Genomic DNA, 72089 nt, shown 5'->3' on the forward strand with positions numbered 1-72089 from the left:
CTTCTGGAGCTTAAGAGCATTCCTCTAATATCTTTGGTCGTTCACTAAGCTTCTGTAAGTTTGTTCAACCCTTTGTGGTTTAGTTTTGCTTGGTTTTAGCTTAAAAGTCAATCCGTCGTAATTAACGGTTGCCTTAACGGTAAATCACAAATGGTCCAGTGATTAACCGAATAAAAGGTAGTTATATGTTGGTATTCATGTGGGCATTTAACCCTTAAAAGGGCACCCTCTGATTCCCACACTAACTAGTTCAAATGACGAGTCAAACTTGCTTAGAAAAAGTCAAAAGAATGCTATTTTCCTATTTTACGCATAATCTGTAATGTAGATGATATGCAACCTGTTTAAACACTCATAAAACATGATAATAAGTATATTAACTAGTCTAAGCTTGTTTGATCCGACCATTTGCTCTATTGACCCGGTTCGGAGCCGAAAGTCGCAAAACTTTGACTTTTGCTTTGACTTCAGTTCTGAACCGTTTTAGTGTAATGTAGATATGCCTTAGGACTCTCTTAGGACCAGGTTACATGATGGTATCACCCTCTGTGACCGGTTCGTTGTTTGTCCGAGTCTTTTACACCTTTCCGTTAAATGCTTAAAAATTGACCGTAACGCCCTTTCTAAATTAAAACGAGAAATTCGGACATGTGAAAGGACCATAACCTTGGTTACTGAATTCTAAGCATGTCTCAAAAATTTCACGACAATCCGAGGTCTAGAATAAGAGTTATGCTAAATAGCGCAAATATGAAAACTTTAGTAATTAAATGGCGCAATTAGCATAACGCCTATCTAAACCAAGATTTCGACCCCAAACCTTTTACACACTGATGTAAAGTAATATTTTGGAAATTTTAAAGATTTTTAATTTTTTTAACCTGCTCATAACCTGCGGTTATGGCTTCGGTTCGGTAAATACCGAATATACCCTTTTCGGCCATAACTTGAGTTCTACGAGGTCTTTTGACCTGATTCCAGTTGCTACTGATTTTAAATAATAAATAAAGTATTTTAGACTTTATAAACTGTTCGGGAAACTCAGATTTCTTGTAGAACTCAGAAAGCCCCTTAAAAGTCTTTAAAATGACCGAAAAACCCCTACGGGGCGTAAAATGGATTTAAACCCGTTACGGACATTACGGAAGGTATCCTACTGATACCACAACCTCTTTAAGGCATATTGACTTAGGAAACCAGTGTAGGACTCTTACGGTTACCCGTTACGCCATTTGCGCGCACGGTTCGGCTTATGTAACTAGTTTACATAAACTAGCCGAAACGGGTCAAACCATATTGTTTTAACCCCAAAATCCAGAGTGTGGTTATTATACCCATATAAAACAAGTCTTCAAACTTGTTGGGTCCAAATCACATTCCATTCCCGGTTTTCGCCTTTCACGCGATTAAACCGTAACTATCCGTTGAAACTAACCGGTCTAAGCTACGGCTAAATTTAAGACCCGTTAGGATTCTAATAGGTTATTTTAAACCTCCGTTCCAGAATGGGAGACCAGTAAAAGCTATCTGCAATTTATTTCAATTAAGGATTATACTTGCAGAGGTAAATACTTTTAACTTATTTTCCGTTATACGGGCTTGGGTTACAGTATTTAAAATACCGCTTGGTCGGGCAATTGACCCCAACTCATTAGTAGTTGGGTATTATCAATATGACCCATTTCAAAACTTGTTTTGTTGGCTTTACGCCTTGGGGAGCTTAATGAGCATGCCCCGGATATCCTTGGCATCATTTTACGAAATGGCCACTACCTCGACATCCGGGTGTAGGCGTACACCCGACATTGTGTCTATATTAATTAAAGGTATAACCGTTGGTTTTCCCGCCACGGCTTTATGCTTGTGGCGTGTCTATTAACCTTTAACCCGGCACGACCCGGGCGACCGAACGCATAGCAAACATGTAATTCTTTACAAGATTTAATTATGATTTATCCCAAGTTATAAAGAGTTTGTGCCTTGTGCATTTAAACCAATTTTATTAAACATTTTACAAAAGTGTCAGTTGAATGTATTTACCAGTGTAAACTGACGTATTTTCCCAAAAAGACTAAATGCAGGTACTATGCGTAATTGGCTGGGATTTCTCCTTAGCATCATTAGAAGTCTCGCAAGCTTAAGATGCCTGAAGTCTGTTGAACAATACTTTTGTTTAATATTATTTGATCCCCTGTGGATTTTATTTCAACGATGGTGATATTTTGATATTACACTTAATGTTGAAATATATTTATCTTTATGCTTCCGCTGTGCATTCATATAATTGTGTGGTTTGACTATATTGTTGCCAACTACGTCACGGTAATCCCCCACCGGGCCAACCGGTGAGACACGTGGAAATCGGGGTGTGACAGGTTGGTATCAGAGCCCACATTGAGTGAATTAAACACTAGCCTTTTTGAGTTTAATCTCAATAACACAATTGCACATACTTGAGTCTAGACAAGAACATAAGACAAATTGGAATCGTATTTTTTCAGTTCGTCTTTTTATTGTTTATTGTTATTTAAAGTTTTAAAAGCAGGAAATATGCCGCCAGCAATCCGAAGAGGAAGAGGATGAAGAGGCAAGGGACCAATCACTCACAATGATCACGAGGCTGGACCTTCGAACATGCGAGCTCCTTCGAGTACAAGGAGTGAGGAACCACAGGGACGAAGGAGAAACCTCTTTGAACCTGCGAGACATTCCACCTCGCACAGCTCGACACCATCATACCGACATTCTTACGGACCTAATTCTGAGAATGATCCCAGCAACCCTCAACCATCATACATACCTCTCCAGTGTTCGGTATCGCACCGTGCTTTTGGCGATCCTACTCCGTACTTTCAAGGTCAGTTCAACCCGGCTGGTTATATTCAAGAACCAGCGGGCTTTAACCCATTGGGGCCAGAAGATCACTTCTCTGAGGATAACGCAGTAGATATGGATGAAGATACTGATCCCATAGAGCCTGCGCCTGGCACTCCCATGCACCCTATCGAGATCTCTGACGGATCTTCTTTTCATGGTACGCCATACCAGGGTCCTGATAGTTTTCAAGCGCTGTTCAACCAGCACGAGTGGTATTATACGCCCTCCCATCAGACATCTCACCAGCAGCATTAGCAGCAGCAAGATCCCTCAGAGGATCCACGTTTCGTGGCAGTTACGCCACCGCCTCCGCCACCGGCTCAACCAGAAATTCCTGATCCGCCAAGGCGTAGGAGATCGGGTGCACGTATGTCCACCCGAAGAGGGGAATTCCATTTCAGCACCCCTCGACACTCTAGTGGTAGTCACTACCCGCCACTGCAAGAAGAAGGGCCTTCAAGCCCAGCACAAGAGGCGAATTTTGCCCTCTATCCTGATGGAGCTTATGGAAACCTAGGGATACCAGATTACTCAGCTCATGGGTATCCTGCACCTCCTAGACCTCCAGTTCCACAACCGTCGCAACAACCACGTTTTTCTCCACCCAAACAGGAAGAAATCCTCCACCGCTTAACTCGTGTGGAACGAGATTTCGAGGTAGAACGAAAGAAAAACCGAGGATTCCTCAAAGGTCTAGCGAACCTGTTGAAGGGCAAGAAGAAGAAACGTGACCATTAGTCCTTATATATGTTCTAATGTAATGTCTATTTTAAATCAAGTCCCTGCGTGGACATTTATCGTATTTCAGTCCCTGCGTGGACTTATCCTTTAGTCCCTGCGAGGACACCTATCTTGTATTGGTCCCTACGTGGACTTGTCTTTTTATTAACCTCTGTGTACGAATTGCAAGCGACATCACTTTGGAAAGTGTAGACTCGAATCAACCTCGCAGACTCAGTCGAAGTCGTTTGGTTGCAATGAGAAGGGGCACATTAAAAGCAACTGCCCTAAATACGCCAAGAAGCCTGAAGAAACCAAGAAGACCAATGCGAGAGTCTTCAGAATGGATGCGAAAGAAGCAGTGCTAGACGATAACGTGATCACCGGTACTTTCCTCGTAAATGATATCTTTGCAAGAGTACTTTTTGATTCGGGCGCTGATAAGTCTTTCGTAGATCATAAATTTTGCAAATTGCTGAATATGCCTGTCAAAACCTTAAATGTAAACTATGAGGTAGAGCTAGCAGATGGCACCATAGAAACCGTCTCCTCTGTGTTAGATGGATGTATGATATCCATTAAGAACCACTCTTTTCCTCTATCTCTACTCCCCTTCAAATTGGCTGGTTTTGACATAGTATTGGGCATGGACTGGTTATCTCACAACCAGGCCCAAATCGTCTGCAACAGAAAGCAGGTAGTGATAAAGACTCTGTCTGGTGAATTGCTTACCATTCGGGGAGATACCCAGTACGGATAGCCTGAGCAAGTGACTATGCTCAAGGCTTCAAAATGTCTAAAGAAGGGTTGTGTCATTTACATGGCACAAGTGATTATTGAAGAGCCTAAACCGAAGATAGAAGACATTCCCGTCATTTCGGAATATCCAGAAGTTTTCCCTGAAGATCTACCTGGTTTGCCACCAGATAGGCAAGTGGAATTCAGGATCGATATCATCCCTGGAGCAGCACCTATTGCTAGAGCACCTTACAGGTTAGCACCAACCGAAATGAAGGAGTTGAGGACCCAGCTGGATGAACTGCTAGCTAAAGGTTTCATCAAACCTAGCTCGTCTCCCTGGGGAGCACCAGTCCTGTTAGTCAAAAAGAAGGACGGATCGATGCGTCTATGCATCGATTATCGCGAGCTTAACAAAGTCACGATAAAGAATAGATATCCTTTGCCGAGGATCGACGATTTGTTCGATCAGTTACAAGGGGCAAGTTATTTCTCGAAGATTGACTTGAGGTCAGGCTACCATCAACTGAAAGTCAGAGATGAAGAGGTACATAAGACAGCATTTAGGACTCGCTATGGTCACTACGAGTTCCTAGTGATGCCTTTTGGGCTCACTAATGCACCAGCCGCATTCATGGATCTCATGAATCGCGTCTGCAAGCCGTACTTAGACAAATTCGTCATCGTATTCATCGACAATATCCTTATCTACTCGAAGAACCGAGCTGACCATGAGAAACACCTTCGCTATATTCTCAAACTTCTGCATCATGAGAAGCTCTATGCCAAATTCTCTAAGTGCGAATTCTGGCTTCGTGAAGTTCAATTTCTTGGACACGTGGTGAGCGAGCGTGGTATCCAAGTAGATCCTGCTAAAGTTGAAGTTGTTATGAATTGGCAGGAGCCAAAGACGCCTACAGAGATTCGTAGTTTCCTGGGGTTAGCAGGATACTACAGGTGATTCATTGAAAAATTTTCCAGGATTGCTGCGCCCTTAACTTCCTTGACCAAGAAGAAGGAAAAGTTTGTTTGGGGCCCTAAGCAGCAAGAGTCCTTTGATATTTTGAAGCAAAAGTTGAGCAACGCTCCTGTGCTGACGCTACCGGAAGGTACCGAGGAGTTCGTTGTTTACTGCAACGCATCACACACTGGCATGGGGTGTGTGCTCATGCAGAAAGGCAAAGTCATTGCCTATGCTTCGAGACAGTTAAAGGTGCATGAAAAGAATTACACCACCCATGACTTGGAGTTGGGTGCCGTTATGTCCGCACTAAAACTGTGGAGGCATTATCTGTATGGTATCAAGTTTGTGATCTATTCTGATCATAAGAGCCTTCAACATCTGTTTAATCAGAAGGAGTTAAACATGAGGCAACGCCGCTGGATGGAGACTTTAAATGATTATGATTGTGAAATCAGATATCATCCCGGCAAGGCGAATGTAGTCGTTGATGCCCTAAGTAGAAAGGAAAGGGTGAAACCCATACGAATCAATGCCAAGAGCATTGAAGTGAAGAATAATTTAATTGAAAGGTTGTTAGCGGCACAGAAGGAAGCTGTGTTGGAAGCTAACTATCCTAAAGAGAAGCTGGGAGTAACTGAGGAGCAGTTAACTCTTGGCAAGGACGGAATTTTACGATTAAATGGATGAATATGGGTTCCAATTTATGGAGGACTACGAGATGTTACCCTCCAGGAAGCTCATAGTTCCAAATATTCTGTCCATCCTGGAGCCGATAAAATGTACCAGGATCTAAAGGCAAATTATTGGTGGATAGGCTTGAAAAAGTCTGTAGCCACCCATGTTGCTAAATGCTTGACTTGTGCGCAAGTCAAAGCTGAGCACCAAAAGCCATCAGGCTTACTACAACAGCCTGAACTTCCAGAATGGAAGTGGGAATGTGTAACTATGGATTTTATTACCAAGTTACCCAAAACGAGGAAAGGAAATGACACGATATGGGTTATAGTCGACAGACTGACTAAGTCAGCTCATTTCTTACCCATCTAGGAGACTTATAGCTCCGACATGTTAGCCCAGTTATACGTTGATAAGATTGTAGCCTTACATGGCATACCTGTGTCTATTATCTCTGACCGAGATACTAGATACACGTCTCATTTCTGGAAAAGTTTCTAGCAATCTTTGGGCACACGTTTGAACTTTAGTACGGCTTACCATCCTCAGACAGACGGTCAGAGTGAGCGTACTATTCAGACGTTGGAAGACATGCTACGTGCATGTGCTATCGATTTAGGTGGTAATTGGGATAAGAATCTACCACTAATCGAATTCGCCTGTTTGTTGGGCGGAAGTTGTAGATGTCCAGTTATCAGGACCAGAGATAGTTTTCGAAACAACGGACAAGATTGTGCAGATTCGAGACCGTCTCAAGGCTGCCCGAGATAGGCAGAAAAGTTACGCAGATCCAAAGCGTAAAGACTTTCACTTCGAAGTAGGTGATAAAGTGTTACTTAAAGTATCACCCTGGAAGGGGGTGATGCGTTTCGGTAAGAAAGGCAAGCTAAGCCCGAGATACATAGGACCTTTCGAGGTTATCGAACGTGTCGGGTCCGTTGCCTATAAGTTAAACTTGCCAGAAGAGCTCAATGGAATTCACAATGTGTTCCACATCTGCAATCTAAAGAAGTGCTTCGCCGATGAATCATTGGTGATACCACATACATATGTGCATATAGATGAGAGCTTAAAATTTGTGGAAAAACCTTTGTCGATTGAAGATCGACAGGTAAAGAAGCTTCGAAGGAAGCATGTACCTATAGTAAAGGTCAAGTGGGATGCCCGTAGAGGTCCCGAATTCACGTGGGAGGTTGAATCCACGATGAAATAAAAATACCCTTGTTTGTTTCAGTAAATCTCGGGTCGAGATTTATTTTAAGGGGGTGAGGATGTAACACCTCGAAATTTTGTGTCCAATAAATAAATGACACGTGTCAAATACGACAAAAATAATATAAAACCCCGAATTAAATTAAGGTATGCGGTAGGATTTTCGAATGTGTCGACATGTTAATTTTATACCTCTGAGCGACTTCGTTATTATGAATCCCGAGACCCCAAGCAAATTTATAAGCACCTAATATATCTTAGTCGGGTCATTAATAATAATCAAAAGTATCCAAGTTGTTAATTTGGGTCTTAAGAAAATAATGCAAGACAATTGATTATTCATGAACCCATCCTTTTGCAAACCCATATTGCATAATGGGGTAGGCATCTGGTCAAGTATGGGTTAAAGGCAAGCCATAAATTATTCAATTCAAAGTTGACCGTTCAATGCATGAAATGTTAATTTTTTTTTTGCTACTGTTGAGCGTTTACGGACTGTAAGGGTCATGCCTTACGGACCGTAAATGGGTGAAAGGGTAAAAGTTTTTCCGCCATAGGCTTACGGACCGCAAGGACCAAGCCATACGGTTCGTAAGCGACGCCCAGCGACAGCAGCTTGGCTGTTGGCTGTTTTAAGCGGTAAAACATTAATGTAAAGATTTTCCAAAGATATGGACGACCTCTAATCATCTCCTAGGACCCAGGGACACTTGGTGATCATCCAAGAACACTTGTAGCCTTAATTGTGATGATCTTGAGCTCCCACTTTCACTATAAAAGGCAAGGTTGTGCTCACATTTGAAACACACCTCAAACCTGCCTTCTTGATCACTTCTGGAGCTTAAGAGCATTCCTCTAATATCTTTGGTCGTTCACTAAGCTTCTGTAAGTTTGTTCAACCCTTTGTGGTTTAGTAGTAACATTCATAACTCTTTCCCACACCACCCTTTACGGTACTGAAGTAGTAACATTATTGACCATCTTCCACTTCCACAGTTTGGCTTCCAACCTCCTATCTTGGTAAGCCGATAGAGGTTTGTTTTTCTCTTCATCCCAAACCGAAGCGCTTCTACTTTTGATAGAAATTGTAGTGCCTATATGATTCTAGACAAACCTTTGATGAATGAAGGTAGAATAAAAACCGTTAAAGTGACCAAACCACAGGGAGCAAAACAGAAGTTTACTCTTATTCTTTTCTTTTTTAAAACCAAAAACCACTAAAATATAGGGCTAGATGAAGTTAACGGGATTAAACAATTTCCTTGGAGTGAGAGAACGTGAAATAAGGAAGAAAGGTTGACGTGACACTTAGATGGTTAAGATGAGTTAAAGTATACCAAAAAGCCTAAGTTCAGACATATTATAGAGGACCACCCATCCAAGTACAAGTTTTGTTAACAGAAGTTAAGAAGAGTAGTGGAAAAGAACAAAGGCCATGTTTGACTTGGCTTTTCAAAACAACTTATAACCTTTTTTTGAAAAAATTAATAAGTCACAATAGAGTGATTATTGACTTTTCCTTCACAAAACAGTTTCATTCAAACCCTTTTTTAGGGTATGTTTGGCAAAAGTAGCTGGTGGCTGGTAGCTGAAAGCTGGAAGCTGGTGGTGGAAGCTGGTGGCTGGAAGCTGGAAGCTGGTAGCTAGTAGCTGTAGCTTTTTAAATATATCTGGTGTTTGGTAGAGTAGCTGAAGCTTTTAATAAAATGTATAAAATTACCAAAGTGGACATAACTAAAAATTTAGAAAGTTGGTCCATTAAAAAGTTCCTTATTTTTAGAGGTTAAAATTGTCATTTTTCCCTAAAAGCTTGTAGCTCCTTCTAAACGCTACTAGTAGTAGCGTTCAACCAAAAGCTTCAAGCTCCAAACCTAAAAGTTTGAAGCTCCTTCAACTAAAGAGTAAATTGCCATTTTAGTCCCTGAGTTTTGTCCAAATTTGTCATTTTAGTCCAAATAGTTTTTTTTTGCCTCTGGATCCCTGACTTTTCCCTTTTGTTGCCATTTTGATCACATACACTAACTCCATCAAAAAACTCCATCTTTAACCAGGGGTATTTTAGGGATTTTCACTTTAAATGTTTTTAATTGCCATTTTGATCCAATTCCAAAAAATAAAAAAAATCCAAAAAATCAAAAAATTTCCAAAAAATTCTAAAAAATAATAAAAATTCAAAAAAATCATAAAAATTCTAAAAAATTCTAAAACATACAAAAAATCCGTTTCGGCGCGAACCGTTTCGAACCCGAACCGTTTCGAGCTGAACCGTTTCGACGGGAACCGTTTCGACCCGAACCGTTTCGAGTTGAGCCGTTTCGACGCGAACCGTTTCGACCCGAACCGTTTCGAGCTGAACCGTTTCGACCCGTACCGTTTCAAGCCGAACCGTTTCGAGTCGAACCGTTTCGAGCTGAACCGTTTCGAGCCGAAGCGTTTCGAACCGGTCCGTTTTGAACCGTACCGTTTCGAGCTGTTCAGCTCGAAACGGTACGGGTCAAAACGGTTCAGCTCTAAACGGTTCGATTCGAAACGGTACGGGTCGAAACGGTTCAGTACGGTTCGGTTCGAAACGGTTCAACTAGAACATATATTAATGATGCTTAATCCAGTTTTAAGATACATTAATGATAACAGGTAATAGTTGTAATTTATGTTCCTGTTAACAAAGAACATAATCAAACATAAACAATTCATTTTCTCAATGGATAAACATAAACAAGAAAATTTATCTGTTTAATAGTTGTGTATGATAATATTCTTGAACGGCCAACGAAACCTTTTAAATGAGCTAGAAACCGCTGTTCGAAACGGTTCAGCTCGAAATGGTTCGGCTCGAAACGGTTCAGTTCGAAACGGTTCAGCTGGAAACGATTCAGCTCGAAACGGTACAGGTCGAAACGGTTCAGCTCGAAACGGTTCGGGTCGAAAAGGTACGGGTCGAAACGGTTCGCGTTGAAACGGCTCAGCTCGAAACGGTTCGGGTCGAAACGGTACGGGTCGAAACGGTTCGCGTCGAAAAGGTTCAACTCGAAACGGTTCGGGTTCGAAACGGTTCACGCCGAAACGGATTTTTTGTATTTTTTTTAGAATTTTTATGATTTTTTAGAATTTTTATTATTTTTTAGAGTTTTTTTTGATTTTTTGGAATTTTTTTGATTTTTTGGAATTGGATCAAAATGGCAATTAAAAACATTTAAAATGAAAATCCCCAAAATACCCCTGGTTAAAGATGGAGTTTTTGGATGGAGTTAGTGTATGTGATCAAAATGGCAACAAAAGGGAAAAGTCAGGGACCCATAGACAAAAAAAGCTATTTGGACTAAAATGGCAAATTTGGACAAAACTCAGGGACTAAAATGGCAATTTACTCTCAACTAAACAAGACTTTTTATTAAAAGCTTAAAGCTTGATGACAAACATACCCTTACTTTTTAAAAAGTATAAGCACTCCCAGATGCATTATAGTACTTTCCGAGTTTAAGAGGGGTCAACGATAGTCTGAGACTGGATTTCGGATCTGTTACTACTCTTCTCTAATGGCGGATGCAAAATGATTCTAATCGAAGGTTGGGATCTCTTACCTCTCTGTTTCTTTGCATCGATGCAATAGAACAAATTCAGTATTTGATCATCTGTTAACTTTTTTTGTTGTTTTCTATGTAGCTGTTTATAACAAAGTATAGATAGAAGAAACGGCTGTACAGAAAGAAACTTGTTAATCTGCCGGATTTTTCCAAGGTATTTTCATATATAACTCTTGGAATCTGAAGTTTATATCGATTTATTATCTTTTTGAGCTCCAGAGTGTGTATAGCCTTGAGGGCTTGTTCGAACAATATGTGTTTTTTTTTTTTTGGGGGGGGGGGGGGTTAGTAAGTAAAGGTGTATGTCTTAGTTATCAATCAGGGATGTGGTTTTAGATTTTCATTTCAAATTTCTTTTGGTTCTATAAGTGGTTAATAAGTATGACCTTTATGGAAAAGTGATTTATGAGATGTGTTTTTCCACTGAGACAAAATATTGACTGGATAAAGAAACTTATCAACTATACGCCCTGTTAGTTGTAGAAGTATGATAGTGTAAGTGTTGCTTAGTTAAAGTTTTATTAGTTGGCTAGACGATTAGCTTTAAGCTTGGCTCAGAATAGCTTTGTATAAGTATAACAACTATTTAGAATCCTTCTTACAGTCCTAGACTTCTCTACTTGTGATAGCAACGAGGAAATATGGTAAAGATATTGTTTTGTAATAAAATTAGACACAAAAAGTTTATTAGTTTAATGGAAAAACAAAGAAACCACCAACTGTTTCAAGATCATCCATATAGGCAGATTACATGAATATGCCAGGTAACACTTGTATGACTTGCCTATTTGCTTATGGATTGGAACATTGCAGTTAAAGTCTTTGCCCCTTTTTTTCTCTTATATAATAAAGCGGCTTAACAAATAGCTGCAGCTCCTTGCCACCATGATAAAACAAAACACTTAGAAATTTATTGCCATGTTAACAGTGACAAGATCCAAGAAGGTTTTTTTTACAAAATGTCTTATGTTCCTATTCACTTCAGTAGTCCACTTGGATGATGTCATTGTTGGACTAATCTTGATAGTCATGGGTACAAAGAAGAGTTCGACTTGGGTTATAAGTCCTTGAGGCGGTTAGAGTTTTATTGGTTTTTTTTTTTTTTTAGTTTTAATCAGAGTTGTCAAAAGCGAGCGCTTTTGGCGCCTAGGCGCTTTTTCTGGGCGACTCGAATTAAATGCGCTTATGGTTCCTAGGTAATTATAGCGCATACATTTCATCTCATGCGTATTTATTGTTTCATGCTTTTTATTTTTTTTAATTGGTAATTTCCACTTTTTCTGCAGTATTTATAGGGCTGTAAGTTTAAGTTCGTATATCACATTATCACCAAGATTATTCAGTCCTTAATATCAGGACTGTTCAGTTCGTGTTGCCTAAACTCTTCATAGGCAATTATTGTTTTTTTTTGAACGACCCACATTCTTGTTGAAACTAAATTAGGAGACACACATAATGTTTTTTTATTAAGTAAATTCTTAATAGGCAAATTTTATTTTATTTTTATTGTTATTTTATTTTTATATTCTTTTTTTTGGAGTTACATTCAAGTTTTGCTTAATTTATTTGAAGAAAATATTATTTTTCATTACGAAATATATTTTTAATTTTTTTCTTTTAAGTGCGCTTTTTTTTTCTCGGGCCCACGCTTTTTTTGCGCCTATCGCCTAGGCCCTAATCGGTGCCTATGCGCCTAGAGTGCGCTTCGCGCCTTTGATAACTATGGTTTTAATCTTAGACAAAGGGTTAGTATTAGTTGTGGTTTGATTATTTGGTTTATTTTATTGGTGTTTGAGTCTAAATAGGATAGGTTTGGTTTAGTATAGATAGGGTCCTATGTAATTGGTTTTGGGGTGTAATTACCGGATTGCTTATTTAATGAAAGAGTCGAGCGTTGTTAGTTCAATCTTGTGTTTGCGTGTTCGAGTTTGGGACCTGATTTTTCAATAGTTATGACTAAAGCTCTTGGTTGGGCTCAGCATGCAGTTCTCACTTAGAGCCTCTAACTTAGGGGAGGGTATGGACTGTGTGTAATAGGGTGGGCAATGTAAATAATAGAAGTCTGAGGAGTGTATAGTATTGCTTGGCATAACATTTAGTTAAAACGTCATCTAGTCTGTCAAGCAAGTGTTAGGACAGTTTGTATAATGTTTGGGTCGGAGGGGGTGAGAAAATTGCGGAGCATGAAAGAAACCTAGTCTAATTAAGTATGCAATTGTGAAAGTAGTTGCCTTAAGGTGTTTTTGTGTAAGCCAATTGTTTGTTATATAGCATGTGTTATAATAAAGTAAATGCCACTTCTCTAGGAATGCTTAATCTCCTACCTAAATCTTCCTGGGTGCTAAATACCAAGTCTTGGCCCTTAATTAGTGGCTAGGTAGTGATGGTTTTTTTTGGCCAACGAAAGACAATATTATTCAACCCAAAGGAGCCACCTTAGCAAGGAACTAAGGGAGGCAAACATATTGCAGTACATACACCAAAATCACAAAAACCACTACGGAGCAAAAAAAAAACAAAAACAAAAACTCTTGCTAACCGAACTGTAAGTCTGCAAATTTGTTCCACCTCTCAATGGTTAGGTTGGCCACATTAGACCTCTTCATCATCCACTGGTAGGAGTCGATTTTAATTTCTTCCGCGACCACATTTGCTGAAAGGTTCCTTCAATTAAACACTTTGTCGTTGCGTCTGAGCCAGATTTTCCACAAGGTCAAAATGAAGACAGCGTAATAGACTTTCTTCCTTTTTGCTTCCATATCCAAATCAGTGACATATTGCAGCATCTGGGTGATCAAATCGAGGTAGTTAGGGGCAGGGATCTTTAACCAATCACATAAACCACCACACCAACTTCGCGTAGGAGCAAGCAACCAACAAGTGATCGACAGTCTCATCTTGCAACCCACAACGCGGACATAAACATCTCCAGCTGTGATGTATCTCGCAGCCAGCGGCGCTGTGGTTGGGACTCTACCTTGGCAGGCCCTCCAAACAAAGCCATCTGCCTTAGGGACCGCAATCCGGCTCCACATAAACTGAAGCTGTTGAGTCGTCGCTCCCACCCGGACTTCAATATCATGTCTCACCTGTTTAACACTAAAGGCCTCCTTTTTATTCCCCGAAACCCAAAGCGAACGATCCCCTACCTCCTTAATATAGGCCTGCCCCAACAGACCCATAAGGAGGCCGACCTCCCGCTTCTCATCTTCCGACTGAGGAGTTCTTTTCCATCTCAGGTCCCACATGATACCGCCCCCATTGATTTTCTTATAACAATCCTGCAGCAGAATTCGTTTGTCACCAGCGCAGGCAAAAACTGCTGAGAATCAATCCTCTATTCGGCTGGCCGGGTCCCAAAGGTCCATCCAGAATCTGGTCTTGTCGCCCGCCCCCAAGTCGCACGAAATGGACAAGTTCAAGTCAATACCCATGTTACTTAACTCCTTATAGATTGCCCCTATAGAGACCTACACACCACTCACCATCTTATTTATAGGGATGATATTGTTACTCCTGCCACTCCTATGGACCGACTCTACCACCATTGCCCATAATTGATTATTGTTCTCCTTATATCGCCACCACCACTTCACAAGAAGGCCCAAGTTCATGTATTTAATGGCTCCAACACCTAACCCATCCAACTTCCTAGCCTTAAGGATGTTTTCCCAAGCCACCTACCGAATTTTACAGTTAGCGCTACCCCCACCCCAAAGGAACCGCCTCCTAATACCTTCTAATGTATTTATAACCCCGCTAGAGACCTTAAAAAGAGAGAGGCAGTAGTTAGCCAAGGAACCAAGTACCGACTTCACAGGAACCAACCTCCCCGCAAATGACAAGTTTCTTGCCTTCCAAGATGACAACTTAGAGTTAAACTTGTCCACCACCACTTTCCAATTAGCAACACGACTCATATTAGCTCCGACGGGCATCCCCAAATAGGTAAACAATAAGGCACTTTTTTTGAAACCCATCACACCCGCCATATCTTCCACTTCCGTGTCGCTCACAGTCTCACCCCTACCCCAAAAACACATTGCTCTTATTGAGATTGACTCTTAACCCGGAAGCTAGATAGAAACATCTAAGAATTCTATTTAGAACTTCAAGGTTAGCGATGGACCAATCTCCAAAAAAGAGCGCGTTGTCCACATAGAAAAGATGTGAAAGGGTCGGTCCATCTTTAGGCAACATCACCCCTTTAAAGATCCCCGCTTGAACTGCCTTATCAACCATGAAGTGTAAAGCCTCCATAACAATAGTAAAGAGGAGAGGTGACAATGGGTCGCCTTGTCTAAGCCCTCTCTTAAGCTTGAACTCATCGGTAGGCGACCCGTTAACAAGAATGGAGGTTTCTTCGTATAAAGAATGCCCATCACCCAATTTTTCCACTTGGAAGGGAAACCCATATGGTGCATGACATTGACCAAAAAACTCCATGACACGCAATCGTACGCCTTTTCAAAATCTGCTTTAAATAGGGCCTTTTTCCTACGCTTCTTTGCCCAAGAGACGACTTCATTGGTTATGAGAGTCCCGTCAAGAATGTTTCTACCCTTGAGAAAAGCCGATTGTTCAGGAGAGATAATCTTCTCAAGAACCCCTTAAAGCTATTTGCAAAGGTCTTGGAGATAATCTTATTAATGATACCACTGAGGGATATAGGCCGGAAATCCGATAAAGTCAACGGGTCCACCACTTTAGGAATAAGGGCCACAAACGATGCGTTAGACTTTTTACTAATAGAACCGTGGTTAAAAAATTCTTCCGTAACCCCACGGATAGTAGGTTCAGACTTGGTCCAATAATGCTTAAGGAAGGCAAAGGGGAATCCGTCGGGCCCAGGGAATTATCCCCCGCACTCCCACACGACATTATGGAGTTCCTCCACCGAAAACGGCCTAACAAGGCTGCATTTGTCTTCCTCTGAGATTCGTTTAAACCCTCTCCAAGAAGCTTAGGTCTCGTGTTCACATGCTCCCGAAACTTATCCTAAAAAAAGTAGAAAACGAAATCTTTAACAACCTTCGGTTTACTCTCCCAACATCCATTTATTAGACTATGTCGGTTATATTAAGTCTATTATTGATTTTTATATATTGTATAGGGTATCTAAGTGTATTTAGGTTCTCTATATATTTGGTTGTAATCTTCCTATCATGAATGGATAATATCGATTACCTTTCAATAAACTAATTTAGTATCAGAGCCAAATTCAGCTCCAAAAATATCTCTAACCCTAAAATCTTTCTACCGCCGTAACCCTCTTCTTTGCCGACGCAACTTCCGGCCAACAATCTGTTCAAATGGCAGCGATACTTATATTCTCAAACCAAGAAAAAACTACCCATAATTCTCACAAATTCGCTTTCACTCTAAGCCCACTAATTATGGCTACTGGAGATCTATGATTAAATCTTTCTTAACCTTGCATAATCTTTTCAGCTATGTTGATGGAACGATTCCATGTCCTGAACAAAAAGTTATCATTGAAGATGCAACAACCGAGAACCCTAGCTATAATCCCTAGCTTTCAAACAATGCTCACATCCGCATGTTGATCATTTCCACCGTGTGTCTGAAAGATTTGTACCAACACATTCAAGGAAAAACGTCTAGAGAAGTCCTGTTATCTCTGGAATGGGTCTATGCGCCAGTCACTGCTTCTCACGAATTCACTCTCAAAAGTCAACTTCTCTGCATTACTATGAAGGGCGATGAAAAACCTATTGATTACCTGCAGGGCACCACAAGAACATGCAACCGCTCTTGCCAATATCGGAGAACCGGTAAAAGACAAAGATCTCGTAATGTTAACTCTTGCAGGGCTACGAGAAGAATACAATGGCTTAAAGAAAAACCTGCTAGCTCGTCAACCACCTGTCTCTTTTCAAGAAATCTATGCTTTGTTATGTGATCATGATTTTGTGGTCATCATGAACACTAACCCGCAGGCTCTTCTTGCAACGACTTCCTCACCTTTACAGCAGCCCTCAATTGCCACCAATCCTGCGCCTACCCAACCGAACCTTGAACAATTGCAACAACTTCAAAACATCCAACTGATGGTTTCTCAATTGGGTTACCAGCTGAGTTCCAGTTCGTCATCATGTCCACAAGCTTATTTTGGATCTCGCTCTTTTAATACAAACCGTGGTGGTCGGAGTTCTCGTGGTCATTATCGAGGTAACTCACGTGGTTCATTCACTCCACGATCTAGAGATAATGGTGGTGCACGACAATTTCATGGGCTTCCACTCAGAATACTGTATACGGTCATTGCAACCGATGCGGAATCGGTCACTTGCCTTCTCAATGCCCAAATCAGCCTATTCCGCATTCATATTGGGTCGTCCAAAATCTACTCCTCAAACAAAACCTTTAAACTTTCAGACATTCTTCATGTTCCTGCTCTTAAACATAATCTTTTATCTATTCAAAAATTCTGTCTTGATAATGATGTTTATTTTGAATTTCACTCTCCTTACTTTGTTGTGAAGGACGAGTCTACACGCACTACCCTCCTCACGGGCCCCAGTGAACAGAGTTTGTACTCTACCCGCCTTCCACAACTCAAGTCTCTGCCCAAGGTTGCATTCACTGCTGTCAAAGCTTCTTCAAATATTTGGCATCAACGTTTAGGACATACTCATGCTCAAGTTTTTCGTTCAGTTGTTTCTTATTGTTCTTTACCTATTTCGGACAAATTATCTAATAATTTATGTTCTTGTCAAATGGGAAAATCATCCAAATTGCATTTACCTGATTCTAATTTTCGTAGTCATCTTATTTATTGTGATGTTTGGGGTCCATCCCTGTCACCGTCCTTTAATGGTCATCGTTATTTCTTATTATGTGTTGATCATTGTACTCGATATATGTGGATTTATCCCTTAACACAAAAATCTGATGTTTATACAATCTTAACAAATTTCATCACCATGACCGAACGTCAATTCCACACAAAATTAAAATGCATTCAATTTGATTGGGGGGGGGGGGTGAATTTCGCTCCCTCACCAACCTTTATCACGACCTTAGCATTATTCATCGACGTTCTTGCCCTCACACCAGTGAGCAAAACGGATTTGTTGAACGTCGACATCGGCACGTTGAAACGAGTCTTTCCTTATTGGCTCAATCAAGCCTTCCTCAATGTTTCCGGCATTTTACCTTTGAGACAACCGTTTACTTAATCAATTGGCTTCCTTCCCATGTCTCATCCAACAAGTCTCCCTTTGAACTTGTCTTTCATCGCAACCTTGATTACTCTTCTGCGAATCTTTGGCTCTCATTGCTTTCCTTACCTTCGCCCCTACAACCGTCACACAATAGAATTCCGTTCCAGTTCCTGTGTATTCCTTGGCTATAGCCTTTCTCACCATGGCTACCGGTGCTTTGATCCATCTACTGAGTATTCCTTGGCTATAGCCTTTCTCACCATGGCTACCGGTGCTTTGATCCATCTATTGAACGCATCTATATTTCCCAACATGTCCTATTTAATGAACATGTCTTTCCTTATCAACCTTCACCAAACCCCAACCCGTCACCTCCGCCCGCTTCTCCATACATCTCAATTTTTCCCAACCCCCTACCCGGTTTCCCACCTGAGCATAACTCTACCCACCCATTATCTCCTTCCTCACCTACCCACCAACAGCCATCGGCCCACACCATTAACTCACCACCGAATTCGCCTACTTTGGCCCAACCACCATTGGACCAAAATCCTAATTTGGCCCAAATTCCCACGGCCCCAAACCCTACTGATCCTAACCTTTCGGCCCAAATTCTCATGGCCACCAGGTCTCGACCTTCTAACCTTCGACTGAACCCTAACAACCCAACCATTATAATCCGGCTGCCTATACGACCACTACTTCTCCATCAAACCCTGTTGAACCAACGAGTTTTACAATTGCAAAAAAAGTATGCTAAATGGCGCCATGCTATGTCCGAGGAGTTGGACGCGCTTCATAAGAATGGTACGTGGACTCTTGTGCCCCCGGTTCCTAATACTAACATTGTTGATTGTAAATGGGTTTACTGGTTGAAAACTGATGAACATGGCAAGGTTATCAGGTATAAGGCATATCTAGTTGCCAAAGGCTTTAATCAACAACATGGTGTGGACTACCATGAGACGTTTAGTCCTGTTATCAAACCTGCTACAATTAGGACCATTTTGTCCTTAGCTGTCACTAATAAATGGTCCCTGCGACAGTTGGACATTCAGATTGCCTTCCTGCATGGCGATCTTGAGGAAACCGTTTATATGCGTCAGCCGTCGGGCTTTGTTGATCCAACTAAGCCGGATCATGTTTGCTTCCTGAATAAGTCTTTATATGGTCTTAAACAGGCTCCTCGTGCCTGGTTCAATAAATTGTCCACTGCCCTTCATCAACTAGGGTTTTATGGGTCCAAGACAAATCCGTCGCTGTTTATTCTCAACTCCTTGGGCTCTCTGGTTTATCTTCTTGTGTATGTTGATGATATTATCATCACAGGTAACAACTCTGATACTGTTGCCATGCTTATTGATCGTCTCCATTCCCTTTTTGCTCTTAAGGATTTGGGGCAACTGCATTATTTCCTTGGGGTGGAAGTTGTTCACAAAAATTCTGATCTAGTTCTCTCACATAGGAAATATATTGGAGACATCTTACATAGATCTGGTTTGGCGGATTGCAGATGATAGTCCGTTATTGGATGATCCCTCTCGGTACAGGCACACGGTTGGAGCTCTTCAGTATGCTACCCTTTCTCGCCCTGACATTGCATTTGCCGTCAATCGGGTTTGCCAGTTCATGCACGCCCCAACCGAGAATCATTAGGCCAGTGTAAAACGTATTCTGCGTTATTTGAAAGGTACAATCAAAATGGGTCTTTGGATTCGTCATAACACGGGCTATCGCCTACAAGCCTTCTCTGATTCTCATTGGGCTACCGATCTACAGGCTTTTTCCGATTCTGACTGGGCTGGTTGCCGAATCGACCGTCGTTCGACGGGGATTTGCTATCTGTTTGGGTTCAAATCTTATTTGTTGGTCAGCTCGCAAACAGCGAACGGTCTCTCGCTCCTCAACAGAATCCGAGTATAAGGCGATTGCAGATATTGTTGCAGAATTACTTTGGCTAAAGTCTCTTCTTCGTGAACTTGGTGTGGACAGCGAGGCGCCAACACTCTGGTGTGACAATCTTGGCGCCACATATATCACTGCTAACCCAGTGTTTCATGCTCGTACTAAACATGTTGAATTTGATTATCACTTTGTTCGTGAACAAGTTACTCAGGGCAATCTCAATGTTAAGTTCATCTCCACAAAGGACCAAATAGCTGATATCTTCACGAAGCCTCTATCTTCTCAAAAGTTTGAATTTTTGCGGTCCAAGTTACAGATTGCTAACCGCCCTAAACTTGTGGGGAAGTATTAGACTATGTCGGTTATATTAAGTCTATTATTGATGTTTTATATATTGTATAGGGTATCTGAGTGTATTTAGTTTCTCTATATATTTGGTTGTAATCTTCCTATCGTGAATGAATAATATCGATTACCTTTCAATAAACTGATTCCATTTATCATAAGGCCACTGATCTGGTTCCTCGCCTTCCTACTATTAACAAACCCATGAAAAAAGCTTGAATTTTTGTCCCCCCTGGAGAACCCAATTAAATTTGGCTTTCTCATGTGCATCCCTTAATTTATCCCACTCGACTTTTCTCATAACCAACTGATGCTTTTTCCACAATCCCCTTTCTTCTGCAGATAACAAACGAGATTCAGCCAAAATATCAACTTTCCTCACCCCCTCTAAAGCTTCCACATGGACCTTATCCTCATCCTCGCTGGATAGGAAGGTGAACTTCCTCCCACCCATCCGATATTCCAACAACCTAGCGCTCGCCACAAAATTATTAAAAACCAAAGCATTACCCGGGTTAAAAGTCGAGTTGAAACGCTCCTCCGCCGTTCTAACCTCATTGAAATATCCAAGCATAATCCACATCCCAGCTAAAGACTCTCGGAGCGACAGGAGAGTCGGCCAAACGGATCTCCTACGACACAGATCTGCTGGCGCATATACATTAAGAATATTTATCGGATCCAACTCCCTAGCGAGATAACCTCTAACCAGAATATACTGCTGCCCCGTAATAACTTCCTCTACCGAGAGAACCGAGGTGCTCCACAGAGAAAAAAGACCCCCCGATCTCTCGTTTGAGTTGACAATCGCTTTCCCAAAATCAAAACTATCCCAGAACCTGCCGATTTGGATCGGATATAGCAAACATTTGAGTTTCTTGAATTGGTAGAAAAGAAAATTTATGGGTCGCCTTAAGCCTTCGAACCCAAGAGACTTTCTCCAAACCCCCAGCCCCTTTGACATCTAATGTCAAAAAATTCATTTGTTAAGAGCAGATGCCCGTTCACCCTCTACTTAATCCATCACCTGCTGTTCAAAGTTGGGAAGAGGTAATCCGACTGCCTCCCCAACTCCTTTCGTTTCACCCACGTCCTTAAGAGACATCAACTGCCCGTCCAAAGATCCACCGGCACACCCCTTATCTTCAAACAAGCCACCCTCTGGAACTCCAGATTTTGGCCTCTTCCCACAGAATGAGGTTATCACACCAAGTAGACCAGACGTGTTCCTTGGCTCTTAGGAAATCCTCCGCCTGAGCCTGATCACTGAAGGTAAGCATCATTCTCAGTCCCCCTCCCCCCCCCCCCCCCCAAAAGTATCTTAATGCAGCCCCTCCTAAAACCTCATACGCCGGCCCCTCGTGGAGAACTGAAGTATATCCAGAGACATCACCTCCCCTATGAGCGACCTCTTCCTCCACCCAAATGCTGTTAAACTCTCCATGTCTAAGACCTGCTCCGTCTGCCTCTTACAGTCCCCCAAGGCTGTCCCTACCAGCTTAAAGTAGTTCCCAACTCACTCTTGTACCTATCCACGCTATGATCCCGGGGATGCACCTGCTGGTACACAAATTTCTGCTGGTTTTCCACATTCTGAAAAGCCCCTCCCGTCCTTGTCGAACTTAGCGACGTTAACCCCGATAACCGCACCATCTATTCTAACCTAAGTTAACTCCAAAACCCGTACCTGCGCCACATGAGCAAGACGGATAAAACCAAACTTGTTGCCAGCAGCGTCCCTCTTCTTAGGCACATAGGCATTGACTAAGTTTTTGTAATGATGGAACGCCTTGCATAAACTATCGCTGTCACAGGATGCCGGCAGATTGGAGATGAAAAAAGGGGTGGACTTTCTCAGTTCGTCCTCCCTGATTCTTGCCTTGGCTTCCAACCTCATGGACTTCTTTGTTTTCGCCTTAATCCACAAAGGGTCGTACTCATCCCCGTTTTCTCCCTTGGAGTAATTTATTTTGTTGCATTTCAGTTACGAAGAAGTAGTACATGTGTGCTTTCAAAAAGACTTGCAATAAACCTTTTTTCTCAACCATTATTTGTTCTCTAAGTGAAAGTAATCCATGTTTGGCAATTTATCTGTTTATCAACAAGCTTTTTTCATTTATTAGTTATATGTTTGTATATAATTATATTTCAAAACAAAGTAGTCATGAGCAGTGGCTGAGTGATTAGTATGTTTCCTATCTACAGGTTTGAAACGTCAAAATGGCTGGCAACATAGTTCAAGTAGTTGCTGCGGCAGTCCAAGCTGTTGCTAATGTGGGTGATGCTGGTGCAAGTTTGGGGAGCCTAGCAACCACGGCAGTTAATGCTAAACCAGCATTGAAAAACAGTCATTCGCGTATGGTAGCAAAGATGATTAACCTACATAAAATCAGACGTAGCGTAGAAGATCATTTCCGGATATATTGGTTTCCACGGAAGCGCGTTGATTTGTGGTTAAGTGAGGTGGAAAGAATTGAACTTCAAGTAATGGAGCTGAAAGACAAGTTTTCAGAATTCGATCAAACTTGGGGTATTCATCCATACGCAGCTTTGACCGAGGAAATTAATGTAATGTGCACAGAAATAGACGAAGTTCTCAGAGAGGGAAAAAAAATGGAGGACGACTTGGTAAAACCAGAAACAAGGCGTATTGTTGAGTTGGCTACACCAATCAGTATTGCGAATGTTTCACCACTCAATGAGAAACTAGAGCAACTATTAGAGTATCTGAAAGATCAAAGTTACGATACAATCAGAGTGCATGGTGTCGCAGGAACAGGGAAAAGGGTACTAATCCAGCATGTGAACAATCATGAAGCAATCGCTAATAAAATGTTTGACATTGTTCTTTGGCTGCCAGCTTCGGATTACGAAAATCATGACAATGATTATAGCAGAGAGGTTCGTGTTCAACATATTATTGCTAGAAGATTAGGATTGGATCTTGGAGATATCACAGATGTCAATGTCTTAGCATCCAAAATACGCGGAGAGTTGGATGGTGCAAAATATATGTTGTTATTGGATGATCTGAAGTCAAATATTGAACTTGAGACTATAGGTATACCAAGGAATAAAAATGGTAGCAAAGTAGTCTTCACAACATACTTACGACATGTGTTTCCATTTGGTCCCTTGACTCGATCAACTCAATTCTTCAATATAGAAATAAAAAAGTTAAGTGAGGCTGATTCATGGCAAATGTTTGAAGATATTTTGATTAACGAGAATGATACAATACAACAACATGAGATTGGAACTATTGCTCGCAAAGTAGTTAAATGGTGTGATGGTCTTTTCTCTCTCATTTACATAGTAGCACAAAACTTCAAATCAAAAAGATCCCCGCAAAATTGGAGCGATGGATTGCAGATGTTAAGAAGGCCAGCTAAAATGGGAGACATATATAAGAAAGCCTTGGAAAGTTTCTTGAACTTCAGCTATGGTGGCCTAGAAGAAAACCAAAAGCTTTGCTTTCTCTTTACTGTTTTATATCCAGAAGGCAGCAAAATTCCTATAGATTGCTTATTTGATTGTTGGACAACTCATAAATTTCTTGTACACGGAGCTCCCGAGAGTTCAAGTGTGACCGCCCAAGACATATTGGAGCATCTTTTAGCAATGGCTTTACTTGATGAAGGTTCGAATAAGCAATATGTTACCATTGACAAAGTCTTTAGGACAGCAGCAATGGAACTTTTGCAAGAACGTAATCAATACAAATATCTAGTAGCAGAAGAAGCACTTGAAAAGCTAAAAAATGATAATTGCAAAGATACACATTGGATCTCGTTAAGTGGTAGTGAAATTGATGATTTACCTGATGAGGTAGATTGTCCAGAGCTTACAACACTTTTCCTACAAAAAAATTCAAAGCCGGAAACCATTTCGAGTTCATTTTTTAAGAAAATGAAGGATTTGATTATTTTGGACCTGTACAAGACAGGATCTGAAATGATGATCCCTATGAGCGACTTGCAAAAGCTTAAAGTGCTTTATGTAAATGGTTCTGCTATGTTAAAAAAGCTCCCTTTCAAAATCGAGGGTCTTGATCATATGCTTGAAGTTCTTGATATACGTGATTGTATAATGAACGAGCTACCACGAGATATCAAAAAGTTAAAGCATTTGAGGCGATTGATGGTGTCTATCAATGGAGGTGGGACTCTTCATCCTATTATATGTGAACTCTCTTCGTTGAAGGAATTGATCTTAGATGTGAAATCAGATGTCCACATAAATAAAGTGATCGAAAATATCATAGAGAGAATTGACACTTTGAGGGAATTAACTACACTTAAATTTTGCTTACAAGATGACATTGTAGATGTCATTCAAGTTAGGGGTGATACTTTAAAAATCTTCGTTCCAAAACAAAGTAGCCTTCAACACATTTTGAAGGAAAGAAACATCCCCTACAGTGCACTGCAAGTTTATATTGGTGTCCAAATGACTCCAGACCTTGAAATTCCAAAGTCTTTCCACAAGTATGACAACTTTGTACTATCTTGTGATAAGATAGTCACTGAACCTGTAATTGAAAAAGTGTTGTTGAAAGTTAATGCTCTCATCATGATGAAAGACAATTCCGTGGAGCATCTAGATCCAATCATTGTGCCTCACCTTCACGGTTGTTTGGTTCAAAGATGCAACAAAATTGAAACTCTTATTCAAACTAATGGCTTCTCGAACCTTGAGACTTTGGTTCTAAGTAAATGCTTTCAGTTAAAAGTCTTGTTCTCAAATAATGTGGTTCAACAGCTTATAAGTCTCAAATACCTCGAGATAAGAGATTGCTCAGCTATTGAAGAGATCAACATGTTATCAACTAATGGTGGTGATATTTTACCAACACTAGCAACTCTCGTACTTCACGATCTGCAGATGTTGAAGAAAATATGCTCAGATATGAAGTGGCCCTCGTTGTGTACCTTGGAAATACACAAGTGTCCAAACCTGACAGAACTACCTCTCAATGAAAACAGTGCAAAGAACCTGCGTAACATCAGAGTAGAGAGGACGTGGTGGAGGAACATGGGATTGGGTGTTGAGATCAAACAGAAATATGAGCGATGTTGTAAGTTCAGGTAATGTCTTTTCATATCATTTCATTTTAACATGAATAGCATTTGAAAACTAGAGTAAAATTTTTCCATATGTACATATTTCTTCTGAAACAGGTTGTAGTAGGCAATCTTCTCCATATTGACATGCATAAATTTTAAACTTTAGAAGTCCAATTTTAATCATTTTCACATGGTTTTGCGCAGTGCCTGACATGCCAGTTTGTCTGTCCGAGGTAGTTAGTTTGAAAGATGCTACTCCAAGTATTTTCCTTGTTGTCAAAGGAAAATATTTTGGTTGATTCGAAGTTTCATATTTTCGCTTACTTTGGTTTTCAAATCAGCTTTCATAATAGGTTGTATTTGTGATATAAATTTGTGTTGGTATTATCTGTTCATGTTGGCATGATGCGTACTGAAATAGTATTTGTATTTTCAAATTTGTGGTCACAACCTTGTCAAAGTTGTAAGTTTAAGTGAATTTTTATAACTCAAAAGTTGTGATTTTAGTATTATCTTTTCTTATTTCAATATCTGCTTTAATGACGGTACTTGTATTTCAGCTCCTCCTATAGACAATACTAAAAGAATGCTAGCATATATGAATTCCAACTAGGTTATATACCCGTGAGCTTCACGGGTTATTAGTTGTGTTAAAAAAATCTATATCTATAAAAAGTATTTTTTTTGTATGATTTAAAACCTGATATCTCTTCATGCTAAGACTCATGTTTGGCAAACCTTACCAAGAAGAAAAAAAATAGAAATTGAATTACTTAGGGCATTTACTTCAATATGGCAATAACTAATAGAAATTGCAATACTATTGATTCTCTACAAAATACCTATTTAATTTCAAATGGACACGGATCCGAATGAATATGGATCGGACCTAACATAAGTTTGTCCTAAATCATCAACAGTCATGGCGTTTCCGAATTCATGATTACTTGCAGAACTTCAAGGAGATCTTGGTCGATCTTAAGGATCAAGTCCTATATAGCTATAATATTTGGTTAGATAGCTCTAACTTTACCACAATAACGTACCTAGAATTTTTGGAATGTATGATTAATAACTAATACAATGTAGTAATTATGGTTACAATGGAGTATGACATTAGAAGTTAACATTTAAAAGTAAAAGAAAAACAGCGAAGAAAACCTTTATTAATCCAGCCAAACACATCCACTTAGCAAGGAGCTTAAGGGAGACCTGAACAGCAAGAACAAAACATAGTCTAGCAGAGTTACACCGCAAAAAGAATACAAAACAATGACATTAAACGGTAAATTAAAGTTGCGCCAATCACTCCACGAAATACTCATGATCTTTGACATGTGCTAGATCCAAGCATCCGATGTTTCATTTACTTCCTCCACCACCTTGCTAACTAAAGTAGCCACTCCTTTGAACACTTTATCGTTTCTGCGTTGCCAAATTCTCCAACATGTTTTGAGGAATACCCCATATACAATTATTTTCCTCTGTGACGCTCCTGACCCGTTCAAACTTTCAAGAATGCATGTTGCTGGGTTACCACGGAAGCAACTACGCTGGATGTTCCTGCAAGTTGCTCAAAACGCGAATGGAAACTATTAAATGTCTAAATACCCTTAATTCATCGACAAAAAAACATTATCACAGAATGAACTATGAAGGCTGTCAAAATGTTTACATTACAAACAGATTGTACCCATAGCAAGTATACTATGCAGTTATGTGCATGTATACCTCATTACCTCGGCTCATGTCAAAACGGGTCATTTTTTGTATGGATAGGGTCAGGTTGGGGTGACCAGAAAAGAATCCGTTTATAAGTTTTTTCATATGCAATTAATGCATTATACATTTTTATAGTAATCTACTAAAAACATGATTTATAAATGTGCACGCTTTACACTCTCGTGACATGTTTAACCAATATGCTGCATTTGACACATTCCATTGTTATCGAATCTTTTATAAACTGATTAAAATCTAAACTAACTCAAACAGATTATGTGATTAATATAACTTGCTTGTCAACATTATTTCACATGGCACGAAATTCTTTATCCGTTTTCCCCAAAATACAAACATAAGGCCCATGCTTATTACCCGGAAATTAATGCAACGATCAACGTAATAATTTTCGCTTCTCCGTATGTGAACCTGAAACACCATCTATAATATAAAAACAGTTAGAAATAAGCACTTAAGGTGGTGCAAACGTGTTATTTATATTTAGTTAGAAATGAACTTGGATCACCTTTTGTGAGACCTGTGTTTATTTGGTATATGGTACTCATGCTACTGCATTGATCTTATCGTTTGATGCCTTTTACATTTCAAGTCTTTTGGCTATTTCTTGTCTCTTTGACACCAAAGATGGATCTTCATCAAGCAACTCCGCTAGCTTTTTACCCTGAAAACATACCAATTTTACACGTTAGGATTAGTTTAACGCTAGGATTAGTTACAATCCCGTGTTCTACAGGGGTTAAACAATGTAAATACATATATCATAAATATATAAATAAAGTTAATCAATGAAATTGAACATTATATAATACGACGTTTTGTAACACAACCGCGTTTGACCCGTTACCCAATCCACTCTACCCTCCTATCTGATTGCATCCTAACAAAAATTGTGTGTGGATCCTATTCTAGGATGCATGAGTACAAACTACAAACTGATGTCTAACAAAATTCATATCATATTTTTCTAAAAAGTAGCTTGATTGACCTTTAAAGTCAAAGTCTACACAACTGCTAACATGTGAATCTATTTAGTGACAAAAATCTCTAGTATGGCAATCAGTATTAATGACATCATAGAGATAGAGATGAACATTGTAAAACAAAAACTAACCTTCACCAGGAAACATCTTAGCAAGATACGAAAGTACAAACTGTAAAAGCTGTTGAAATTGAAGAAAACAAAATCAAGACAAAGGCACTGGTGGGCGATGATAGGAGACTCAGGGAAACCTGGGTTGGATCCTTGAGCCAAACGGGTTTTACCGGTAATTTCACTGTCGTGCCTACGAGCGGGTGGGTTACCGGGTTTTCCCCGGAATTGGTGGTGGACTCGGTTACTCTCGGAGTACTGCGTTTGTCCAGTGGGTGCTCCGAGAGTGCTCGGGATTGAGTTTGTTGGCCATTCAAAAAAAAAAAAAAAGACAAAGGCACGAAAATAGGCGAGCAAAGGGGAGGAACCTTAGCGAAAAAGGGAAAAATAAGAACGGTAAAACGACATCGGCCTGTAAAACATACCTCCCAAAAGATGACCAGCAACATGAGGTGCAATCACAATAACCTCCCTTTTTCCTTACACAAGTTCATTAAATATATATTAAAAAATGTGATTTGAACTTAAAGAAAACTGAATCGAAGGATATTAAAAAGGACAATGCTCACCCGATCAATGACAATTCTGAGAGTAGGTTAACCTTGTCACATTTTGAAAGCCAGAATCAATATCATAAAGTGTGAACAAATCAAAATCTAATACTTGCTGCAGGTAAATGGATTTTGCTAGATCTGCTGTGGTTAGGGTTCTTCTACATTAGAATACATACAAAAAAAATCAATATACATTTTTAAAACTGATAAATACCAAAATTATTATAGAAAATTGTAAAGTTATTTTTAACCTGGATTAGTGGTTGATTCTTCTCCGAATTGCAACAACAACAGCCGCTATCAATAGCTTGAAGAAGCCCTAACCGCCGCCATCATTCTAACTATCGAATCTAATCTTTTCGCTGGATTTGTTCAACACGTGGTGGTCATCAAACATGAGGACCATGGATACCGGTTCCACCTGATCCGTCTGATGTTGTTACCAGAAAAAATTCCAGCCGCTGTTGGAATTTGGGAGCGAAAACATAAAGAACTTTGAAATCGAAATTGAGAGTGAGAGGGAGAGAACGTATGTCAAAGAATTTAAGTGTATTTGAACTTTGCAATGAAATTAGGTACACTATGCTTAAAACTTTCTCCTAATTTTGAAATGGAACATCAGTAGACGTTTTTTTTAAAAGGTGATCAATACAAGAGAGAAAGAAAAGAATAGAGAGAGAGAGGAGAGATGCATGAAAGATGAAAGAATAGGGAATTGAGAGAGAGAGGCTTTGAAATTCAAAACCTCTATTTCAAAATTCAAAAGCTGGAAAGGAGAGCATGATCAGAAGTGCAGAGGGAAAGAAGAAGGGAAGAGAAAGATGGCACGAGACACTGCAGCAGAGAGAAAGAGAGAGAAAGAGGCAATACAGAGACAGGTGTGGGTTACCAAAGGTTTGACCTTTCCTTCTTTTTAGAAGTGAGTTTGTGGTTTAATTAAACATAAAAAATAAAAAATCTCACAAAATTACACATCAGATTATACTAACGTGGAAGGCTACAAATTTTGACAAGTAGGATAAAAATAAGGGAGGGGGCTTAGAATTGTGACACCTAGGATTTTTAAGGTTTGAATTATTATAGATGAAGATTTGTAGCTTAGCGAAAAATGGTTGATGCCCAATTAAGCTATACAGTGTCAGGACTATGATTCTATAGAAACCAAAGAGATGGGTGTTCGGACCTGATGCTAGTATGCTACCACCTCATTAGTCTTCAGCCACCCCTCCAAGCAACCGAACGACGACCAAAACTGGGAAAAAGCATAAAACAAAAACATGAATTTCTAACAACACGTGACTCACGTAACGTAAAACGTAGACGAAGTCGAATTTATACCGACATGTATTAGAAAGTTGAGATGATCAAAGTGATATTGTTTTAAGTTTAAAAAAATGAGGGAAGAGTTGACAACTTTGAACGTTTAGGGAAAGGAAATGAGTGGCAAAGTTGACCATGACATATCATAACAAGTATAATCAGTACAAGTGGCAATAACATGCAGCCAATCAGTTTGCGTCAAGCTTCGTCCAGAAAACTTCTATGATGAACAATCGTGCAGGGGACAAGAGGTGCAAAAGGACAGATACATGTAACCAATCAACACGCGCCATTCACTGTCCCACGGTCTCCACTCACAGCTGATGACAAACGCGACAAGTACATTTGGAGAGTGATGTGTAGCCAATCACGTTGCGCCTGTGCACCTCCAGCTCTGCAGCCACTACTGGTCATGTTAGAGGGGGCCAAATGGATTTTCCATGGAAGCGACGTCTGGCCCAAGGCCCATGAGCACATACCTCCTCTAAAGGTTTAAGAATCTGATTCCTCACACTCTCACTCTTAACACACACTTGTTTCCTTACTTCCTTGTAAGAATATTACTTATTCTCACTTCGTAGTGTGGTTACAAGAAGACCCCCCCCGGCCCCGCGGCCTTTCCTTCTCGTAACGAGCTCACGATGCTTTGTTTTTGTAGACCAGTCCAAACTTTATTGCTTGAAGAAGAGATTAAGAAGATAACACCCTGTCGAGACTACTATTATAGTTCTATCCCAAGCGGATTAGAACCGGTGTTTCTTCATAGGGGAAGGAAAAAAATCTTTCACTAAACGACAAAACGTAAAAAAAGTAAGGGACTAAATATGATCATCAAACAAAGTTTGGTGGCCAAAACCAAGAAACCATAAATTTTACTATTCCTAACACTGTTCTAAATTTTGTTAACAACAAATTTCTTTCAATTTTTGTCGTCTGTAGAACTTGAACCCCAATACCTCCCCAATCCAAACCGTGTTTAAAGATTTTACCTATACCAATGGACCACCATCCCATTGGCAACAATGCTCTCTCTCTCTCTCTCTCTCTCTCTATATATATATATATATATATATATATAGGGGGCCGCTAGAATGAGAACCATCCCGAGTTGTAAGAACCGCGAGAACCACACCATCCGAGTCGCCGTTTACCATGATTTTTTTTACAACCAGATGTGTGTATTATAAACACATCCGTAAAAAAAAATTAAACGCCGTGCCCGAGGGGGTAGTTTTTTACACCACAAGTTTGGTGTAAAAAACACATCCGTAAAAAAAAAAAAAAAAAAAAAATAAAAATAAAAATAAAAACACCAACCAATTAGATTCTGCCATTCAAAAGGGTAATTTGGTCATTTACCTATATAGGGAGCCGCTAAAATAGGAACCACCCCCAGTTGTAAGAACCGCGAGAACCACTCTCAACCAATTAGATTCTGCCATTCAAAAGGGTAATTTGGTCATTTACCATTAAATGTCATTTCCCTCTCTCCCCTCATTTATTATGTTCAGAACCTGTCTCTCTCCTCCTTTTTAATCCATTTGCCAACTGTATTTGTAATCCAAATGTTGTAAACTTCTCAAACTCATCTCTCCACCTCTTTTGTCTCTCCCATTTTTGAACCAAGCAAACACACACACCGGCGAACCCAAACCCCCACATGCGATCCCAAACCCAAACCCATCTCTCCCTTCGTTGACGATGATGATGATACAGATGATGTTGAAGCCCCTCATCCGCCGCCACACCCCCCACTTCGGCGACCCCAAACACCTCACCTCCTCCGGCTGCCTTCTCGTTTCTACGGCGTCCCCCTCGTTTCTCCGGCGCCCCTCCGATCTGCAACCTATCTCTCATATCCTCCAAACCCCTCTGATTTGCAATCCTATCTCAAATCTGCAAAAGAGACGGTGGCTGCAGATATTTCGGAGACGAACGGTGAATCGCGGTTTTGTGGTGGTGCGGTTTGTGGTGGTGGCGACTGAGCGGACACGTTCTTTCTCCGACGAGAGAGATCGAGGATGGTGACCGTTTTTCAGGTGTGGGTTTGTTTCTCCGACGAGAGAGATCGAGGATGGTGACCGGCACGTTCTTTCTCCGACCGAGCCGACACGTTCTTTCTCCGACGAGCGGTTTGCAGGTGTGGGTTTGTTTTGATATTGAATTTTTGTAGGTGTGGTTTTGTGTTGCTTTTGATTTTTTTGAAGTGTGGTTTTGATTTTGAATTTTTTGTAGTCTTTTTTGTGCAGGGCTGGATTTTGTTGTTCAAAATGTTCACATCTTGGGGTGGGTTTGGTTGCACATATGTTGAAGGTTCGGTGGGTTTTGGTGTTCAAAAAGTTTTGGTGTTTTTTCTGTTTGAAGTTTGGTGGGTTTTTATGATTTTGATGGGTTTGTAAAAAATAGTGGTTGAAGTGGGTTTTGATATGTTGGGGGGTTTTGATTTATGTTCTTTGAATATGTGGGTTTTGATTTATGTTCTTTGAATATGTGGGTTTTGATACCATCGATTGGGTGGCGATGATGCAAAAAAAAAAAAAAAACGTAGATTTTGATGACGATGGCACGGCAAGGACGGCGGAGGGTAGGTTTTTTGAACCTGCAACCCCACTTTTGCAGCCTCTTGATTATCGGATAATCTAAGCCAAACCCCATTTTTTTCGAGATACGCTTTGTTTTGATGTTGTTGGTTTTTTTTTTATGTTTTCCCCTCTAGTCGACGATGATAATAATATATCTGAGACACCTCCCGAGTTTGCGATTTCTGGGTGCGTTCGTTTTTGCGTAAAAAAGTTTTTGTAAAAAACAAAAAAACTTAAACCGTAAACTTTTTAACGTAAACCGTAAACTTTTTAATGTAAAACGTAAAAAGTTTTACGTAAAACGTAAAACGTAAAAAGTTTTACGTAAAACGTAAAGATTTTAACGTAAAACGTAAAAAGTTTTACGTAATACGTAAAGCGTAAAAATTTTAACGTAAAACGTAAATTTTTTTACGTAAAACGTAAAAAGTTCAACGTAAAACTTAAAACGTAAAAAGTTTAAAAAGTTGAACGTAAAAAGTGTAAAAAACGGCACGTTAAAAAACGGCGCGTTAAAACGACGTGTAAAAAAACGTGTAAAAAACGGTGCGTTAAAAAACATGTAAAAAACGACGCTTGAAAAACGACATTTAAAAAAGCCCGTCGTAAAAACGACTTTTAAAAAAAACGACGCTTGAAAAAACGGCGCGTAAAAACGCGTAAAAAAACGGCGCGTAAAAACGTGTAAAAAACGACGCGTTAAAAAGCCCCGATTGAGAAAAACGGCGCCTTAAAAAAACGGCACGTAAAAAACGACGCTTGAAAAACGGCGCGTTAAAAAACAGCGTTAAAAACGACGCTTCAAAAAAACGTATAACGTAAAAAGTTTAACGTAAAACTTAAATTGTAAAAAGTTTAAAAATCTTTTAAAAAAAATCTGAATTTAAAAATGTTTTTAATAAAGAAATTATGCTTAAAAAATAAAAGTAATAAAAAGTAATTAATAAATAGGACAAATAGACAATTAAATATAATATATATAAAAAGAAAAAAAAGTAATTTTACTTAAATACCCTTTTCAATTAAAATATTAAAGACATAATAAGACAAAAAATATTTTATATTATTTTTAAATACTTTTAATCTTATCCATCCATCATCTTGATCTAATGGCTAGAAAGTGGTTCGCGCAGTTCTTACAACCGGAGGTGGTTTTCATTTTAGCGGTCCTATATATATATATATATATATATATAGTTTTTTCCCAAAAGGGTGTTGGTGGAAAACTTATTTACCAAAATAGGTGATTTGAAAAATAATTACCAAAATGGGTTTTTTTTCTATATTTCTTTATTTTTTAACTAATCTGTAATAATTCTTCTATTTTTATTTAATCAACCTATCACAATTATATTCTTTTCTTCCATCTAACTCATTCTATAGATTTTTTTAACTAACTTATTAATTATTATATATATTTTTTTCTTTTTTTATAATGAAACCCATGTTAAAACAAACTGAGTGCTAATACCTCTTATCTACTGTTTTAGTTTAATTTTTTTGAGATTAATTTTTCATTTACTATTGTTCGTGTAGTTGATTACCAATTCAAATGAAAGCTCATAATATAGTATTTCCTAAAGTTACATAAATTTTATTAACAATGGGTTGATGTAAACTTGAATACATGCCTCGTTTACAAAAAAGAAAACCATGTTTGTGTTTGATTGTTTGTTCGATTAGCGTTAAATAAATGAACATGAACTTGCTACTTTAGTGATTGTTTACATCTTTAAAATTAGAATGATTTAGGTCACATAAATGTAAAAGGAAATAAAAGAAAAATGTTATGAAAAAAGAATTATATTTTGGTTGGTTAAAAAGTAAATACAATATAAAGAGTAATTGTTTGGAGAAAATAGATTAAAAACATATTAGGTTAATTGAAAAAAAAGAAAAAAATATAATAGATTAGTTAATAATAAAGAAATAAGAAATAACACTCATTTTAATAATTTTTTTAAAAATCACCCATTTTGGTAAATATTTTTCCCACCCTTATCAATTTGGGAAAAAAAGTCATTACAAAACATCTATTTTGGTAATTATTTTTCAAATCACCCATTTTGGTAAATAATTTTTCCACCTACACTCTTTTGGGAAAAAACTCTCTCTCTCTCTCTCTCTATATATATATATATATAAATAGAAACGGGATCAGGAGAAAACGTCCAAAAGTGTGAGAACGGTAAGAACACATCCTGGCCCAACACGTGGCACGCGATATAATTAGGGCGTATGGGTTTTTTTTTGTCATTTTATCTTCCGCTTTTCAAATTCCGCTTTTCACAATATTAATTTATTTTTGGAGTTTAAGATTTTTTGGCGTTAACTAAATTCAATAATTAATGGCGTTTTAATGGTTTCATTGTATTAACATTTTGGCGTTTATGGCGTTTTTCAAATCGTATGCCATTGGAACCCCAAGGGGTCAAAATATCTCTTTGAATGGCGTTTTCAAGGCGTTTTAGACAAGATGACCCGTTCTATTATTTTTATATACATTTTGGCGTTTGTGGTATCTTGGCGTTTTACAATTGTAAAATTACATTACAACCACAGGTAAAAAAATAGAAGCAAAAAAAAAAAAAAAAAAAAATTAAAAATCCTAATCGGATCTCTCTTCACAATCTTCACTGTCATCAGTCTCTCTCTTCTTTAATACTAAAAGAACTGTCACCAAATATATGACGTTTTATTTAAAACCTAACAAACCCATCGGTTTGATTATTTTGCCGGCTCGTCTGTTGAAGTGGCTTTTTGTGGATGTTTGGGGACATAGATCTATGACGTATGGGTGAGTTTTTCGCTTTTTCTTCATCTTGATCTTCATCTTTATAATCATCCCACTCTTCAGTGTCATTGATCTCTTCTCCTCATCCAAGCCTTCTTCTAGAACAAAGAACACAAAATGACATATGACTGTCATCAGTATTTTTTTCTTGAAGATTTGTCCATCTCATGCAGCGAAATCTTACTGAGTTACTCCCCTCACCTAACAATCCATTCAATGAAACTTCACGAAGAACAATACTGAATATCCAAGAAAGCATATTAGCTATCTTTGATTTTCTTTTTAGTTTTTTGGCGTTTTTACAGTGAGTGGTATTTAGTAGTATTGGCGTTTGTTTTTTTGGTTTGATTAAATGCAAGTTGTTGAGGGTATCATTTTATAGGATGTCTTTTTGGCGCGTAGGTTAGGCGGTGTATTATTATAATAAAGTATTCGTCGTTTCAGTTACTGTTTGTAATTATTGTTTTTGATAAGCTTTTATCTCTGAAGTCTGTAACACGTCCCATTTTTCAAGTTTGGCGTTTTAGACTAATATAATAAATTTTCCGTCTCTTCAGTTTTACTGTTTTGTAGTTACCCTTTTTCAAGTTTGGTTTTTATTTTTTATTTTGGGTTTTTTATAATACTTGTCCAAAGTAATTTTATTATAGTTTGGTAGTTTTTTGGGGCCTTTTATGGCATGATGGCGTTTTGACAAGCATTTTGGCTGTGTGACGTTTTTATTATATATGGCGTTGTTATTATATAAACAATTGATCTTCCAAATCTTCACTGTTTACTTATTACAGAAGAGAGAGAGAGCACCTTGCAGAAGAGAGATAGCACATCGGTCTCTTTCTTCTTTTTTGAATCATCTTAACTGGCTGTTTCGACTTTCGTATGATTCATTTTACTTTTTTTTTTGTTTTTGAAGTAGTTTTTTTGTCGCCGTTTGGAAGCACAAAGTCTGAAATCAGCCTCTTTTTCTTGAAGATTTGTCCATCTCATGCAGCAAAATGTTATTGAGTTTACATCCTTCAGCCAACAATCTTTAATTTCCAACGAACGATGTTTGATTTTTTTTTAACTTTTTGGCGTTTTACCGAAAAAAAGAACGCCACTAAATAAAAGTACCTTAAACCTCTAAATTTGATCATGCTAAACTCAATAATGTTTTGCTGTATGAGATGGACAACATTGTTAATCCTCAGTTAAGAAAGATGTCTGACAATGTTGTCCACCCATACAGCTGAACTTTATTGACAACAAACCTCAATAATGTTTTTGTATGTTTTGGCGTTATAAATTGGATGGAAGTTGAGGATAAAGTCAATAAGATTTTACTCAATGAAATGGAAAATATTCTCACTTAAGGATTTTGTCCATTACATTAAGCGAAACCTTACCGACAACCAAAGTGAATTTCAAATAAAAGTTTTGGTTCAGAGGATATTTAATGTTTGGGTTTTTTGGCGTTTCTAAGACGAATGGTATATATTAAATATGACGCTTGGGTTTTTGTGTGTTTTAATGGAATGTCTGAGATGTTGTATATATAGGATGTTTTTTGGTGGGATTTTATTATAATTAAGTTTGGCGTTTTATATCTAAAATGGCGTTTTTAGATTTAGGATGGTGTGTGCTATTGTACGGTTAAGGCGGTAATTTTAATGGCGTTTTATTTCATTAGATGGCGTTTTGTGTAGAGAAGTCAAAAGACTTTTTTACCCTTAATGAAGCGCGCCACAGTAATAAAAGTGATGTTATTTACGAAAACGCTACCGCGTCATCTAGTCCATAGATTGTTTTAATCTGACGATCCATAACCGTTCTCACACTTTTCACCGTTTTCTCTAAATCCTGACCCAATATATATATATATAGGGAGCTGCTAAAATGAAAACCACCCCCAATTGTAAGAACCGTGATAACCATTTCCTAACCATTAGATCTTCAAGATGGATGGATGAGATTAAAAGTAATAAAAACTATTATAAAATTCTTCTTGTCTTATTATGTTTTTAATATTTTATTGTTGGGTATTTAAAACGCTACCGCGTCATCTAGTCCATAGATTGTTCATAACCGTTCTCACACTTTTCACCGTTTTCTCTAAATCCTGACCCTATATATATATATATATATATATATATATATATATATATATATATATATATATATATAGGGAGCTGCTAAAATGAAAACCACCCCCAGTTGTAAGAACCGTGATAACCAGTTCCTAACCATTAGATCTTCAAGATGGATGGATGAGATTAAAAGTAATAAAAACTATTATAAAATTCTTTTTTGTCTTATTATGTTTTTAATATTTTATTGTTGGGTATTTAAGTAAATTTGCTTATTTGTCTTATTATATATATTATTTTTTATTACATTTTTGTCCTATTGCATTAAGTATTTTTTATTATAAATCAGATTTTTTTATTAAAGATTTTTTAAAATCAGATTCTTTGATATATTTTTTTTCAAGATTTTTAAAATAGATGGATGAGATTAAAACATTTTTAAGAGCTGTTTTTTACGCCCAGTTTTTTACGCGCGTTTTTTTGCGGCACGTTTTACGCCTTGTTTTTACGCTCCGTTTTTTCGCGTCGTTTTTTCGACCGGTTTTTTACGCGCCGTTTTTTATGTTTTACGTTAAAAAGTTTTTACATAATAGTGTACGTTTTACATTTCTGCGTTAAAAAGTTTACGTTTTACGATTTAATTTTTACGTTTTAGGTTAAAAGTTTAAAAAGTTTACGTTTTACGTTTTCCGTTAAAAAGTTTACGTTTTACATTAAAAAGTTTACGTTTTACGTTAAAAAGTTTACGTTTTACGTTAAAAAGTTTACATTTTACGTTAAAAAGTTTACGTTTTACGTTAAAAAGTTTACATTTTACGTTTTACGTTTAAAAAGTTTACGTTTTACGTTAAAAAGTTTACAGTTTAAATTTTTTTTTTACAAAAACTTTTTTGTACAAAATAAACGCACCCATAAATCACAACTCGGTAGGTGTCTCGGATAGATTTAACTTATCATCATCGACTGCAAAAAAAAAAAAAAAAAAAAAACCAACAAGAAAAAATTAAAACAAAATGCGTGGATCTTGAAAAAAATGGGGTTTGGCTCAAAGTTTCCAATAATAAGACTGCAAAGTGGGGTTGCAGGTTCAAAAACCTACCCTCCACCGTCCTTTGCCGGGCCATCATCATGAATTGTCGGGAATTTTGTTTCGAACTATCACTGCCAATGTTAACCCCCCCCCCCAATATCAAAAACAAAAATCAATCACCAGAGAATCCCACCAGAATCACAAACAACTATAGTAAACGAACAACTAAAGGTCGACGGGCATCATCGGTGAAAGTCACCTCCGCCTCCGCCGGCACCAACGCGAGCACCACGGGGTACCACCGACACCACGCGGGCACCACGGGGCACCACCGGGCACCATCGGCACCGCTTTGCAAATAAATCGACCACCCCCTTCACCCACCCCCTCACCATCGTTCACAGCCACCGCCGCTCACACAACAACCACCTCCAACACCACCGTCGGGCCACCCCCGCCAACAGAAAAAATATCTATTTGAAATCAAAATTGACATTCAAATCATTTTCCTTCGACTGCAACGCCAACAACATAAAATATCTATTTGAAATCAAATTCACACAGCAACCTCAACAGCGTAAAATATGTATCAGTCATACAGGAGTGATTAATTTAGCTAATCAAGTTGCAAAACAATCTATTTGAAATCAAAATTGACATTTAAATCCTTTTCCTTCGAAATCAAAAATCAACATTCAGATTGACCTTCATAAAACAACAATTTCTCTAAATCAAGTTTTCAACCACAAAATCAACAATTTCTCAACCATAACAACATCAATATCTATCAATCAAATCATACACAAATCATTTACTCAGCTAAATCAAGTTTCCAAACCGATGGCATACCTTTAACTACTGACGATTGTTTGCAGCGACGGAAGTGAGAACATAGCGATTAACAAACGACGGTGTTCGGTGGCGATGGAGGCGTCGAGATCGGAAGACGTGGCAGCGAAGCAATAAAGGAGGATAAGGAGAAGAAGCATAGCATGTAGTTGGATCCAAATCAGCCGGTAATATAGATTTGTTTCGTAAGCTGAAGATGATGATCTTCATCAGAGATGAAGAGATCAAGAGAGAGAGAGATGTGAGGCTGAGAGTTTGAAAAATGTGTTAAGAGAGAGATGGAAAAGCCTTTTAAAAAGAGACAGACACAGATTGAGATGATGGACATGACATATAAGTAAATTACCTAAATATCCTTTTGGTTGGCATAATATGTTTGGTGGAGACTAGTTCTCACAGTTCTTACAATTGGGGGTGGTTTCTATTTTAGCGGCTCCTTATATATATATATATATATATATAACGGACGAAACTAAGGAACTAGGAGGTTAAGCTAAGGAGTGACGGAGATAAATTTAGTGTGTCATAAAGATGATTGAGAATACAAGAAATTTTATTGAATTCTCTGGGATGGTATTTACAACTTAAAATTTATGCCTTATATAGGCAAGAGGAAAAGCTAATCTAATAATGTACTATTACACATCATGCTCTAATGTCAGAAAAAGAAATGGATACAAACTAAAGAAGAAAAAAGATAACATGAATTATATACAATAAGTGATTCCCTTATCTCCTGCATGTGCTTGGTAGCACTTATGGTTGTCTAAAAAATTTTCTTGTTGTGTACACATATCTCCTGATGTCATTGCCTACATCATTCTTCTTATAAATCTCTGTGTGTGTTGTTCATAGATTGTGGTGTTCTTGGATCATCACAATCTTCTTCATCTGTTATTTCCATGTTTACAATATGTTTTAGTTCAAGTAGATCGCCTTCACCTACAAATGGTAAAAGCATACCCCAATTTTGTTTAGCGTAAATTTGTATATAATTCCCTTCTCCTAGAAGTTTAAATTGTTCCCAATGAAAATGTTCTGGTAATTATGGGGTTTGTGGATGTTCTTCTATAAACTTGTCTAGTGACTCTGTACAACTTTGAGGCAGAGTATCTAATGTGACTTCTGGAGTGTTATGTTCTGTCTTCAACCAAGGCTTATGTGCAAAGGTTATACTTTTGGTCACTACAAGACTTTCTAGGTATGTGTTTGTAGAAATTTGATGTTCAATAAATATTCACTTCCGTGCTGGTCTGTAGGTATTGGCATCAGCATAAGGAAAAGAAGCGAATATTTTACAACCGATTGTAGGTGGAAAGATGTGTGTAGCAATGTTCCCTGTGGTTAGAACATTTTTTTCTCCAAAACGATTGAGAAGTTGTTCTGTCCTACTGTTTAACCTGAATTCCATACAGTCAATCATACCGTGGTGGTAAAACTGAACTATTTCATCATTTGTTAACTGTGTAGGAAGAAATACTTGTAGCAGAAGAAGGCTAGTTCTATTACCCTCATTATCTGTTCTTTCGACTACATTTACTCTAGTTATGAGTGGGTCTTCAAAGGCCAAACCCACCGGTCTTTGTTGTAGTTCATAAAGAACTAGAGGAAATTCTGTACAAATCTTCTAAGAGACAATCTGTTTAAACTCAGGAAAACGCTCTATCACTTGTTTTAGACAGCGTTTCCATGGTGTATCAAGAACTCTGACTCTGAACATTTCATAATTCCTGTTGAACACTGTATTTTCTTTTTTAACAATTTTTTGTAATACATGTCTATATTTTGTTTCGAGAACAATAATTTTTTTAATAGACTGTTTTCAGTCTTATCTTGTATAGACTGTGTATTTTTTCCTTGTGGTACAAGTTGATCTTGTAGCTTCGTGATCAGCCCTTCTTGAGTTTTGATCACTTCTTTGGGCTTAGTTTTTGCCATTTCTGTAAATGTTTGAACCTCTTTAGGTTCTATGTAAAAGCCATTTACCCCAAAATGTTCTCTTGCTGTTTCTATAGCTTTTTGAAAATCTGTAAAACCTTTGTAAATTGGGTTGGGGCATTGGATATGCTTAGCTATAGTTTCCCATTTATTAAAAATACCAATTATAGTACCTCGAAAGATGACATAATGGGTAAACTTGGGCTTTTGTTGTAAACTTAGCTACAGTTTCCCATTTGTTGTTTTTCAGGTGTTTTGATACTTTGTTCATAAAAATAAATGCTTAATGCCAAAGGTTATCTAGTAAACACTAATGTTTTCTGTTAATTTCATCCCAATAATTGGGCGAAACTTTGTATTGGGATCATTACACCTATGTAATGCATAATTTCCAAATGTAATGACAGAATTTTGTGTATTCTGTGAATGAGAGCTTGCCCTTTGTGTAAAATGTCTATTTTTTGGAGGACGAACATTTGTAGCCTTTGATTGACTTGGATTGTAAAACTATGTGACACTGTTGAGATCTGTTAATGTTGCAGGCGATTGTCTAAAATGTTGTGTATTTGTTGCTTGGATTGACTGGCTCACGAGTTTCTCTGTTTTCTCTTATTCGGATGATATACTCATCGGAGGCGGTTTTGTCGGCTGTGTAGGATGTAGAAGTTTTGCCTTTCCTTTATCTGTTTTCCTGTCCATCTAAAAGCAACAATCTATTAATGTTACGAGATAACATATTGTAACGCCTCGTATTCTTGTACTTTCCTTATTTAGAAAGTATCGTTGTATTTCTATTTTTGAAAACTTGTATCGTGTTCGTATTTCAACCCTTGTACTCTAAGATTATGATCATAATGGAGACTTGTTTGATACCTACACATGTTACATACTTAAACTACGTTACAATCTTGAATACGTGATTATATGCAAGAAATTCATACTTTCAATATTCAAATACTCAGTTTTATGTGCAATTATACTTATACATCATTCATGCATGCTTAATATACCTAAAAACCAGCTAAAACACGCAAAAACGGACTGAGCAAGTCACTTCGCATGAAGTACATTTCACTTTGCACGAAGTGAGGTCACTTCGCACGAAATGAAGACCATTTCGTACGAAGTGATGCCAGCTCGTGCAAATTGACATGTTTTCCTATAAATACATGTCCTTTCCCCACTTCAATCTTTTCGAATCTCCTCACTTCCACTCTCAAACGGATTCTAAGCAGAGCTATTCTAGTTTGTTCTAAGTGGGTTTAACTCACTAACATCTTATGATTTTATAACTCATCTTCTACTTTTACTTCTTTTTCTTTTGTACCAAGTGTGTGAGCTAAAACCAAGTTCTGATGAACTTTCGTTTCAGCTGATGTGAGAACGTTGAAAGCTTAGGGTATCCGAATTAAGTTCCACCACCATTTGTACATGTTTTTGTACTTTAGTTTTTATACATTCATGACCAACCGGATTTATCAACTACGTTGATAAATCTAGTGCTTTGGTGAATCATATAACGAGGCATACGTACCCCCATGCTTAACATCTATGACGTAATTATTAAACTTTAGACGAAAAATTCTGCACTGAACTTACTTTCCATCTCAGTCACGTTCCTAATAGTAACTAAGTCGTGGTTAATTGTTGGGAGCTGAGACTGTCCTGCCTCGTTGTTAAAATCCCCGTTCACATAATTCAGTGTTGAAATGGGTACAAAACATGCACAAAAACATCACAGGACTGTCACTTCGCACGAAGTGAATAGTCACTTCGTACGAAGTGCAAGTCACTTCGCACGAAGTGGTCAGTCCATTTCGCACGAAGTGGCATTTTTCCCGTTTTCTTTTCCGTACTTTCTGCTTCAGAATCTGGATCTATCGTTCGACTCAGTATACTCATGCCCACCTGTTTACCCCATGTAGGGTAAGTTCGGGTTGCATCACTTCAACACTCTACGAACGGAATACAAGGAAGCTTGCAAAATTGTGAGCATACTCAACTCCCCTCTTTAACTTTTACACTTCTGGGGTACAACATATATGCCTTATCAAACTCACTAAACCACTATACTTTATGCTAATCACAAAACAAACGTTCATACATAAATGCTTAATACGAATGCTTGCTACTTGTTCATGCTAGAATCGAATGCCTTATGCTACGTCATTAACTATGTACAAGCCTCCCTTAACATGTATAGCATTGTAGGATTAATGAACCTCCCATATTCGTGAAGTCATGTTAAGTAAAAATGTATCGCTTCGCATTTCTGTACTCTCCTTATTTAGAAAGTGTAATCATATTTCTACTTATAGAAACTTGTATTCGTTTCGTGTCCGTTTCATTTTCAATTTTGTAATCCGAGACTTTGATCGTAATGAAATTCATACATTATACATGCTTGTTATGCTTACAATTAATCATTTATACGCAAACTCGTACTTATTTTATGTGCAATTAATCGTAAATACATATTCGATACTCTATATATGTGCATTATATGAAATCATACATTCACAATACTCAATTTATACATTCATGCATATTGTAGACTTAATAAAATGTCATTTATACAAAATATATCTTAATTTATATTAAATATCAAGTTCAGGGGCTGTTTTGTATTTAAATCTGTGTACTTCAGGTCCTTACGGACCGTAAGGCTTATCACTTATGGACGGTAAGGATACTTAATTAAATCTGGTGCCTAAGGTCCTAACGGACCGTAAGGCATCACTCTTACGGTCTGTAAGAGCGTCTGCAGACAACAACTTCTTTTCAGCTCCCGAATTAGTTGTTTTCTCACCACCTTTCCCACTTGTTTGCCTTTATAACTCGTTTAACACTTCACCTAACCCCTCCTACTATAAACACAACATCTCTAGTCCCATTTTCCTTTGCCAAAACACATCTAACTATCAAAACACCCTCAAATCTCTTGAAATTCAAGAATAAGGCAGATTTCCTTCAAGAACAAAAAGTGAGTTCAAACTCCCTTTTCTTCAACTTTCTTCACCATTTATTCTTCTACAAAGCTTGGAAAACCTTTAGGATTATTTCCATCATATTACCTTAATAATCTGGGGTAAAACAACATCATTTTGAGGTCCAAACTTTCTGTTTTGGAAGATTAATCTTTAAACTTTATTTATCTCATACTTACTTACATGAATCTTGTACCTACCTTGCCTATAATCAAGACCATGGTTATAATTCTTGTGTATGGTTGATTTTTTTATGAGTTTAGAGGTGTAAACACTCTCTAAACTTTCTGTTAATAACTCTAACATAACCCACAATTATTGAAACCATCCAAATTTACCATAGTTCATGTGGCAAGATTTATGTTTCGGTATGATTTAATCTTGACATTATATTAGGTAGTTGTATATTTCCTTTCCTTTCATTTATGACCATCCAATCATCCTTGTGGTGATTTGTGATTCGGTAAGCCTTACCATGGGGTTAATTCTCCATGCTTAACTTATCTAACAATCTCTAACTATCATACAATACAATGGGATTAATTCTCCATACTTGACTTACATAGCTAACTATAATATTCTTGATGGACTTAACTTAAGATTACTATATAACTATATATATACCTACATACTTTTTATACATACCAATCCGAATCCTCCATCATAATTCCAACTACACACACACATTCGTTTACCCTATGTAGAGTGACCTCGGTGTTCCATCCTCCAAAACTCTTCACGGGATTACCAAAGGAAAGCTTGGCAAAACCGTGAGTATACTCGATCCCCTTTTACGCTTTATCACCTTTGGGTGCTATACATGTACTTTATATCAAATACACAAACATGCTTATGCTTATACACAAACAATCCCTATACATGCTCATACGTGTTATACTTAAAATCATACATGTTTAAACTCATATGCTTATACATAGTCATTAACTTTGATCAAGCCTCCCTTAACATGTATAGCGCTATAGGAGTAGCGCATCGCCCATAAACGTGAGGTTATGTTAAGTAAACAAAACGGATCTTTTCATTGCTATGATTAGATTATGCTAGCGGTAAACTTTGGGTTGACATGTATAATTGGATGCTAGTTTATTACATGTTAGCCTCAAGAATAAACATATATTGCATGAGGATATATGCTAGTATTTAAACTTGTATACTCGCCATTGCCTTGTGTGTCGAACTATACTTTAACATGTATTGCAGGTTGATCACAATAATAAAGATGCATGGAATCAAGTAGAATTACCTTAGAAACTCATTTTAATTTTTAATCATGTTGTATTCTGTTATGTTATTGTGTTTGTTTTTATTTCAAAATTGGTGTATTTTGTTTCCAATTGTTGTACTAAATCATTATCAATGAAATGAAAATTATTTATTAAATACTTGTCACATATTTAGTGTTATGATGACTTGAGCAATCTATTTACGTCTTGCCCAGATGATTCCAGCTTCGGTTGGGGTGTGACAGATTGGTATCATAGACATAACTATAAGGAATTAGGTAAAATTGCCATGTTCGACCTAGTCTATAGTAAGTACCAAACTCAACCAGACTTGATTTTTTACTTAACATGTTATTCTTCCTATTTTGCTTCTTTCTATTTCTTTTGTCTTAATAATACAACATGTCTTTCCTAAGTGATGTCTGTCGTTAGTGACATGCAAAAATCGAAATAAACTAGGTAGCTAGAGTAAGTCGGATATCAAACCAGAGGAGGATTGTGGAAAGTGTCGAATGAAAAGTATTAATTAATTACTACTGAGTTGGAAAATCGGTGTGATTGATTGTAAGATTTATCTAAATTAACAAATAAAAATTGAGAAAAAGATTGAGTTGTAATAAACAATGATGAGAAAAGGTGAGCACTCCGGGATTCAGATTCTGTAATTACTAATAACCTAGTTCTGATTTTTTTTGGATGCTATTGATTGAATAGTAAATCTGTCACATCTACCAATTACCTATGCAATTCAAAATCTTAATATTAATTAATCAGAGAAATATTAAAACAAACATTCATAGGAATCATTCAATCAACAACAGCATAATTGGATTCAAAACATAATTATAACTCTGACTGTCACTCAGGATTTGTCTGTCACACAAATAATATAATCATGTAAATAGTTGGCTGTCACCCGACTACAAATCCAATTCTCAATACAAAACAGAAACTAGAATTAAAAGTGTCTCACAAGAATCATTCACCTGAAGTGTCCACAAGAGATTTAGCCGCTCATCTCGGTTGAATGATCTTCACTGCCTTGATACCCAGTTGAAAAAAATACGAAGATCGATGGATGTGATTAATACTGTCTTGATTCCACAATAATATCCCCCATCCTGTCGTCAAAACCCTTATGCGTGTATGGTATCCTAATGATGGGCCCCCAAGAGTCACATGTGTTCCCCTATGTTTGCGCCTCTAGAAGTCCACCCCCAAGGTGTTCTGCCATCCAAGTGAATAATGTTGGCTCCAAAGAAAAAGCCCAAAGTCCAATATAAATTCGGCCCAAGTCAAATGGGTAACTAGATGATTGATGTCTACTATTGTTTCCCAAGTCAACCGCCAAAAGCCCCCAAGAAATAATAATGTTGTTGTTGACTGCCTCAAACCTAATACCTCCTTCTCGACTGCCGTGATTATGATGTTAGAAACATCAGTTCGTTTCCATGCATGTGCCGTCCACAACAAGTCCTCCAATCTTCTACACAATGATGTTGTTGGCTGACCTTTTATGTTGGCTCAAAAGAATTCCACGTGATGTATCTTGGTCCATGTGATGATGAGATTTTTTTTAGAAAATCCAAAGCCTCCAAAAATATGCTTATATATTTGCTCCAAGTCGACGTGATCAAGTCAAAGTGAATTCATGATGTTGCCTAATTCCTTCATCCGTAGCCTACGGTTAAAGAACCGTAGGTTACGGTTTGCATTTTCTGTCAAATTGTGTTCCATCTGACCGTACAATACGTTCTTGTACCATCGCTCATGTGCTGCCCAATTTTACATGCATTTCAACTTTGAACAAATGACCTATAGCTCCATGCACTTTATTCGTTCATGTTTTCTCGCACGTTCAAGCTACATTTCGACTCGTAACGCCTCACGAATAATGTAGCGTGTCTCGACTATCATCCTTCATAATTTTGCTTCATCACTAAACTCTCCAAACTTCACCGAATGACGCCGATTAACCTGTAAAACCACATACTTGCGTAGTTAACATATTCGAGACTCGTAATCACTTAAAACACAATAATTCACACAAAATACGCACATTAACACTCGGGTTTCACACCTACCATCACTAAGACATTACACACCAAATACACGTTGAAGACTAGAAGACACGCGTATCATACAAACAAGACGACTTCACCAAAATAGGCGTGAAACCCACACTTTGGTGAATACTCTCAAACCGCGAATCTTGAATTCTCACGAAGTTATCCCCTCAAGTTAGGAGTGATATCCTTACCTTGATGGGAATTTCGCTTTCATATTCTAGTGGACCCTTACCAACGAGTCGGAATTTGCTCCTCGTTTGGTAAGTACCAATCACACTTTGGGAACAAAATTATCAAGTTAGGAGTGATATCGACACCTTGATAACTTGTTCCACTCCTTGATTTTCAATCTCATCAAAGTTTCGTATTTTCGATCAAATTGGAGACATGTAGTAACTGGAAGGGTAAATACCGTTAACCGATTTTCAGCGAGAGTATTCTACCTATTAGGCCAAAACATGGTTCTCTAATTCGAAAGGACTTACGATTCACTTTGAAATAGTCGAAGTTTCTAAACCCAAAACACTCCAATGTTTATGATATATCCATTTCCATGTATTTTTACATCTTGAACGCTATTCACTTCAATTCGATTTACACAAATCACACGTTACTCGCAATCTAAAACGACCCTAATAATCATGAACAAACTAAATTTACTACTCTTATCATTGTAAACGTGATTATACCATGAAAATACGTGTTAGACTTATGCAATCTATGTGAAACTTATGTGATACATGAAAATGTTTACGCAAAAATACGTGAAATCTGTGTGTTATGTGGAATACTTTTATCCATTCATGCAATTAAAACGTTATTTTACAGCACCATCAAGTCTCATCCTCTTTTCCCTAACTTAAATCTTCTAGATGTCTTCCACACGCAACTCTAATGCAAGGAGGAATTCCAGGTCGAGGTCCAAAATTGCTTCCAACTCTGACTTGATGTCAAGAAAGGATTACATGAAGTTCATGGCCAGACAGATGGCCAAGGTTATTCCTAAGATAGTCAGCAAGTATCAACCAACCCATGTCACCTCTAATCCCGATTCCCCTCATACCTCAGTCGACTCTAAGGCTGAACAACTTCACCTTCAAGCATTTTAATTCATGCAGCCCAATGCCTTCACTAATGAAGGAGGGGCAACTAAACTGCTTGAGTGGTTCGACGCCATTGAAGTTACCTTCCGTCAAAGCGGATGCCCTGAACACATGTGCACCGCCAACGCCACTAGCGTGTTCCGATCGAGAGCACTCAGTTGGTGGACGTCGGAGCGTAATAGGCATAGCAATGACGCTGCTTACGCCTTAACCTGGACCGAGCTCAAGAAGCTCATGGAGAAACAGTTTTGCCCTCCTCATGAGCTCCAGCAACTCGAGAACGAGTTCTGGACCATCAAACAAGTGGGGAGTGACAATGACGCTCTCACCGCTAGGTTCAAACAACTTAGCATACTTTGCCCTTGCCAAGTCGACTCTACTGAGAAAGCTATTGCCAAGTACATTCGAGCCTTACCTCCCTCTTTCGCCCACTATGTTGATTCCTCCCAACCCAAAACCATTGAGGACGCTTATAGCCTCGTAGCCAAATTCAACCATAGTCTAATGATGGAAGGAGCCTTCGAAAAGAAGGGTTCAACCAAGTCAGCTCACCAAGCCACCACTGAACCAACCCTTGAACCCACACCTGCTAAACCAACCACCAAAAACAACCACCGAAATGGTAGGAAGTGGAAGGCTTCAAGCCAGAATTATGCAGTTGTTACTCCCCAAACCAACCTCCACAGCAACGGTCAACCTTCACCCAAAACCCCGAACCAGCTAAGCGCGCCTATATTGGGACTCTTCCCAAGTGTACAACTTGCACCTACCACCACCCTCCTAGCACACCATGTAACAATTGCACTACGTGCAATAGGTATGGGCACTTCAGTACTCAATGCCATTTTGGACCAAAACCTCCAGGTAACCAAACCCAACCTCTAGCTCAAAACCAAGTTCAGCAGCCAGCCAACAACGGTCGCGTCTGCTACAGATGTGGCGACCCAAATCATCTCAGCAACGTTTGTCCTCAACGCAACCAGGAAAAGCAGCGACAAGCTCCGCGTGGTAGAGCTTTTTTCATCACCGTCGTTCAGGCGCAAAACATCAACGATGTTATTTCTGGTACGTTCCTTGTAAACGACATTTATGCTTCATGTTTATTTGATACAGGCACATGTAAAAGTTTTATATTTGTTGAATTCGTACAAATGCTTAAGTGTAGATGCTCTAAGTTACCAAAATCATTCGCTGTCGAAGTCGCAAATGGTAAATCTGTCGATTCTATTCTTCTTAAATTTTCCCTTAATCTTAACGATCATAAATTCTCAATTGACCTAATACCAATGCAAATGGGTAGTTTCGATGTTATAATAGGCATGGATTGGCTTCGTAAAGTCCATGCTAAAGTCATTTGTTCTAAAAATTCATTCGTCTACCTCTTCCCGCTGGTGATTCCTTGCACGTCTATGGCGAGAAAACTTCTAAAGGTCTTAAGCTTATGTCGTGCATTCAAGCGAACAAATACTTACGCAAGGAATACTTTGCCTTTCTTGCCCAAATTGTGGAAAAGAAGGATAAAGTAAAGAGCGTAAGTGATGTTCCTGTCGTTCGTGAATTTCCCGACGTCTTTCCTGAGGATTTACCCGGTCCTCCTCCTCCTCCTCCTTGTTCTATTCATTTCTATTTTGATCTCATACCTGGCATAACCCCTGTTGCGAAATCCCCTTATCATCTCACACCCTCGGAAATGCAAGAATTATCAAGCCAACTCCAAGAACTACTAGATAAAGGCTTCATACGCCCTAGTGTTTCCCCTTGGGGAGCTCCTGTCCTTTTCGTCAAGAAGAAAGATGGTTCCTTTCGAATGTGTATCGATTATCGCGAACTCAACAAACTCACTGTCAAGACCGTTACCCTCTTCCTCGCATCGACAATCTCTTCGACCAACTTCAAGGCGCGGCGTGTTTTTCTAAGATTGATCTTCGTTCTAGCTATCATCAACTTTGAGTCCTCGAAAAAATATCCCCAAAACCGCCTTTCATACTAGATATGGTCACTATGAATTTGTAGTCATGCCTTTCAGGTTAACCAATGCACATGCGGTCTTTATGGATTTGATGCATCGCGTGTGTAAGTTATACCTGGATCGCTTTGTGATCGTATTCATAGACGACATTCTCATCAATTCCAAGACGCAAGACAAGTGATGTGTGTAAAATGTAACATATAAATTACATCAAATGAGGCATAAAACTAACCCCTTTTTAGTACTAAAGTTGGAAAAAGTGTGTTTTTGTCTTCCTTTTGTATTTCCAGGACCAAATGAGCTTAAATGAACAAAAGGAACAAATATGCAGCAAAAACTAACATAAATACAAAGAAAAGGAATAAACGTGGCATGCCCGACCTCTCGACAGCATCTCCCCAAGCAAAAACAAGAAGCAGAAGGCTGACCACGGCCCGTGCCCAATGGACACGGGGGCATGGTCAGGTGTCTGCAGAAATGGACAAAGCTATGGAAGCTTCTATTCCCACCACGGGGGCATGCCCAGCTCAGCACGGGGAGTGGTCAACGCCAAGATTCGCAGAATCTTGCAAATCCTGATAGTACAGATATGCTTCTGCACACGAGGCTGTGCCCAGCGAACATGGTGTCGTGTGGAGCCTAAAGCAGACAATTGCAATTAATAAAGGAAGAGAAAGAGGATGGCCACGGGGGCGTGTCTAGCAGACACGGGGCCGTGGCCGGGCTTCTGTTCAGGCTATAAATAGGGGTGATTGGCTCACTTCAAAGGTATCCCTTGGCAAACCACCTCTCTCCCACTTTGCCACCACTCCACCACCACCACTACAACACCAACATCCACCACCATCATCCATCATCCACCATCCACCTTAGAGTGTGTGTGGTAGTCTCGGGATCCAAGAATGATCGTAAGAGTTCTTGTTAATCAAAGGCCATGTTTGACAAGTCTCTTACATCACTTGGTGAAGACAAGCATTTAATGTATTACTTTTGATTTTTAATCTTTTCGCACTTTTTATTTGGTTTTGTATTAATGACTTTAATAGCTAGTTTCTTAAGTTGAAGGTGAAACTTCTTTATCATTTCTCTGTGGTGTCTTGGCATTACTTTACTGTCTATATAAAGTAAAAGATTTTCACCATTTATATCTCCATGGTCTATATAGAGATATGTTGGCTACCTGGTCGGGGGTTAAGGGAATGGTTCAGTAAGGTTCTTGCCCTGTTCAGTGTCTATATCCTACAAGGACCTGGGTCAAGCTTACTAGGACCTCCTTCAATACCCACTGGTATTGGATGGCGGGGGTGCGAATGGCTTGATCCCCTCATATGTAAACTACTATTAATACATTCAACCGACTACTTGGGATTGTATCCCTGCTGACTCAAACCACTTAGCCGAGGGTAACGTCACCTTCAAAAGAGGGGCCTACCACTTTTCGCATTAATAACTTAATTAATTATCTTCCAATATTCTGACCCTTTGGGATTGTATCCTTGCTGACTCAAACCACTGGGTTGAGGGTAACGTCACCTTCAAAGAGGGGCCTACTACTATAACTAAGATAATCTCTTAAAAAGTACAAAAGTGCAGAAATCATCAAAGGATACATTAAAGGCGAGTTGGATCCAAATGATTCATCTTGTCTATCTGTTTTTATTTTATTTTTATTTTCAGCATTTTAGAAAACTAAATTCAGAACTAATTCAAATCAAAGATGGTTGTAAACAATTAGGAGAGAACAATGATCACCCTAGGTTTCAGTTTCTTTAAACAGTTGTGTGCAATTTCACTAGAAAGAGTTACATAGACATAACTCGTGTATATGTGATTGAAGTGATAAAAGGGAACAAAGTACTCGGATTAGATAATGCGAGGTTGTTTCCCGATGACCTATTAACCAATAACCAACCCTAACCCTTCCCGTGATATCTCGGTTGCCAGCGGCACCAAGAACGTACGATTAAGACTAGAAATTGCAAAATTGATTAACACACTACAAACAATCAAACATACACCATGACATTCAAGCAACGCAAGATATCATTCTAGAAATGCAGAAATTAAACACACAAAAGTTTCAGAACCATTCACCTAGGATGATCACCGAAGAGTTTAGCCGGACATGGCTTGGTGAATCATCATCAACATCAATCTATTGTTCATACGAATCGAAATAACAAACCGAATGATAGAAATTGTCCACAAAACAAGCCAAGAGCCAAAATTCGTCCCCAAGGTGTCCAAGAACCGTCCAATGATGAGATAATGTGAAAAGACACACCAAAACCGAATATAAGATGGCAGTTACGTTTTTGGGATTGCAGCTCCACCGTAAATTACGGCTCCACCGTAATTTACGGTGGTCAAAATTTTGTTACGGCAACAACAGCCTGTGTTACGGTGGAGAATAAACTGAAAAATGGTCTACCGTAAATTACGGTAGAACCGTAATTTACGGTACTCGGCTGCCTTCACTTCTTTGTTATTCTTTTGTTCTCCTCTTGACCCGTTTTCGACCAAAGCCTCCAAAAGCTGCCTTTGATCCATCTTTTAGCTCCTAATTCGTACCTGAAACATAAGCATCGTAGTTATCTAATTCAAGATAATTACACGGCTAATTGGAGGATTATTTCATATTTTAACATCCTTAAGGGTTGTCCAAAGGACCACCCGTCACATCCCCACACTTAACCGTTGCTTGTCCCAAGCAACTCATCAACATAACTTCAAAACAAGCGATCAAACCAAACCAAACAAAATATGCAATTTCTTTACCAACCCTTTTTTAACACCCAAGCAATGCACCCCTCACAAATTCTCTCCTCTCAGCTACAAGTGACACTAGCAAAGATAAGCTAGACACACACTAGACAAACGGGTGGTTGCACAATCATAAGCTTGTACTTGAATCAATCATTCTCCTAAAATGGGTCAAACATGAATGCAAATCAAAGGGACTTCAAGGTTGTAACGTGGCTAGGTGTATAGGTAGGAAATGGAATATATATGAGTAGCGAAAATTCGACCCGGTCTTTTTATTACAAACACCAAAACCAACTAACAGATGCGTACTACTATATACAAGACAATTAAACCCCCTTTTTTTTTCTTTTTCTCGTTGCTTTTTTTTTTGAACGATACGATAATACATTAACCATGACTACTTCAAACTCACAAAACTACTAATTCTATCACTAACGCTACAAGACCGGGTCAAATTTGGGTAAATTTTCAAGTAAGTAGCTAGGGGAAACAAATGATAGGCTTTAGGCACAAAATTGGACAACTAAATGACCAAACCCCCGCCCCTCTCACTACCATGCTCATATATATAACTTATGAGGTCCAACCCCCCAAATCCCACACTCGCTCACACCAACGACGAGGCTGCCTAATGCCCTTATCCTTTCTACATTCATGTTTACTAAAGATTCAAATCGCATTCAAGCACAAGTTCTAACGCACCCCCACCCGTAGCCACTCTCATCAAAGATTATTTATATACACGTGTGGCTACAACTCTCACCAAAAATGAAAAGGGTAATAAGGGTTGCCGGTGCATTAACTTGGGGATAAATTAGGGCGTCAAGATTTCACATTATTTTGCTCGGCTTAAAATTTTTCAAATCTTCAAAAAATTCCCCCCATCCCCACACTTGGGATACATTGACCCCAATGTATGGCTTTGGGAAGCTTTGATCACTACCTCAACCAACATCCACAAAAACTTTTCATCTCAAACCCCAAATTTCTTTTTGTATTTTTTCATTTTATATTTTTTTTTATGTTTTTCATTTTAAACACAACACCACCAACCAACACCAACCCAACAATCAATCACATGATCAATCACCACCCATCCTCCCAACCATAATCAACATAAACCAACAAATATATACAAACTATACAAGAGAAAGAGTACCACCTGATCAATAATAGCGCGGTCCTGGGGGCCCAAAGATGGATGACATCATATCGTTCCACTCTCCAAACCCGAATGAGCCGCTACTGCTTCCCTCTTGTTGTTGTGGTCCCTCTTGCCGTCTTGGATCAAGCCACTGAGAATGGTGGAGCTGTGGGGTCGGATACGAAACACTGCCATCATAAGGCGGCAATGAGGCATAATCCACATGTTGTGGATCCTCAACCACCGGCCTTCCGGCATGCCAATCCGCATGCATCCGCCTCGTCTGGTCATCGTGATATCTGTTATTCATTTCCACCTCTTGCGAATATGCGAAAGTACGGTTCCACGATTCTTGTCGGTCAAAACTATGTTTAAGCGCCCGCTCAATACTAGCGCTATTCCGCGTGCCTTGATCAAATAATGACCTCTCCGAACCCGACCAAGTATCAAAAATGGCCGCCGGAGGGCGTTGGCTCTCGATCACCTCTTGCATTGAACCACTATAAGCCCACCCCGGCTCATACGGTTGCTGCGCGTAGTCGTAGAACGTACCACCATGACCACCATGAAAAACCCCAAAACCAACATTTGCACCACCTTGTGGATCGTCTGCGTAATCATCATCCCCACTCGGAACCAACTCTTCATCGCTTTCAGGTTCATCCGGTTCTCCCGGTAACAACTCCCTTGCACCCAATTTCAATGCCCTCCACCGTTGACCCTCCGATTTCAGCTTGTGATAACGTTCAGACTGAGTATATGTCCAAACGTTTCCCAACCTATCCAAAGTAAAAGGCTGGTGCCTTTTCGTTAAACCTCGGTCTTCAGATGTGAGTGCCTTCTGCTGTTTCATTAAATCCGTTATGATGCGACAGTACGGGACAATGTCTGTCCCGTATTTGTTCCGGCATATCCACAAATGGTGCATAATCAGGTAGCGTATTGGAAAGCGTGGGGATCCATGCATCAATGAATACAGAACAGGTATCTCTGGAAACCTCACCTGTTCTTTATCCCCTCTTCTTGGGATGACATTAAGCAAGCAGATCGTATGTAATAGCTTGGCTTCTATCTTCAAATTTTTTCGGTATAACACGCCACCGTACCTACCGGGCAAAAACAAATCCGCCAACATGTCGTTCCATCTCACGTGCTTCTCTGGTTTGAGCAATAAATCATCAAGCGTGGGAATCATATACTCCTTAACCGGGAGACTGTCATACTTTCCCAGCTTCTTCAACGTATCGAATGACATTTCGACTGGCACCCCATGTACCTTCCCAATCAACTTCATTTGTGATGGCTTGTGGAAGTTGTGACATTTTAGTGTTGCCATCCACTCCTGAATCTCAGTCATAAACAGATTGCTCTTATCTTTGTCATAACACTTGAGCGCTCCTTCCCAGCCCAAAGCACGGAACTTATCAAACACCCCGAACTGGCCAAACTGGGGTTCATCAACCTCTTTTTCACAGATAAACGCGGCTGCTTTATTTTTTAACTTGTTCATGCAGTCGTTATAAAGGGTTGGCTGCCAAATTTCGGGTTGGTCATCCAACGACCCCGAATTCCACACCGGCTTATCACTTGGGTCTAACTCCATCTCTTCTTCTTCTTCGCTTTCACTCTCGCTTACCCTACCCATATATTGCCTCTTCTTTGATGGTTGCTCCTTTTCCTTGCCCTTTCCTCTTGATGAAGATGAACTTGAACCCGCTTTTTCCTTTGTCCTCGCCATTTCCTACACACATGAGGGAACAACAAAAACACACACAAATTAAACACTCTCTTCAAAAATCCTCCCCACACTTGCTTGTTGTCATAGTTGTAGATGTTAGTGAACCAAAAGTGTAGAATTTTTCAAAAATTGGGCATGGTGTCTCTACAATGCAGAGCATCCCCAAGAGTTCACTACTTCAACCACAAATCCTACATCTACAACTATTAACCATGTGCAATAATCAATTCCATAATCATATCTTAACAACAAGCAAGTGGGCAAGAGCACATAACCTAAATCACCTTGTTCTTCACAATGTATCACCATAATATAGCAAAGTAAGTGTTCATACCTTGTTTCAAGATGGAAGGATGCTTGTGAAACTAAAAATCCCAAAACCCCCCAAATTATCTCAAACTAGGGTTTCAAACTTTGACCCCAAAATCGCGTTTTCTCTGAAATCTCTCCTCACAATCACAAAGCTTGTGAAAAATTAGTCAATTTAGACCAAGATTCCACTTGATTTGGACAGGAATTGAAGGTTTTATGAGAGAAGGAAGGTGGAAGAACAATGGAGGTTGTGGGTTTTTGGGAGAAGAAGATGACAATGGGAAAGTGAAAGATGAATGAGTGGATAGGGTTTATTCACGTGATCAGCTTTGTTGTATTCGATTTTATTATTTATTTTTTTTATATGTACACGGATCCCTACCGACGGAGATAACATTTTCGCGTACCGTAATTTACGGTCTCACCGTAAATTACGGTGAGACCTGAATGTCCATTCTTTCCCCGTAAGTCAGTAGAGATCTACCGTAAAGCCCCAACATTTTCATCCATCACCGTAAATTACGGTATTACCGTAATTTACGGTAAACACTGAATCAAAATTCTTTGCTGTAACTCAGGAGATTTGCACCGTAAAACTCACAACTTTTTAACATCCACCGTAAATTACGGCAGTACCGTAATTTACGGTGCTCGCTGGGCAACTCTACTTTGGCAAAAATTGAACTTTTATGTGACAAAATTTTTTAGATTTTTAAGTTTTTCGATTTTTTTATGTTTTTTAATTTTTTCAAAAACTTGTAAAAATTACCCTACCCCCTCAAAAATCCCGTGTTGTCCTCAACACAATGTAAGAGCAATTCGCAACCCGAATATCCCCACACTTGTTTCAAACACGGACTTTGAGAAACTAAGGCAATTGTGCAAATATAAAAACAAAACAAAACGAAACTACTATGTACACTACCACCAAACCTGGGCCTTTTATGGTTGTTCCTCCTCGACCGGGCGTAAGATGTAGCCCGCTTTGTCAAGCTCCAAGTTATTGATGTCATTTCCTTCCAAGTACGGCTTCAAGCGGTGACCGTTCACCGTTTGTTGTTTCAACGTTTGCTCATCTTGGATGTCCACATCACCAAATCGCCCAACTCTTCGAATAACATATGGACCCATCCATTTGCTTTTAAGCTTGCCCGCAAACATTTTCAATCGTGAGTTGTACAACCAAACCTTCTGACCCACTTCGAACGTTTTCTTGCGCAACTTCGCATCATGCACTTTCTTTAGCTTATCCTTATAAGCCGATGCACATTCGTACGCCTCATCTCGAATCTCTTCTATCTCGCTCAATTGTAATTTCCTCAACTTACCCGCCTCGTCGTAATCCGCATTGACTGTCTTGATCGCCCAATGCGCCCGATGCGCCAACTCCATTGGCAAATGACAACCCTTACCATACACCATCCGGTAAGGTGTTGTGCCAATCGGAGTCTTGTAGGCCGTACGATACGCCCACAAAGCATCATCCAACTTGCTCGACCAATCCTTCCTATCCGTTCTTACCGTCTTCATGAGGATCTCCTTGATTTGGCGGTTGGACACTTCGACTTGTCCACTCGTTTGCGGATGGTAAGGTGTGGCGACTCGGTGGTTCACGCTATACCTCTTCAATAATTTTCCGAAATTGAAATTCTTGAAATGTGAACCACCATCGCTTATAATAACCCGCGGGATTCCGAAGCGAGAGAAGATGTTGGATTGAACAAATTTACAAACAACCGAATGGTCGTTTGTTCGCGTTGCAATAGCCTCAATCCACTTCGAGACATAATCCACCGCCACAAGAATATAAAGGAAGCCATTCGAATTCGGAAACGGACCCATAAAATCTATTCCCCATACATCAAATATCTCTACAACCAAGATTGGTTGTAGTGGCATCTCATCCCTCTTCGATATGCTACCCATCTTTTGGCAATTTACACAATTCCGGGAGAACTCAATTGCATCCTTGAAAATAGTGGGCCAATAAAACCCACAAGATAGTACCCGATAGCCGGTTTTATGCCCACTAAAGTGACCCCCGCAAGCGGACGAATGGGCATGCGTTAAAATTTCCAACACTTCCGTCTCGGGCACACACCTCTGAATAACTTGATCCGGTCCGATCTTGAAGAGATCCGGCTCATCCCAAATGTATTGCCTCACTTGGACCATGAATTGAGAACGTTGAAGAAGTTGTCTATATAGTTGATGTTTGCTTTGTTTAGTAGTAGAAATAAAAACCGGGTCAAATCAATTAGTAGAAATAAGATTTGCACACAATTGTTGTTTTAGAAAACTAAATTCAGAACTAATTCAAATCAAAGATGGTTGTAAACAATTAGGAGAGAACAATGATCACCCTAGGTTTCAGTTTCTTTAAACAGTTGTGTGCAATTTCACTAGAAAGAGTTACATAGACATAACTCGTGTATATGTGATTGAAGTGATAAAAGGGAACAAAGTACTCGGATTAGATAATGCGAGGTTGTTTCCCGATGACCTATTAACCAATAACCAACCCTAACCCTTCCCGTGATATCTCGGTTGCCAGCGGCACCAAGAACGTACGATTAAGACTAGAAATTGCAAAATTGATTAACACACTACAAACAATCAAACATACACCATGACATTCAAGCAACGCAAGATATCATTCTAGAAATGCAGAAATTAAACACACAAAAGTTTCAGAACCATTCACCTAGGATGATCACCGAAGAGTTTAGCCGGACATGGCTCGGTGAATCATCATCAACATCAATCTATTGTTCATACGAATCGAAATAACAAACCGAATGATAGAAATTGTCCACAAAACAAGCCAAGAGCCAAAATTCGTCCCCAAGGTGTCCAAGAACCGTCCAATGATGAGATAATGTGAAAAGACACACCAAAACCGAATATAAGATGGCAGTTACGTTTTTGGGATTGCAGCTCCACCGTAAATTACGGCTCCACCGTAATTTACGGTGGTCAAAATTTTGTTACGGCAACAACAGCCTGTGTTACGGTGGAGAATAAACTGAAAAATGGTCTACCGTAAATTACGGTAGAACCATAATTTACGGTACTCGGCTGCCTTCACTTCTTTGTTATTCTTTTGTTCTCCTCTTGACCCGTTTTCCACCAAAGCCTCCAAAAGCTGCCTTTGATCCATCTTTTAGCTCCTAATTCGTACCTGAAACATAAGCATCGTAGTTATCTAATTCAAGATAATTACACGGCTAATTGGAGGATTATTTCATATTTTAACATGCTTAAGGGTTGTCCAAAGGACCACCCGTCACATAGTCCGAGTTTTGTATGCATGCTATTGTCCGAGTTTTATAAGGGACACATAGTGTCCGACTTTTGTATATTGCATCCTTGTCCGAATTTTTTTAAAGGGAGAGGATGCTATCCGAGTTTTAAAGCATAAAGCGTAGTCCGACTTTGTTAAGTGATCTTGTCCGAATTTTGTTTAAACACAAGCATGGTACGACTTTCTTTGATATGGGGGTCCGACTTTTTGTTTGGTGTTGTGAGTCCGAGTTTTAAGCAAGGAACCCCCTCCCCCTTTGTCCGACCTTTTGAAGATCCCCACCCCCCCTGTCTGAGTTTCATAGCCCCAAAACTCTCACACTTATCCGAGTTTTAACCTAGGGAAAGATAAGTCAGAGTTTTGGCCACCTTATCCGAGTTTTGAAGGGAGTAAACCCTAGGGTCCGAATTTCTTATCTTGGAATGTTGTCTGATCTTTTGCTTGTGATGTTGTGACCAACCTCTGTGATTTAAACATGATGTTACCCTGATTGTATAACTGAAAGTTATAATGTCACAATATGATTTATGATGTCTGACTTCTGATGATACAAGACTTTCAATTGAGATGCATAGACTGAATTCCATATGTTATGTATGTTCTGTATATGACTGTATGCTATTGAATGGAATTGCATGATCTTGTATGTGTGAAAAATCTCGTCATATCATTCTGTACACCACCATCACACGGATTACAACTGATGTTAAAGATACGAAAACCCTAATTGAATGAAATCACTTATCTTGGATTTATGTGCAATGTACCTTAGGTCGTGAGTAACGGACTTAAACATTAATTAACCCTAGAAGCAATAACATACCGAGCAAACCAAGGTGAGTTCACACTTTTACTAACGCATGGGATTCCCAAGGGCTTGGGAATGGGATTGAAGGAATGAGATTGAATAGATTCGTACATACACTGTTACTAGACTACCTACCATCGTCCTCGGTTGTGCAGGACACATACGTAAAACCTACGTATACTTACGCTACTCACTGTCCTCAGGTGGCGAAGGACACTCACGTATAACCTACGTGAACTTATACTCACTACTGCCTCGGTTGTGTCAGGCACTTACGTAAAACCTACGCAAACCCTCGCGTACCCCTATCCTCGGTTGTGAAGGATACTTATGTAAAACCTACGTAAACTTGTACGTATTACTGTTCTCGGGATATGTAGAACACTTATGGTTACTGTAAGGCCTCCTAATCCAAGATCTCACTCAGCTAAAGCAACCAACAGGTGTGCGGAATCCACCTGATGATCAACCACTGCAGATGATACTCTAGAATGCAAGGATTTGAGAGAGAAATCAAGAATACACTGAGTATTCTTGATGAAGATGAATGACGTCACTCACACAAAGCAGCCGCCAGACAAAACACAATGATTAGGGCACAGAAATTCACACAGCAATCGTTACCTTGTCTATTCCATATTAAAGTATATATACAAGGTGAAACCCGGACTTTCAAGACTAACTAGAAAGCCCGGACAAAACAAATAGCACAAAGCTCAGAGCTTTTGCCACAAAACTCAGACAAAAGCTAATCTATACATAAAACTCTGACCAAGAAATTCCTTCCAAAACTTGGACAAATTGTCCCTAGGAACTTCTTGGGACTAACTTTACATAAAACTCTGACCAAGAAATTCCTTCCAAAAATTGGACAAATTGTCCCTAGGAACTTCTTGGGACTAACTTTGGGCACTTGTACAATAAAGACCCTAAATATTGGAAGACTTGCACTTATCACCAAAAGTGCATTAACAGTTACGAATAGTCTGGTGGTTATACAACATGGGAAGCCCCCACCAATAGAACGTACTGTTGGCCCAGTAGAGCCACATGTATCAAACGAACTTACTATTACGCATTTACTTTCTGTGAACTCGCTCAACTAGTTGTTGATCCTCTGTTACATGCCTTGCACGTCGTTAGATTCGTGGAGCTTGCACAGGGAGGAGCTGGTCGTTGTGGGCTTGGATCGTGGTTGTCTTGTTAAACACTTATGACATTTCATACTTATTTATGTTGGATTTTATTTATACGCTTCCGCTAAACAGTGATAACATACTTATGTTTTGAACACCTTTCATATTGGTGGTTGAATGGCATTTACTTTTATATATTAGTTACATGTTCAATATGATTGGTGGCTTGATCCTGGTCAGTCACGCTCACAAGCGGTGATACTCCGCAGGTGGATTTTGGGGGTGTGACAGATTGGTATCAGAGCCATTGGTTATAGAGAATTTGGTTTTAATATGGGAAAACGTTTTTATTAAAACCAGACTATAACCAGAACAGTGCTCTCAACGATCCACAACGACGCTTCGCTCCATGTGCAAGACTCAACATCCTAGGTAATAAGGTTTATGTTTATTGCCTACATGCTAGAATTGCATTGAACTTTGCTCGTAGTATGCTTAAATTACATTGCTCACTATTTGTTATTGCTTGAGAACACTTGTGTGCTTACACGCTTCTGTCATCGCACTATTCGCGAACCTTTCTCACTTATGTTGCCTTTGATGTGAAGATCAATGGCCGGACGTATTAACTTGACACAAGCCCAGTTGACGGCTCTTATCAATGAACAAGTTGCTGCGGCACTTGCAGCTGCAAACGCAGGAGGTATACCCTGCAGTCGTAACTCGTCCTAGGATCTTTAGATCCTACGTTCCTAAACAACTCTTATGTTTAACCTCATTCTGTTCTTACACATTAGGTCAACCCGCTCATCAGCCTGTATGTACTTTCAAGAACTTCATGGACTGTCATCCAAGCACGTTCAGTGGCACGGAGGGAGCAGTTGGACTCCTCCACTGGTTTGAAAAGCTCGAGTCTGTGTTCGAGATGTGTGAATGCCCTGAGGCTCGCAGGGTGAAATATGCCACTGGTACTTTAGAGGGGATTGCGCTAACTTGGTGGAACGCGCAAGTTCAGATTTTAGGGTTGGCAGCTGCTAACGCCACCCCTTGGAATGATTTCAAGGAACTGATCAAAAGGGAATACTGCACACGGGAAGACATTCATAAGCTGGAAGATGAGCTTTATCATTTGAAAATGACTGGGTCAGAAATTAAAGCTTATACTAAAAGGTCAAATGAGCTGGCCGTGCTGTGTCCAACTATGGTGGACCCTCCAGTTAAGTGTATTGAGTTGTATCTCAAAGGATTGGCACCAGAGATTCAGAGCCACGTGACATCGGCTAATCTTGACAACATTCAGGCTATTCAACGCCTTGCGCATCGCCTCACAGATCAGGCAGTGGATCAGAACAGGCTGCCTAAACGTATCAGCGCTACTGCTACCGTTACCACTTCTGCTACACTTGCTACTCCCAGTGACAACAAGAGAAAATGGGATGGGGATTCCAGCAAGGGATCAGCTTCAGTTCAGTCACAGGTTCAGCAGCGAAAGACTGACAGTTATCAGAGTCCCAGTCAGCACTCTTCAGGCAGTCACAGGCAGGGTGGATATCGAGGGAACCTCCCAAAGTGTAACCACTGCAACCGACACCACAGTGGCCCGTGTAACAAGGGTCGCTGTCAAAGATGCCTCAAGATGGGTCATGAGGCCAAGGATTGTAGGAGCCCTCGGTCTGCGAATCAGAATCAGCAGCAGCCACAAGCACATCAGAATCAGCAACAGGGCAACCGGGGATGTTTTCATTGTGGTGCAGAAGGTCACTTCAAAAGACACTGTCCTCAACTAAACAGGAACCAGAACAACAACAACAACAACAATAACAACAATCAGGGAAATGGCAACAACAACAACAATGGTGGGAACAACAACGGCAACGAAGCAAGGGGTCGTGCATTTGTGTTGGGGCAGGGTGATGCCAGAAATGATCCCAACGTAGTCATGGGTAAGTTTCTTCTTGACGACTTTTATGTTACTGTATTGTTTGATTCGGGTGCGGATACAAGTTACGTGTCATTGAAAGTTAGCCAAATGTTAAAACGTGCACCAACTCCCCTAAACACCAAACATGTTGTAGAGTTAGCTAATGGTAAAAGTCTAGAAGCTACACATATAGTTCAGGGTTGTAATCTTATCCTCGCTGGTCAGACTTTCTCCATCAATCTTATTCCTATAGTTCTGGGTAGTTTCGACATCGTCATCGGCATGGATTGGTTATCCAAGCAGCAGGCAGAGATCCTATGTAAAGAGAAGATCATTCGTTTTCCTCGTTCGGGTAAGGAACCTCTCGAAGTTCAAGGCGACAAGAGTGGTGCAGTGGTTGGCATCATCTCTTTCTTGAAGGCTTAGAAATGCTTACGAAAGGGTCACACTGCCATTTTGGCACTAGTTACTGATGCATCGACGAAAGAGAAAAGAATAGAGGATATCCCAGTAGTACGTGATTTTCCTCAAGTGTTTCCAGAAGATTTACCTGGTCTACCGCCTCATCGTCAGGTCGAGTTTCAAGTCGAGCTAGCTCCAGGAGCAGCACCTATAGCTCGCGCACCGTATCGTTTAGCTCCAACTGAACTGGAAGAACTGTCAAACCAACTACAAGAGCTCTTGGATAAGGGCTTCATTCGTCCAAGCTCTTCGCCTTGGGGAGCTCCAGTACTATTCGTGAAAAAGAAGGATGGCACTTTCAGGATGTGTATAGACTACCGCGAATTGAACAAGGTCACAGTGAAGAACCGTTATCCTCTTCCACGTATTGACGATTTATTTGACCAGTTGCAAGGGTCGAGTTACTACTCCAAGATTGATCTGAGGTCAGGGTACCATCAGCTGAGAGTCCGGGATGAGGACGTCCCTAAGACAGCATTCAGAACTCGCTACGGTCACTACGAGTTTCTAGTCATGCCATTTGGGCTTACGAACGCGCCTGCAGTTTTCATGGATCTTATGAACAGGCTGTGCAAACCCTATCTAGACAAGTTTTTCATTGTTTTTATCGACGACATTCTGATCTACTCCAAGAGTCAGGAGGAGCACGAGCAGCACTTACGTCTTATCTTGGAACTTCTTCGAAAGGAACATCTGTACGCCAAGTTTTCAAAATGCGACTTCTGGCTTCGTGAAGTCCATTTCTTAGGCCATGTGGTGAACAGGGATGGGATTCATGTCGATCCATCTAAGGTATATTCGATCAGGAACTGGCCTGCACCGCGTACACCAACGGAAATACGCCAATTCTTGGGTTTGGCGGGGTATTACAGACGATTCATCAAAGACTTTTCAAAGATCGCACAGCCGCTTACAATGCTGACACTGAAAGGTGTTACCTATCGTTGGGGTAATACACAAGAAACTGCTTTTCAGTACCTGAAGGATAGACTATGCAGCGCACCTATTCTCTCATTGCCAGAGGGCACGGATGATTTTGTGGTCTATTGTGACGCATCGATATAGGGGCTTGGTTGTGTATTGATGCAGCGAGATAAAGTTATTGCCTACGCTTCGCGGCAACTCAAAGTTCATGAACGGAATTACACGACGCACGATTTAGAGCTGGGAGCTGTTGTTTTCGCGCTCAAGATATGGCGACACTACATGTACGGTACCAAGTGCACTATTTACACCGATCACAGGAGTTTCGAGCATATCTTCAAGCAGAAGGAATTGAACATGCGTCAACGACGATGGGTCGAGTTACTTAATGATTACGAATGCGCCATCAAGTACCATCCTGGCAAAGCCAATGTTGTGGCTGACGCTCTCAGTTGAAAAGACACTTTACCTAAGCGTGTACGAGCTTTGCAGCTCACTATTCAGTCTGATCTTCCTGCACAGATACGAGATGCTCAGGTGGAAGCATTGAAACCAGAAAACGTCAGGGCTGAAGCCTTACGCGGCTCAAGGCAACGATTAGAACAAAAGGAAGACAGCGCCTACTATGTAACAGGATGTATTTGGGTCCCACTATACGGCGGTTTACGAGAACTTGTGATGGATGAAGCTCATAAGTCTCACTGCTCGGTGCATCCAGGTTCGGATAAAATGTATCACGACATCAGAACTACATATTGGTGGCCTAGCATGAAGGCCCACATTGCAACTTACGTCGGCAAATGTTTGACTTGTGCGAGAGTCAAGACAGAGTACCAGAAACCCTCAGGCCTACTGCAGCAACCCAGAATACCACAATGGAAATGGGAAGAAATTTCCATGGATTTTGTTACTGGTCTGCCTAGATCCCAGCGTGGGAATGATACTATTTGGGTGATCGTAGATCGACTCACAAAGTCTGCTCATTTCTTGGCTATCAAAGAAACGGATAAGTTCTCCACTCTAGCAGACGTCTACTTGAAAGAAGTTGTTTCGAGGCATGGAGTGCCAACCTCCATTATTTCGGATCGGGATGCACGATTCACTTCAGAACTATGGCAAGCAATGCACAAAGCTTTTGGCTCTCGATTAGACATGAGCACAGCTTATCACCCTCAGACGGATGGGCAGTCTGAGCGCACGATTCAAACCCTAGAAGACATGCTTCGGGCGTGTGTTATCGATTTCGGCAACAGCTAGGAAAAGCATCTCCCGTTAGTGGAGTTTTCGTATAATAACAGTTACCACACCAGCATACAAGCCACTCCATTCGAGGCATTGTACGGACGTAAATGCCGATCACCTCTCTGTTGGGCAGAGGTGGGGGATAGTCAAATCACAGGTCCAGAAATGGTAGTTGACGCTACTGAACGAATTGCGCAGATACGACAACGCATGGCGGCGGCTCGTGATCGCCAGAAAAGCTACGCTAATAAACGCAGAAAACCGCTCGAGTTCTAAGTTGGGGATCGAGTGTTACTCAAAGTCTCACCCTGGAAGGGTGTGGTTCGTTTTGGTAAACGAGGCAAGCTCAATCCACGGTATGTTGGACCGTTCGAAATCACTGAAAGAATAGGCAAAGTAGCCTACCGACTAAACCTACCAGCTGAACTCGGCGCAGTTCACAATGTTTTCCACGTGTCGAATTTGAAGAAGTGCCTGTCAGATGAGACCCTCATAGTTCCTTTTAAGGAACTCACTATCGACGAGCAGTTGCAGTTCGTCGAGGAACCAGTTGAAATCACGGATCGGGATGTCAAGGTCCTCAAGAACACTAAAATACCTCTTGTACGAGTTCGTTGGAACTCCCGTCGTGGCCCAGAGTATACCTGGGAACGAGAAGATCAAATGAAACTCAAGTATCCCCAGTTATTCGAAACCAATGCAACTACTACTGAGGCTGAAGCTACTACTGCAGAATTTCGGGACGAAATTCCAAATCAACGGGGGGATGATGTGACACCCCAGGAAAACCAGTAAACGATACAACTTACCTAGCTTCCTCAGTAAACGCATGCTAAATTTCGGGATGAAATATCTTTCAAGTTGGGGATAATGTGACAACTCGAGTTTCCAAGATTCCAATTTCGCATTTATTGCACGTTTATTGTTTGTTTAATTGTTTGCTTGCACAATTAGTTTGCTGTGAAACTGTAACGTTTTGATTCAATTAAGTATATTGTATTTGAGCATGGTTATGTGTTACTGATGCAAGATTTGTCAAATGTATGAACTTGGTGGTGAAACTGTGAATTATTTTGAGATGGTGTGCTTGTGTAAAATATGATACTTAGGGATGTATAGAGTAATTAGTGAAATCCTAATGATTCTTAACCCTAATCATTCACTAATCACCACACAAAAACCAAAGCACGTACTTCCACTTCTCTGATCTTCTCTGGCAATCATTTGCTTCATCTTTGGCACAAGTCTTTTGCATCAATCTTGGTCTTTCAATTCATCTAGAATCAATCCAAGGTAATTGTTTAGTGATTGTTATTGTTAATTGATGATTGTGTGATTCATGAAAAACCCTAGTTCTACATGTAATGTTTCTGTGTTTATGGATTCTGATTACTGGGGAATGAATATGTTTGATTGTATGCTCGATAGATTTTCCATGTAATAACTGTTTGTTGTTAACAATCGATTGGTTGATTATGGTTTCTGCTAATGCATAGGAATTTTAGGGTTTCTGGATCGTAGAAACCAAGAACGTAACTGTTGAATGTATGAACGTAACTGTTACAATCACGAACTTGAATATTCGTATGTATGACTATTGTTTGTCTGAGTTTCATGACTAAAAGTCCGACCTTTATATATAAAGACTAGTCCGACTTTTATATATATAACATAGTCCGAGTTTTGTATGCATGCTATTGTCCGAGTTTTATAAGGGACACATAGTGTCTGACTTTTGTATATTGCATCCTTGTCCGAATTTTTTTTAAAGGGAGAGGATGCTATCCGAGTTTTAAAGCATAAAGCATAGTCCGACTTTGTTAAGTGATCTTGTCCGAATTTTGTTTAAACACAAGCATTGTCCGACTTTCATTGATATGGGGGTCCGACTTTTTGTTTGGTGTTGTGAGTCCGAGTTTTAAGCAAGGAACCCCCTCCCCCTTTGTCCGACCTTTTGAAGATCCCCACCCCCTGTCCGAGTTTCATAGCCCCAAAACTCTCACACTTGTCCGAGTTTTAACCTAGGGAAAGATAAGTCAGAGTTTTGGCCACCTTGTCCGAGTTTTGAAGGGAGTAAACCCTAGGGTCCGAATTTCTTATCTTGGAATGTTGTCTGATCTTTTGCTTGTGATGTTGTGACCAACCTCTGTGATTTAAGCATGATGTTACCCTGATTGTATGACTGAAAGTTATAATGTCACAATATGATTTATGATGTCTGACTTCTGATGATACAAGACTTTCAATTGAGATGCATAGACTGAATTCCACATGTTATGTATGTTCTGTATATGACTGTATGCTATTGAATGGAATTGCATGATCTTGTATGTGTGAAAAATCTCGTCATATCATTCTGTACACCACCATCACACGGATTATAACTGATGTTAAAGATACGAAAACCCTAATTGAATGAAATCACTTATCTGGGATTTATGTGCAATGTACCTTAGGTCGTGAGTAACGGACTTAAACATTAATTAACCCTAGAAGCAATAACATACCGAGCGAACCAAGGTGAGTTCACACTTTTACTAAGGCATAGGATTCCCAAGGGCTTGGGAATGGGATTGAAGGAATGAGATTGAATAGATTCGTACATACACTGTTACTAGACTACCTACCATCGTCCTCGGTTGTGCAGGACACATACGTAAAACCTACGTATACTTACGCTACTCACTGTCCTCAGGTGGCGAAGGACACTCACGTATAACCTACGTGAACTTATACTCACTACTGCCTCGGTTGTGTCAGGCACTTACGTAAAACCTACGTAAACCCTCGCATACCCCTATCCTCGGTTGTGAAGGATACTTACGTAAAACCTACGTAAACTTGTACGTATTACTGTTCTCGGGATATGTAGAACACTTATGGTTACGAATAGTCTAGTGGTTATACAACATGGGAAGCCCCCACCAATAGAACGGACTGTTGGCCCAGTAGAGCCACATGTTTCAAACGAACTTACTATTACGCATTTACTTTCTGTGAACTCGCTCAACTAGTTGTTGATCCTCTGTTACATGCCTTGCAGGTCGTTAGATTCGTGGAGCTTGCACAGGGAGGAGCTGGTCGTTGTGGGCTTGGATCGTGGTTGTCTTGTTAAACACTTATGACATTTCATACTTATTTATGTTGGATTTTATTTATACGCTTCCGCTAAACAGTGATAACATACTTATGTTTCGAACACCTTTCATATTGGTGGTTGAATGACATTTACTTTTATTATTAGTTACATGTTCAATATGATTGGTGGCTTGATCCTGGTCAGTCACGCTCCCAAGCGGTGATACTCCGCAGGTGGATTTTGGGGGTGTGACAGTTTTTGACGCCGTTGCCGGGGACACAAGGATTTTAAGAAAGCTTAAAATCGACGGCCTAATCGTTTTTCAAAACCATTTTAAAACTGCGCGCACATTTCGGAATTTTTCTTAAATTTTTGCATTACAGTAGTCTGAACACGGGGCCGTGCTCAGTGAACACGCCCCCGTGCTGCATAAAAACTAACAAACTCCCAGATACAGAGTCTGAACACGGGGTCATGCTCACTGAACACGCCCCCGTGCTGCACAAAACCAGTCACATTTTTCAAAACGCCCAGATACGGAACCTGACCACGGGGTCGTGCTCATTGAACACGGGGCCGTGCTCATCCTCTGTTTCCATTTTTATTTTTGTTTTCTGGTACTCTCTTGTGATCTGCTGAGTGATTTTTATGGATCACTACTCAGGAGGTTACAACTACCACCATGAGGAGGATGATTATGAAGAAGAGTATTGTACCATTTGTGGTAATCATCATTCGGTACAATATTATGACCTCTTTGAACCATCCCTTTCGTACACATACTATGAGGAGCCCAGGTACGAGCCATCCACTTCATATACATACAATGAAGAGCCAAGGTATGAACCCTCTCCCTCATACTCATATCTTGATGAACCAAGGTATGAACCTTCATACTCATACTTTGAGGAACCAAGTTATGAGCCATCACCTTCATATACTTACTATGAGGAACCATGGCATGAACAACCCACCCCATATGAGTATTATGAAGAACCAAGTTACGACCCTTATCCATCATATACTTACAATGAGGAACAATGGTATGAACCATCTACCTCATATGAGTATTATGAGGAACTAAGGAACGAATTCCGAACTCAAGCAGTGGGGATACTTATTCCACTCACTTTGATGAACCACCCACTATCTCACCCATAGCCGAAAAGATAATAGAACACCTTAAAACTATCGAGCGCTATATAAAAGAAGCCCATGCAAGGGAAGAGGAATCCCGCGTGAGGGAAGAGGTAATTTGAAGTAAAGAAGTGATAGTAGAAGAGGTAAAAATGGAAGAACAACTAAGTGAAAAACCGACACATGAGCTAAACAACGAAAAAGGTGAGTCCGACAACGTTAGCATTCAAGAAGAGTCTAATTTTCAAGAAATTAATCTCTTGTCACCTTCTTTCGAAAATAATTGTTTAGTGCCTACTCATGCTAAGTTTTTAAAAGAGTTAAACACTAACACCAAAATTAACAAAATGGTAAGCATTAAGTTAACAAATGATCAAACTACACTAATAAAAGATGACCCATTTGAAATTAACATTACACCGGTTCCATGTTTCTTTCAAAATTCCTTTAATAGTAATATTACAATTGATAAAGATCTTTGTGTTAATATAATGCTAAACTATATTTTTGAAAAATTAAGTATTGGTGATTTTTCTCCACTTCAAATAACCTTTTTTCTATCTAATCGGAAAACGATAAAATCAATGGGAGTAGTTGAAGATATGTTGGTCCAAACTAATCAAATGGTAGTCCCAACCGACTTCGTCATCCTTGATGACGCTCCGCTAGTGTTGGGACGACCTTTTTGTAAAAACCCACGAAGCTTTGAAAAATCGGAAGCATAACAATCTACCAATTCAATTAGGGGCATTCAAAAGAAGTGTCGATCTTGAGCGTTCAATGAAATATCCAATCAGCAATGATGACCCCCTAATTGAAGATGAAGATGAGCCACCCGATACAAAAGAGGAAATTGACCACTTTGTTGAAGAAGAGGTTGCCATTGAACAAACCTTTTTGGTTCTTAACCAAAATGAGCAACCAAATAAGGAGTCTCCTAAAGACCCACCACTTGAGCTCAAAGAACTCCCAAAAGGTTTGGAATATGCTTTTCTCGACAAAGATGGTAAGTTACCTGTAATTATTTCGTCAAAATTAACTAGTGTAGAAAAAGAAAAATTAATCACACTTTTGAAAAAACACAAAAACACGATCGCTTGGAAGCTTGTAGATATTAAAGGAATAAGCCCTTCCATGTGCACGCACAAAATTTTAATGAATGATGACTATAAATTGGTAATACAACCACAACGTAGAGTAAATCCAAACGTCCAAGAAGTGGTTAAAAATGAAGTCATCAAATTACTTGACGCCGGACTCATTTACCCAATTTCCGATAGTCCTTGGGTAAGTCCCGTCCAAGTAGTTCCTAAGAAAGGAGGTATGACGGTGGTCACTAACGGAAAAATGAATTAATACCAATGAGAACCGTCACAGGATGGAGGGTGTGTATACATTATCGTCGATTAAATGAGGCAACGAGGAAGGATCACTTTCCTTTGCCCTTTATTGATCAAATGTTAGAAAGATTATCCGGTCACAAGTTTTACTGTTTCTTAGATGGT

General features: G+C 39.5%; 2 protein-coding genes across 3 annotated transcripts; one reads left to right on the forward strand and one right to left on the reverse strand.

The window, feature by feature from the left end:
* Nucleotides 1–10619: 10619 nt before the first annotated feature.
* LOC118489690 (disease resistance protein SUMM2-like) lies at nucleotides 10620–25816 on the forward strand. Of its 2 annotated transcripts, XM_035987220.1 has the most exons (5): nucleotides 10620–10752; nucleotides 10850–10924; nucleotides 20550–20641; nucleotides 22413–25294; nucleotides 25478–25816. In XM_035987220.1, exons 4-5 carry the CDS (start codon nucleotides 22428–22430, stop codon nucleotides 25482–25484), a joined length of 2874 nt encoding a protein of 957 aa, XP_035843113.1. In that variant the 5' UTR covers nucleotides 10620–10752; nucleotides 10850–10924; nucleotides 20550–20641; nucleotides 22413–22427; the 3' UTR covers nucleotides 25485–25816. The 2 variants fall into 2 exon arrangements, with proteins under 2 accessions (XP_035843113.1, XP_035843112.1); XM_035987219.1 differs by lacking the exon at nucleotides 20550–20641.
* A 31697-nt stretch (nucleotides 25817–57513) lies between these two features.
* Nucleotides 57514–57963, reverse strand: LOC118489694. Its single transcript, XM_035987222.1, has one exon. The coding sequence runs from the start codon at nucleotides 57961–57963 to the stop codon at nucleotides 57514–57516; it is 450 nt and encodes a 149-aa protein (XP_035843115.1).
* Between the last annotated feature and the right edge of the window lie 14126 nt (nucleotides 57964–72089).

The sequence above is a fragment of the Helianthus annuus genome, unplaced genomic scaffold (assembly GCF_002127325.2).
Source record: "Helianthus annuus cultivar XRQ/B unplaced genomic scaffold, HanXRQr2.0-SUNRISE HanXRQChr00c002, whole genome shotgun sequence".
NCBI lineage: Eukaryota > Viridiplantae > Streptophyta > Magnoliopsida > Asterales > Asteraceae > Helianthus > Helianthus annuus.

What these genes read in the sequence shown, in the direction of transcription:
- LOC118489690 (XM_035987220.1), top strand. Translation starts at nt 22,428, where the DNA reads ATGGCTGGCAACATAGTTCAAGTAGTTGCTGCGGCAGTCCAAGCTGTT.
- LOC118489694 (XM_035987222.1), bottom strand. Translation starts at nt 57,963, where the DNA reads ATGGAGTTGGCGCATCGGGCGCATTGGGCGATCAAGACAGTCAATGCG.